The sequence below is a fragment of the Hevea brasiliensis genome, unplaced genomic scaffold (assembly GCF_030052815.1).
Source record: "Hevea brasiliensis isolate MT/VB/25A 57/8 unplaced genomic scaffold, ASM3005281v1 Scaf219, whole genome shotgun sequence".
NCBI classification, from domain to species: Eukaryota; Viridiplantae; Streptophyta; class Magnoliopsida; order Malpighiales; family Euphorbiaceae; genus Hevea; species Hevea brasiliensis.
This window is the reverse complement of record NW_026614717.1, coordinates 18,993-89,718: the sequence shown is the minus strand read 5'-3', so window position 1 is coordinate 89,718 and position 70,726 is coordinate 18,993. Positions and strand designations below refer to the sequence as shown.

General features: G+C 34.8%; 8 protein-coding genes, 1 long non-coding RNA gene and 1 pseudogene across 12 annotated transcripts; 8 read left to right on the top strand and 2 right to left on the bottom strand.

Moving 5' to 3' along the window:
- Positions 1-13,590: 13,590 nt before the first annotated feature.
- Positions 13,591-14,682, top strand: LOC110663582 (ethylene-responsive transcription factor ERF087-like). Its single transcript, XM_058141748.1, has one exon. The coding sequence runs from the start codon at positions 13,712-13,714 to the stop codon at positions 14,525-14,527; it is 816 nt and encodes a 271-aa protein (XP_057997731.1). The 5' UTR covers positions 13,591-13,711; the 3' UTR covers positions 14,528-14,682.
- A 2,013-nt stretch (positions 14,683-16,695) lies between these two features.
- LOC131176673 (uncharacterized) lies at positions 16,696-17,432 on the bottom strand. Its single transcript, XR_009146630.1, has 2 exons — positions 17,301-17,432; positions 16,696-17,185 (listed from the first exon to the last, which is right to left on the bottom strand). It is a non-coding gene; the product is annotated as an uncharacterized LOC131176673 (long non-coding RNA).
- On the top strand, positions 17,006-17,729 carry LOC110663581 (uncharacterized). Its single transcript, XM_021822939.2, has 3 exons — positions 17,006-17,187; positions 17,278-17,396; positions 17,477-17,729. Exons 1-3 carry the CDS (start codon positions 17,170-17,172, stop codon positions 17,727-17,729), a joined length of 390 nt encoding a protein of 129 aa, XP_021678631.2. The 5' UTR covers positions 17,006-17,169.
- A 2,648-nt stretch (positions 17,730-20,377) lies between these two features.
- On the top strand, positions 20,378-24,144 carry LOC110663603 (potassium transporter 5). 2 transcript variants are annotated; one of them, XM_021822976.2, is made up of 9 exons: positions 20,379-20,599; positions 20,691-20,913; positions 20,997-21,245; positions 21,325-21,363; positions 21,435-21,695; positions 21,768-21,820; positions 22,219-22,333; positions 22,454-22,708; positions 22,929-24,144. In XM_021822976.2, exons 1-9 carry the CDS (start codon positions 20,429-20,431, stop codon positions 23,987-23,989), a joined length of 2,427 nt encoding a protein of 808 aa, XP_021678668.2. In that variant the 5' UTR covers positions 20,379-20,428; the 3' UTR covers positions 23,990-24,144. The 2 variants fall into 2 exon arrangements, with proteins under 2 accessions (XP_021678667.2, XP_021678668.2); XM_021822975.2 differs by having other exon boundaries at positions 20,378-20,599; positions 21,435-21,820.
- Positions 24,145-25,013: 869 nt separating this feature from the next.
- LOC110663580 (zinc finger protein GAI-ASSOCIATED FACTOR 1-like) lies at positions 25,014-27,377 on the top strand. Its single transcript, XM_058141745.1, has 3 exons — positions 25,014-25,110; positions 25,965-26,361; positions 26,480-27,377. The coding sequence occupies exons 1-3, from the start codon at positions 25,014-25,016 to the stop codon at positions 27,375-27,377; spliced, it is 1,392 nt and encodes a 463-aa protein (XP_057997728.1).
- Positions 27,378-27,827: 450 nt separating this feature from the next.
- LOC110663601 (probable protein S-acyltransferase 6) lies at positions 27,828-33,562 on the bottom strand. 3 transcript variants are annotated; one of them, XM_021822971.2, is made up of 6 exons: positions 32,871-33,560; positions 32,677-32,763; positions 32,046-32,228; positions 30,210-30,506; positions 28,796-29,029; positions 27,828-28,708 (listed from the first exon to the last, which is right to left on the bottom strand). In XM_021822971.2, exons 1-6 carry the CDS (start codon positions 33,021-33,023, stop codon positions 28,268-28,270), a joined length of 1,395 nt encoding a protein of 464 aa, XP_021678663.2. In that variant the 5' UTR covers positions 33,024-33,560; the 3' UTR covers positions 27,828-28,267. The 3 variants fall into 3 exon arrangements, with proteins under 3 accessions (XP_021678663.2, XP_021678666.2, XP_021678665.2); XM_021822974.2 differs by lacking the exon at positions 30,210-30,506 and having other exon boundaries at positions 32,871-33,562; XM_021822973.2 differs by lacking the exon at positions 32,677-32,763 and having other exon boundaries at positions 32,871-33,558.
- A 19,341-nt stretch (positions 33,563-52,903) lies between these two features.
- Positions 52,904-54,854, top strand: LOC110638791 (probable 3-beta-hydroxysteroid-Delta(8),Delta(7)-isomerase). The gene is made up of 4 exons (XM_021789473.2): positions 52,904-53,144; positions 53,948-54,094; positions 54,191-54,299; positions 54,430-54,854. Exons 1-4 carry the CDS (start codon positions 53,003-53,005, stop codon positions 54,692-54,694), a joined length of 663 nt encoding a protein of 220 aa, XP_021645165.2. The 5' UTR covers positions 52,904-53,002; the 3' UTR covers positions 54,695-54,854.
- A 976-nt stretch (positions 54,855-55,830) lies between these two features.
- Positions 55,831-56,969, top strand: LOC110638788 (protein SRC2 homolog). Its single transcript, XM_021789469.2, has one exon. It carries the CDS (start codon positions 56,050-56,052, stop codon positions 56,845-56,847), a length of 798 nt encoding a protein of 265 aa, XP_021645161.2. The 5' UTR covers positions 55,831-56,049; the 3' UTR covers positions 56,848-56,969.
- Positions 56,970-60,934: 3,965 nt separating this feature from the next.
- LOC110638796 (uncharacterized) lies at positions 60,935-62,258 on the top strand. Its single transcript, XM_021789480.2, has one exon. The coding sequence runs from the start codon at positions 61,462-61,464 to the stop codon at positions 62,023-62,025; it is 564 nt and encodes a 187-aa protein (XP_021645172.2). The 5' UTR covers positions 60,935-61,461; the 3' UTR covers positions 62,026-62,258.
- A 758-nt stretch (positions 62,259-63,016) lies between these two features.
- On the top strand, positions 63,017-69,059 carry LOC110638802 (DNA replication licensing factor MCM2-like; annotated as a pseudogene).
- Positions 69,060-70,726: the final 1,667 nt, after the last annotated feature.

The following is a 70,726-nucleotide window of genomic DNA, read 5'->3' as shown; positions in this document are numbered from 1 at the left end:
CCTCCACCTCCTCCAGTAGCTCCGAGTGCGAAAGGGGGTCCTTCCCAGCCTGCCCCAAGGACTCTCTCCCGTGGTGCCCAAGTGCTGATCCACTCATTGGAGAAGAACCGCACGGTGCGAGAGAACCCTGGTTTTGCTAAGGTCTTGGCATCCTCCATCTGTCTTCGGGAAGATCGAGACAGGCTGTCCTTAGACAACATTGATGACATCCTGACCCGGTCTATGAGCTTGAACGTGGAGTGCTTGGTGAACCAGCACATTGTCTGGGAGAAGGCTCATCGCCTGGGTATAGAGGTCGAGAAGATGGGTCACGAAGTGTCTTCTCTCCGATCCCAACTTTCGTCCGCTCAGGACTACATATCTCAGATTGAGGGACGGATGAAGTTCTATGAGGACAAGCTGGCCGAGCAAGCTCATGTTCTGGCCGAGCGAGATCGTGTTCTCGGGGAAGTTTAGGTGCTCCGAGCTGATGAAGCTGCTCAACTCGCTCATCTTGCTGAGGAGCTCAAGGCAAAAGAAGAAGAAATGGTGACCGGAGTGGCCGGCGCCTATGTGAATGCTCATAGAGATCTCCTGGCTGAGCTCAAGAAGCGTTATCCTGAGGAGGACTTCTCCTGGATGGCCAACCTGGCTCCAGGGGCGAAGGTGAGGATAGCGTAGGTGAGGTTGAAGGTGAGAGAGAAAATGAGCATGTAGTTCAGGCTGGGGGCGATCCCCCAGCCGAATAACTTGTATAAATTTTGAAATGAAATGCAATGAAAGTTCCCCTTTTTGTTCAATGATTGATTGTGATCGGAAAATTTCTAAATTGCGTAAGCACTCGATTGTTTGAACATATTAGAATGACAACTGAAAGTGATTATTAATCTAAGTATAGGAGATCGGAGAACACAATATGCATGAGATCAGTTACGAAACGGGACTTAATTAAAATTAGAAATTTAGCTTTGAATACTTAAGATCGGGATCATCTTTAAACCGAGTCGAAACCTTTATCATTCTTAAATTTTAAATGAGAGACCGGCAACAAGACTGGTGTTACGAAGGCCTTATGTTGGTTTAATTTTATTTGACAAGAAAGATCGGAAATACAATTAAATGATCGGGGGACTCGAGAATCGGTTTGAGGGATCAGTGATGCTTTAAATGACCTGGAGACTTGGTATTAATTAAATTCTTTTTGTGAGGAGATCGGAAGTGTGGTCGGTTGGTAAAGGGGACTGTATTGGGGATCGGCTTCAAGGTTTATTAATTTCGGGGGATCGGCCAAAATATGGTTTCGACAACTTGAATGATTTTAGATTTATTATATATGGTTGGAAAACATGATTATAAATTTGATTTGATAATAACTATCATAGATTTCAATTAAGAGTGGAAACTAAAACTGGGTCAATGGGGTTTTGTTGAAATAGTCTTTTTCTTAATACTCTAATTAATTGAGTAATTCTATTGTAACACCCCTAATTTTTAAATTTATTCTTTTATGAGTAAATACTAGTATTTTATTTTATTAAAAATTTTGAAAAATTATTTGAAATTTTTCGAATTTTAGAAATCGGGTTTGATTTTTCAAAATCAATAAACTTTGTTAATTTTTATGAATTAATTTAAAGATCACGTAGCAAAACTAAAAATATATTTAGACTCTATAAATTTTTTTGAGTTTTCTGAATTTTTTTTAGAATTTTTGGGCCTCATTTTTTGTTCCAAGGCAGAGCAAAAATTTAATTTCAAGTATTCTGAATTGAACCGGTCAATTCGAACCCAACCGAATCTGATCGGTTGAATTGAACCTGTCCCCTTCTTTCTTTTCTTCTCCTTCCTTCTCTCTCCCCGATGCCCCACTTCTCCCTCTGGTTTCTCTCTCCTCCCTCTCCCTCCGCGCCGGCCACCACCCTCCTCCCCTCGTGTTGCCGGCGACCTTGCCCGTCCCTCCCCCGCCTCCGGCCGGCCTTCAGGTCACTGGAAAACTGTGCCAAAAACCTCTGCTGCACGCACACGCTGCTTCAACTTCCCAGGCTGATTCCGGCCGATCCGACCACCGATTGGATCGAGTCTTGTCCCAAAACCTATCTACACCTCGAGAGTTTTCCATAGACACCAAAAAGATAAAAAATCCATCGAGCGGTTTGTCCAATTTTTGTCCGAAAAGTTTTAGCCCATTTCAAATTTTTTTGCTAGATTGCTCGCAAACTATGAACCCCACAAAAAAATCTGAGAGTATCGGAGTGCTCCCCTCGATAAAAGCTTCGAGACAATATCCATTTCAAATTTTTTCGATACCGTTTTCCGATGGGTCCTACGGAACTTCGCAGTATTTTTTCAGGTATTAAATGAGCTTAATAAATTTCGTAAAAATTATGTACTAAATCCCGTGTTGTGGGCTTCGAGTAAGTATGCTCATTTTGATGAAATTCGATAGTTGCTCGGATCTGTAATTTTGAGCCGGGTAGGTAGGCTATTGGGAAAGCTTCAGAATTGAGTCGAGATTATAGGCTAGCCTACCATTTTCAGACGTCCCGGATACGTCCCAAGAGTCGGAATTGGCATAGGTAAACCCGAATCCTCATTTTTCTTAATTATCTAGGTCTGATTTTGATTAAAAATTTATAAAATATTCGTGGTAGGTTAGAAAATTATAATTCCTTTTGCATTAGCTTAATAATATTGCTAAGAACCGCGGGACAAAATTTTAGAATTTTTAGAGTTCATTTGGGTAGTTTTTGCAAAAGGGTTAATTGTAGGGACTAAATGGTAATTTTTTAAATTGTGGTGGTTGACTGTTGGGATGGACCCAGGAGGGGCCATGTGATATGATTGAGTTGTGGTTGTATGACTTATAGATATAGAAGTGTATTTTGAACCCTTTTGCAGTTTGGATAAATTCTAGGTATAGGGGAGACTCTACAAGATTTTCGGCACGACTTAGGGTGTCTTTAGTTCTTTTTAAGCTTGTATTGAATCAATTATATTAAATAATTATAATAAAATTTTCAGGTGAGCCGAGACAGCCTTCCTCCTCCGCTCAGCCACCGCAGTGACCTTGGTTCACGTCTGTGAGTAAAATATTGATTTTAATTATAATTTCAACATTATTATATATTCAAGCATGCCCATGCATCACTTATAAATATATATCTATATAGTTAAACACTAGACATGTTTTATATTGTATTCTTAATTTGATAAAATGACATGAATGTTGTTTTATGGTAATTTAGAGTAGTGTATGTGTATTGGCGTGCGTGTGGTGTGTGGTGTTAGATATATATAGGACGGGTAAACACGGTTAGAGCTTGACTCGCTGAGACCCGATCCTTTTATGGATAAATCGGGGTGGGCATGACTCGAGATGATCTCACTGGCCTCCGTATTTGGTTTATTAAGCGAAAGTATGGCTTGAGATATACTCATTGACAGAGGTTGGATTAAGAGAGCTATATAGGGGATCAACTCCTATATATGTACTGTTTGAATATTATTGGGTGTGAGAGTGCTTCAAATTACCTTTTTGCTATTATGATGTAATTTGTATAAAAATTATGATGGTGTTGCATTCCACTCTTTAGGATGTATTAGCTTTAGATAGCTATAAAAATTGTAGTTAAAATTGGTATTTTATTCTTTGAATCGAACGCTCACTCCTGTTCACCTTATTTTTTTAGAATACAAGAGATTTTTTGTTGAGTTCTAACCTACCTCTCTCCCTCGCAGGTCATCTATTAATGTCTATGATGTTTTGTATAGTTTTACTAATTTCTAGAATTCTGCATGTGTTAGAAGTATTTTATTTAAATTAGATCTGTAAAATTATTAGATGCATGTATGATTGAATTGGATGAGGGAGTTGAGCTCCCATTTGATTTTATGACATTATGAGTATGTGGAGGGTGAGCTGAGCTCCCTAAATTATTATATATTGTGCTTACAGGTCGAGAGAGTCAAAAACTCCCCATTGTATAGTCTAGGTTATGAGCGGACTCTGTCTAGTCATTTTCTTGAAATTGGGCTTAATATGGGCCTTAGGATTGGGTTAAGGAATAGTTAGGCTTACTACAAGTCTCGGGGGCTTTAGGCTGGCCCAGGTCCTAGTGCCAATCCGGCCCATAGGTTGGGTCATGACATCTCTATTGAGAAATAAGGGTTAATTCTTTAATTAAAAGGTCTGATGATGTTCGGAAGGGATTATTAAATGCTTTTGATTATTACCCTTACAAGAGTAGTTAAAATTGATTATTAGGCAAAATTGATTAAGATTAATTATTGGATCAAGTGAAATTAATATCCCTAGCCACTTTTATTTGATTTTAAACCCAAAGTTTTTATTGCTTTATTTAGTTAATTTCTAATTTTGGCTTAATTATAATTTCTTGAATTTAATCCAATTTGATAGTCTATATATTAGTAAAATTAACACAGATTTTGGTAATTAAAGACAATTTTCGTGGGAATGATGTTCGGACGCGTATCAAGTTTTTAGCGTCCTTGCTGGGGATTGGTGCTTTAATATCAAAATAGTTAATTTTGCTAGTAATCTAGATATTTCTTTCCTTTTTATTTTATTCTTCGGCATTGTTATCTTATTTCCTTGTGAAATACTTCATGATGTTTTATCAACAAGTACTTGCAAGTTTTGTTAATGCAATATGACTCTAGAACAAAACCATACATCAAAGTTGCATCTTTTTCATATTTGTCTAATAAAATAACACAATTCAACTTCACAAATATCTTTCAAGCACAAGATGTGCATAAGATTGCAACAACATCAAAATTAAGCATATCACATCAAAAGCAAGAATTTAATTTTCAAGGACCTAATCATGCATATAGTGAATTTCATCAAGGCAATAGAAGATTAGGGTCACTTCCCTTCGATGTGTGCCTTTACCCTTTGCTCTATCAAACTTAACCTTTTACTCTTTTCTTGTGAACCTCATGCATTCTTCTTTTCTTTTTCTTCTTCTATACCTATAACCAAAAGAAGACAATGCCAATCAAAATTTGGGAAAACACTTCTACTAAATTTGAACTGAAATTAAATGAAACTACATATGAACAAAACTTAAAGAAATAACAAACTCAAAGGATATCAAATTTTGTTATTTGGGTTGCCTCCCAATAGCGCTTGTTTTAGGTCTTTAGCTTGATCACTCGGACAATTGCTCATTAAAAAGCGGCTTTTGCTCATAGTTGTTGTCATGTAACACTACTCCTGGGTCTTGGTTTGAGACACCCTCAAGATTGGTCATATTTGGAAAAATTATGCGCCTAGCATGAACAACACTCGACTTTAACTGATATGCATGGGAAGAGTACTCCAATTTTTCCTTTAACTCAGTAAGGACATTGCATGGCAAAGGTGGTTTCATTGGGAGGTAAAGATCCTCGAGTGGTGTATGTGGTAGTGCCATCAATGAGCTCACATCAATGGTTTCACATTCTTCTTCATCCACCAGCTCTGTTTGCGTCTTTTCTTCCTGTGGAAGATCTTTTTCATGTGGAAATTTTTCTAATGAACCCTCAACTTCAAAAAAATTGTGTTCTTCCATTATAGGCTCTATTTCCTTTAGAGGCTCAAATTCCCTTGAAGATTCTTCATATGTTAACTTACTCTCCCCACATTTAGTGTTTGATTCATCATTATAAAGTAGGACCTCATTATGCACTATTGGGCTATCAAAAGTCTCATTCTTTACTTTAGATTGACTATCAAAAATTTCCACTTGAGCACACAAATGGTACAAAGCCAAAATGAATACTCAATAATCAAAACACAAACTTAGTTCTTATTGTGGGAAGGACAAAACTAAGCACAACATATATATATATATATATATATATATAAAAGATAACATACTAATAAGTGAAAAAATCTAAAAGAAAGGTATAAAGCCAAAATGAATACTCAGTAACCAAAACACAAACTTAATTCCTATTGTTCAAAGGACAAAACTAAGCACAAAGACACAATAATGGAAACAAAAAAAACTTGGAAAAAACACAAAGAGAGTAAAGAAAGTAGCCACAAGGCACAAAGTAGCACAAATCCCGCACAGAATAAAGCAGATGTTGAAACTTAAGGCTGCATCAATAATGAACAACAGAGAAGCCCAAAGAAGATGAGTATTGCTACTTACAAGCCTATAGTGGCGCGACAAAGTCCGTTAAGTGGTTCAAACCTTGCTCGGCTAACATATCAGCTACTAAATTGGCTTCCCTTATAGTAGGAATAAAGGAGACCATGGAAAGGGATGAAAGCAAAGTTTGAATAGAGTTATAATGGCAGAAAATTTCTAAGGGGTAGAATTCGATTTGGTCACCCATCGAATTGCATTCATCGAATCTGACTCAATGATGAGAGATTTGAAGGAGCAACCTAGTTCAGTTGGTAGGTCCACAAATAACCTTAGAGCCTTACAGACGGCTAACAGTTTAGCTTTGTTTGATTTCATAGTAGTCTGAATTGAGTTGATAATGGTGGAGAATTTCCAAGGGGTAGAATTTGGTTTGGTCACCCATCAAATTGCATTCATCAAATCCGACTCAATGATGAGAGATTTGGAGGAGCAAACTAGTTCAACTGGTAGGTCCATAAAAAAAACTAGAGCCTTGTAGATGGCCAACAATTCAGCTTTGTTTGATTCCATAATACCTATTGGGTATGGGAATAAGAAGCAAAAATGACTTGAGGAGTATCTAAGAACACCACCTACTGCACTTCTACTAGGTTTGCCTAATGAAGAAGCATCAACATTCCATTTTAGCCATGTCTGGGGAGGAGTAGCCCGTAGAGAAGTGGACACTACTTGGGTGGATTCAACCATGATTGAATTGTGGCTGAGGTAATCAATAAGTCTGATCCTGAGAAGGGAAAATTTTCATGTATAGCCTTCATCCAGGTGGAGAGGTAATGTAAAATAAAAGAGTAGAGAAAGTTAGTGGAGGTATCATAATCATTAAAAACTTTTTCATTCCGCGCTAACCATAAGGACCATGAAATAGCAAAAGATAAATTGCACCAAAATTTCCTTTGAAAAGCGCCATAAGCAAGAAAGTCCCATTCATCAAACAATTCAAATACAAAAGCAAGGAGGCAAAAGGATATATTCCACCAATTCAAGAACCAGCTCCACACCAACCATGGGTAACGACATGATAAGAAAATATGTGAGATTATTTCACTACTAGCTAAACAGCTACAATCCAAAATAGAGAAGTTACCATGACTAGAGATAATAGAGTTGAATGTCTCTCCATATGTAAGAAATTGAGCCCCTGGATGCTAGAAAAAGACCATTATCTTACTGTAAATTATACGTTAGAATTATAACTTAAAATTTTAGTAGGATTTGGAAAGACCATTTCCTAATTTGAGTGGGAGAAATATTCTTCAATAATATGGAGAAATATTTCCTATATGAAGTAGAACTCTCATTTTAGTGTTATTTCTAAATTGAGTGGGACTCCTAATTAGATTAGTATTGAGTGAATTAACACTATAAATAGAAAAATGATGAAAAGGTTATTCGGCTTTGCCCGTGAAGAGCGGCTTCACCCATAGAGAGTGGCTTTACTTATAGATAGTGGTTTTGCCCATAAAGAATGGCTTTCAGCTCATGGCTTTGCCCATTGATGAGAGACTCTTGCCCATTACAGTTTCATGGAGTAAAAGAAGTTTTGGTCTAAGATGGAGAAATGACATAATCCAAGAGGAAAGAATTATTGTCCATTGTAGTTGAAACACTCTTTGTGGTGTAGTAGTTATAGTAGTAAATATATTGGATTATGTCTAGAGAAGATTGAGAGAACTAAGTAATATATTTACTATTAGCAATTTTTGTGGGAGTTCTTTTGAGTATAATTGGGTTTATGGTTAGTATAGTTTTAAGCTTGTAACGATGATTTATTATTGTTGATAGTGGAAGATAACATGCCTGTGGATAGGGGTGGCCACGGTTCAGGAACCGCCGGTTACGGTTCCTGAACCGCCGGTTTAGGTTTAGAGAAATATTGAACCTGAACCGAACCGCTAAGAGACGGTTTGAAGGGCGGTTCGTGAACCGCCGGTTTCGGTTCGAGCCCCGGTTTAAAACGGTTTAATAGGCGGTTTAGAGTTGGGCGGTTTGGAGCGGTTCAAGAGGCGGTTTAGGGCGGTTTGGGGGATGGTTTATGACGGTTTGATCAAAAAATGGGAGAAAAAAATTTGGTAAAATAAATATTTCAAAAAAAAAAAGAAGAAAATGATATTATTTGTATTTGTAATAAAAATTAATAAGAAATGTATAGAGTTAATTTAAAAAAATGATAGAAATTAAAAGAGATTAAATTAATTTTAGTTAAAAAAAAAAAGGAAAAAGGGCTTGAACTTAATTTTGTAGAAATTAAGTTGCCTATGTATCCTCTTGGGGTTTAGAGGAATCAAAGCCCATGTAGTTCTCTTACCTTCTATTTAGAGTTAGATAACCCCCTTACCCTAATCACTTCCACAACCGCTCGATTCCGTTGTTGTTCCATCGGTTCCTATGTCATATAAATCTTCATTTCCTTCACGTGTGATCTCTTGTTGCCTTAAGGCTGCCTTAATCCAATCATCTAAACATGTTTGAGCTTCTAATGATTCAGGAACCATATTAGATCGTGTCTCATCTAATATACTACCACCTGCACTAAAAGCTTGTTCAACTGCAACTGTGGAGACTGGTGCTGCTAAAATTTGTTTAGCAATTAGTGCAAGGGTGGGAAAAGTATTTGCATGTCGACGCCACCAATCAAGTACTGGAAATTCTTTACCTGCACTATTATCACCAAACTCGAAAATAATGGTTAAATAAATATCAAATTCAGAATTATTACCAAGGGATCCTCTAGGCCTTTTTTGCCTTTGTAATAAGGCACGATCACCCATGCTTATTCTAGAGGTTGGCTCATTCTGAACTTGACTAGAAGGCTGAGATTGAGAAACTAATTGTTGACTAGAAGAACAAAATTCACTATATAAATCAAAAATTAATTTTCTAATTTCAACAATTATTGCATGAATATCAAAATCAATCTCATCATCAAGATTTAAACATGAATAATAAAGAGACAAATAATCATTTAAACCATCTAATTTACATCTAGGATAAAAAACACAAGCAACAAGATAAAGTGGAGGAATATTTTTGAAATAATTCAACCATTTTTTTCATGTTATAAATGCAATCTTTTAAATTAACATCATTTTCATGGTCTTGCAATGCACCAATAATATTAAGACATTCAATCATAAATAAATGAGATGTAGGATAATAAACACCACTCAATGTATATGTAGCATCATTAAAAACTTTTAAAATATCCAAAAGTTTTGTACAAATGTCCCAATTTTGTGGATATAGTTGAACTTGTGGCACATTATTGCTAATAAATGTGCACAATAAATCTCTATATCCAAATGACTCGTTTAGTAATTCATATGTTGAATTCCAACGAATGGGAACATCTCTTGGAAATCTTTTTGGTCTTTTATTATTTATTTTATAAAATTTAGCCCATTCTTTCATAATTTGGGGGTGTCTCCATAAAAATGAAATTGCTTTTTGATGGGAGAAATAAATTCATCTAGGTTTCTTAAACAATCTTGCACAAACAAATTTAATACATGACATGCACACCTAATATGAAAAAATTTTCCCAAAATTGGGTTGGCAAATTTTTAAGGTCATTAATTGATGCGAATTTGCAGCAAAGATTATCAAAACCAATTGAAAAATTTTATAAACTAATCTATATTCTTCTAAAATATTTTTAATCATTCTATAAATATTATCGCAGTATGTCTCTCATCAAAAACACGAAATGCAATTATTCTTTTTTGCATGATCCAATCATCACTAATCCAATGACATGTTATGCCCATATATGAATGCATTTGCCAATGATCACTCCAAATATCACTACAAATAGAAACTTGTGCACTCATATTTAAAAAAATTTCTTGTAATTCTTTTTTCCTTTTTAAATAAAGAAAAACACTTCGCTTTAAAGTATTTCTAGGAATACGTTTTGCATTAGGATTTAAAGCATTTTGACAATAATTAATAAAACCAAGTTTTTCACCAAAATTAAATGATAAATGCTCAACACAAATCATTTTTGCTAATTCTTCTTTATTTTTTTTATCAGAATATTGAAATAAAGATTGAGATTTAGAATTTGTGTACCCGGATATTTGAGTTTGAGACTTATCATACCCAATTTTGGTCGGATGCTTTTGCTCCAAATGCCTATTGAATGTGCCATATCCACCTCCCATTTTGAACTTGTAGACTTGACCACAGTAATTGCAAATTACATCAAATGTATTTTCAGATCTTCGTTTTTTTGTAAAGTGGACTTTGAAAATATCGGACGTGAGTGCTTTTTTTACTTCAACTTTCTCAGCTTGTTGATTTTGGCTTTCTTGAGTGTGGTGGAATAACTCTTGAACTTCAACATCATTATCATCATCCCCAATTTGCTCCATTATGTTGTCTAAATCAACTGCAGTAAGCTCATTTGGATTTGGGTATGTTGATTCACCAACCTTACTTTTCCCCTTGCTACTTGATGAACTTCCAAATCCACTACTTGCCATTTTCTCAAAAAAAAAAAAAAAAGGAATGATACTATGATAAAATTTGAAAAAAAAAATAGTATAGAGATAACAAAAAATAGAAGGTACTAGAAATTTGAAAAAAAAAGTGTAGAAGATAAAAAAAAAATTAGAAATTTGCAAACAAAAAAATAGTGTAAAATTTTAAATTAAAAATTAGAGATAGTGAAAATTTTTATGAGTATATAAAAAAATAGAGTAATAAAGAAAATATTAAATTTTAATGATAGTATAAAAAAATAATAATAGAGTTATGAAATAAAATAATAGGATATAAGAAATTTTTATGAGTGTAAAAAAAAAATAAAGTGTAAAAATTTAGAGAATATTGAAAATTAAAGAGAGATTTGAGAATAATTGTGTAGAAAATTTGAGAGATTTGAGAGATTGGAGAGAATTTAAGAGTAGTGTGAATGAATTAAGTGGATGAATTGAGGTATTTATAGAGTTTTTATAAATTTTTTATTTCCAAAATTATCCTCAAAAAGTAATTGTTTTTTTACTGTTATTAGGGACTAAAGGGTAATTTTACAATTAAAATAAAAAAAAACAGTAACGGTAAATAATTTTACCATTTGAGATTAAAATAATAAAAATAATTGATTTTTAAATTTAATAAATGATTTTGAAATTTAATAAATGATTAAAAAAAAAAAAAAAAAAAGGGAAAGAAATGACATTGAATAGACGTTTGCAGGGGTAGGAGGCTGCAGTGGGTGAAATTTGTGGCGGTGTGGGCGATTGGCTCTGATGCGCAGCGCATCGCCATCGCCAAAGATGTGTAATTTACTGTGTATGTTCTAATCGAACCGCCAGTTCGATTCGAGTTAAACTGACGGTTTTAATTCGGATCAAACCGACGGTTCAACGGTTTTATAATATCTTGAACCTGAACCAAACCATGGAGGAACGATTTAGGTTCGGTTTTATAACGGTTTCGGTTTTAACCGGTTTCGGTTCGGTTCCGGTTCCAAACCGGACCGTGGCCACCACTACCTGTGGATATAATTCTATGTAGAAAGGGTGAATCACATAAATATTAGTGTTTTATGTGTTTGTTTTATTTTTTTATAGTTTATACGTTTTTGTGGTGCACAACATCATATTTAGCCCCAATTATAGAAGCACAAAGAGATGGCATACTAAAAATTATTTCATTTATTTTAATTATCAAGTATTATTTGAAATTACTTTAAAAATTCAATATGCAAACGGCTCTTTTAATTTGATATTATTTGGTTCTTGGTAAAAAAAAAGGATATTACTTGATTATCATATAAAATTAATCCTATTTTAATTATGACTAATCCTCTCCCATGCAACTTGGAGAAGAAGATGTAAATATTCTAAAATTAAGTTAATTGGAAGCCTGGTGGATCTAGTAATGCATGCTAAAATCTCTTGTCCCTCTGTATCTTAATAGGTCTTTTCTCTAGTAATTGTTTTGATCGAAAAAGTATGCTCTTGCGCTCTTGTCACATGCAACCAACATGCCTTCCCTTCGCCCTATATACTCTCCAGGCCTGACAAAATTATAAAATTTAGAAAAGTCGTTTTCCAGGGAATTGAAAACAAGCAAAAGCTACAATTAGGTTTGGAAAGATGAGAAGGATTGTGGAATATATCATTATATTAGGCTTAAATCGGAGGCACATGGCTGAGATAATGATATTCCCTTTGTGTTCCACGTAAAAGCCTCCATATGCAATAGTATACTATATAGCTAGTGTAACATGACCTTTTATGTGCGTGCGTGTATTATACAATTCCATTTTAAAGATACCTTCCCCCTCTCTTGAGGGCATTATTCTATAACCCAAAAGAGAGAAGGTCGGTTAATAAAAATTGAGTAATTTAAAGTAGGTTGCTAATAGTATTGGGATTATGGTTACTGACAACTGAATGATCATGGGAATGATAATTGGATTTGAGTTAATGTATTGGGCAATCATATGGAAGCAGGCTGATCTTTGCAGCCCTTTTTTGTTTTGGAAATTAGAGAAGCATGCATGCTCTTAACTCATAATAATATCGGTGACTGATTTTGTTAGTAATATCCATGATTAATCCTCTCACTATATTCTCTCTCTCAGAAGTTGACATGTGGCCAACTTTTATCCAGATTTATTAATTATGAGTCATGATAAAAATGACATATGTTTAATCCAAAGGGATGTAATTTTGAAGAGAAACAAAAATGAAATTGAAAGAAAGCTGTTCAATGCAAAGGGCCAATCATTGCCATCGAGCCATGCCTGTTATTGCATATACCTCATTAGGAGTTAAAGAAACTAATATATATTTTTCTCATCTATAGTTATATATATGCATTATTATATATATATATATTCACATTGTAAGCTTCATTGACATAAATTGTTTCCCTTCTCTTCTAAGCAATCTCTCCATATCAGAATTATTCCAGTTGAGGCCAGTACTAACTAAAGCCATGTCAAAATTTATGCGTAACCTATATATACATATTTCATTTAATAATAATACTTTTATTTTTGTATTGCAACTGTGTTTAGTTTAGCATAAAGATACAACTACCCAGATAGGCACTATTAATTGAAAAAAAAAATTCTAAAAAAATAATTAATTTAAACAGAAAAATCAATTGATATATATATATATATATATATAATTTAGTGATTGATAATAAGATGTTCATAATATGGTTTTTCATTATTGTTATTTGACTATGTATAACACGTAGGTTATGTATTGATTAGTAAGAAATTCCATGAAGAATTAGTGGACCCAATGTCTGATGATTAGCAAGTGGGAGTGATCATTATTTTGAAGAAACGTAGGATGCTAATGCTATAAACCAATTTATCAAGGGCAAGTATGGTAATCACAATTATCAACGTGGTATTATCATCTCCCTAATCCCTTATTTAAACTCCTCTCATGCAAAGTCCTGCAATTATTGTCTGCAACTTCAATATATTTCTTCCATAAGAAGAGAACGGTGACAGTCTTCCTATTTCTTTTTAAAGCCATAAAGCTTATTTTCTTCTAACCCAAGCACCAAACCATCCTTTTTTTCTTTTATCAATTAACATGGATTTCACCAACTCATCCTCATCCTCATCCTCACCCTCTAAGACCAAAAGAAAGCAACAAGAGCAACACCAAGAAGTAAGGTTCTTGGGAGTGAGAAGAAGACCATGGGGCCGATATGCAGCGGAGATTAGAGACCCTTCTACCAAAGAGAGGCATTGGCTTGGCACTTTTGACACTGCTGAGGAAGCCGCCTTGGCCTACGACCGTGCAGCCCGCTCCATGAGGGGATTCAAAGCCCGCACCAACTTTGTGTACTCGGATATGCCCGGTGGCTCCTCTGTCACCTCCATTATCTCTCCTGACGAAACGCAGCACGACATGTCAGCTCTCTTCGCTCCTCCGCGCCACTATAAGCAAAATGAAACCAACCAGCAGCTTCTCCTTAGTCAGGACTGCACCTTCAACTTCAATGCGTCATTCCCTTACGCTAGTAACTGTGGGCTCGTAGCTTCGGAAGATGGATGGGCACAAGGAACTGAGGCTGGGGCTGGTGGGACTTTCCAGCCACTTACTGCCACTATGGATGTTGGTGGGTCCAATTATTGCTCTGGCGACAATATTGAGCTCCCTCCTTTGCCTCCCGATGTGAATAGCTCTTGTTGCTATGGGTCGGAAGTTGGTCATGGATTTTGGAATGAGACCAACGTTTTTGGGTCTTCAGAAGAAGCATCAGATGCAGCAAGTGGGTCGTACTTGGGCTTCGATTCGAACGAGTTTGTACAGCAGAGCCCATTGTTTGAAAGGGTGCCCCCAGCCTCTGATACAGTGACGGATAGGCTGGATTTTGGTTCGTCATCTGATTTTTTCTTCTAACTAAATTACGTTACCGATAGTTGGTGGTGGTGGTGCCATTTTGAACTTTCCTAACTAAAATGGAGATGCAACAGTTTGCTATGAATCCGTTTCATATATGTGCTTTGAATGAAAATCGAGAACTGTATGCCCTATCGGGATTGTAAATGTATAATGATTGGCTTCATAAATTACAAGGCACCCCTACGGTTTTTGGGATCTTCTACTACTGTCGCCATGTTTGTGATTGCAAATTTTCTTTCTCTAAATTGTGCTCGACTTTTGGTACACCATCGGTAGTGTTGTCGGCGTAGAGAAACTTAATTCCAGGTTAACCCAGAGCCTGAGGAATTTTTATTTGATGAAATTTGACGGTTTTACTATGACTATTAATTATTTTACGATTTGTATAAAATTTAACCATTATCAATAATTATGTAAGTCAATTTCACGATATAATTTTTTGGGCCAGAAAGTCAATATATACTCAAAACCGATTATTAGGATTATTGCATGGGCATTCTATATTAAATTAACTATTTATATTTAAATTCAATCATTGAAAATTGCTGATATTTACTGACCTGCATGGTGGGAAATTAAATCAATCTTAATTTCAACTGCTTCCAAAATATCAGCAACTTCCAATGGATTTCGACATTCGAATTGAGGATGTTGGGGTTGCAATATTGCATGAGTTGTGGAACAACGTGCCATTTCAAGCGGTGGATCTTGTCAGTGAAACGAGGAATAAGCGGTGATCTATTTATATTTTTTTTATTTATAATATATAGTAAATTTTTAATGATAAAGTGTAATCAATTGAGTAATGCTTATATTGCAAAAAGATAGAAGCGGTGATCTATTTATTTATATGAATATCATTAAATTTATATTGATTAAATATTTTTTTTTAAATTAGTTATTTGAATTTAACATAATATAGGCCTTATTTATTAATGTTTTTTTATTTAAAATTAACAAAATATATAATTTATAAAATAAATAATATTAATTATTGTTTGATAAATTACTATTTATAAATTTTTATTAATTATAATAAATTTTGTCCTCATTCATATTTGATTATGTTTTTGCTACTAGTTATATGTGATTATAGCTGATGAAGGAGAGGTTGGTGTTTATTAGGATTTTATATGCATGAAATCCTTTGATCTTGGTTTAAAAATTCTAATACAAAATGATAGGGAATCGGGAGAATGCAGTAAAGCTCCTGGACAAGATAGCAGACGCTGTTGGTGCAAGTGCAGACGTGGTGCAAAATGAGCTGGCACTTCTTAAGCAGGAAAAAGAAGAGAGGAAAGATCAAAAGAAGCATGCAGAGGCACTTCAACTCTCTCAATTGATACAGTTGTTGTACAGTAAAGAAATTGTTATGAGGCCACAGAATGACTGAATGAGGACATCCCTACAGTAGCACGCAATCATTTCATTCATATGCTCCTTATTCAATTAGATAATGGCAAACCCTTTTGCAATTTTCCGCAGCTAAAGCTTTGAGAGAGGCAATTCAAGACCACTTCAAGGGAGGACAGAACAACCGTCCCACCTGTGTGTATGATCTTCCCTCTTTAGAGCTTACACCAAATATCAACCTTCCAAGCTCAATAGAAGAGTGGAAAAAAAGCGACATGGACATAGAATTCCATGCTGCAATTATTGATGTGCATAATCTTCAATTTTCCACTGTTAGACGTGTAGAAGTTGTATTCGTTCCAAGCCAAATTCCTTCAATGAAATCTTTGAAAATTTTCAAACTGCATAGCCTAAAATAAAAGCATAATTTGGTCAGACAACTCTCACTAAATTGAGTATCCTTCTTTTTGCACTAAGGCCAGTTAATTAAGACAGACAGAATACCATCACTATCCGGTTAGAAGCCATTATCTTCTGCCATGTATACCAGGAAATTTCCATTTCTTATCCGCTGAGCATATAAAAAGAAGTATTTTAAAATAAAAAACTTACAGGGGATATGGAAAACCCTATGATTGGAGATGAATTGTAGAGTGAAAGCAGAAATCTTGAAGAAAAAGAATTTCATTTTTCTTAATTTCCAACAAAAATTCAGATGGTACAGCTTTCAGTAACAAGACGAGAAAGACTTTTATTCCGGAATTAAGAGCTTATGCAAAAGAAATATAAAGGCAGCAAACACGCAAATTCCAGATTCAGAACTCAGGATAAATGATCATCATATAGGAATCGTCCATAGAGCAAAAGCAGTAACGAAACGAAAACAAAATAAGATTACTAGTAGCCAGTAGCAATGGGTTAATCCTGATATCTCAGGGCATAGAAGAAGCAAGACGCAGACGAAAGATGAGTGGGTTCGATTGTTTAATTTAACTAACCACAAAGAATCCAATGCCGGGTTTTGTGGGTTTAGATTAACAGAAACCAAATTTCTTTTTTAGACAGCATAAGAAAATAAAGAATTTGCTGGAAAAGAATGATTCAGAGCTGTGTAACTAACTTTCCTAGAATTTGCAGGTTAATTGCCACTCCCCTACAAAAGGTGGTAGCAGGCAACGTGTCGTCTCCCGCTCAATGTTTGCCTTCTGCTCTGCTCTTCATATACATCACTATATATATATATATATATATCTTCAATCCAATTCCTTTTCCCATTGGAGATCATAATGGCTTTCAGGACACCTGTAAGTGGATTGCATACGTTCCTGATCTTTCTTTCTTTTTTTCTTTTTTTTTTTCAAATAAATAAATAAATAAATTTCTTGCGGCTGCAGAGTCATTGGAGAACAATGCTTACCCGATTTGGAGAGAAGCGATCGTTTGCATCAGCCACCACTCCCAAGTTTTCACGGGGCGTGGATAACGCCCACTCTGCTCGCCCTGCTTACAACAAGTATATATTCCTTTTGATACTTGATACAGCCACAAGCCGCTGGCTATATTCTATTGGTTATAATAAGGTTATATTGACAGATATGCTATGACGGGGGAATTTGCGCCAGTGTATGTGGTGGTAGGCATGGTGGTGGTAGCGATTTCCATAGGATTGCACACAGTGAAGCAGCAGCTGGTGCATTCCCCAGGAGTTAATATCACCAAGAAGAGGAGAGAATCGGTTCCAGAGGTGGATATTCCGGACACCGTGGCTGCTAATGGCGACAAATTTATCAACAAATCATTCCTCAGGAAGGTTGCTCAAATCAAAGATGATAAACGCACCCCTTGACCCTTCCACCAGGTTAACTATTTAGTAGCCGGGAAATTTTGGATTGGTATTTGGTATTCAATTTTCATGCCGCTGATGCTAATTGCAGGTCTCGAAATGCGGACACGCTGAAGAAGATTCGGGTTAATCCACGGGGTTGATCAAGGACTTGTCGTACAAATCTGAATTTTTAGTGTAAATAGATTTGGGTTTTTGTTTTGTTAATCAAAATCAAAATATAAGCAAGCTTTGCTTTTGCTTAGAAAATAAATAATAATAATAATAATAATAATAATAAAACACTGTATCAATAGTACAGAAACTTGCAATGATTACCAGACAATTAGTGATTCTTATTTTTGAAACCAATAAATAATATTCGAAATTTTTAATCTGAATGGACAAGAATGCTTTAATCTTCACATTCATAGCGTCTTCATTTTTTTTTTTTTAATCGCATGTTCATCATTGAAGCAAGAAGAAAAAGTGGGAAATTATTATGTTTGACAATTTTAGATTTAGTGGGAAATGATATTGATTCTTGACCCGGTGGCAGTGACACTAATTTTTTTTTTTATTTGAAATAAATAATTTATTGTGAATGATAAGAAGGGTCATTTTCTAAACAAATCATTTTTTTAATTTTATAAATTTTGTTTATGAATTGATAATTGTTTATTTAAATTGATCCTGAAAAGCAATATATATTATTTATTGGAGCACAAAAGAGGGCTGATTTCTTGTATCAATGTTTGACAAAACGGAAAAAAGGACTCAAATATTTTGGATAGAAAAATCTTTTAATTATTATTATTATTTTTTTAATATTATGTAGCTTAAAAAATTAACTTGTACAAGTCAAACTATATATATATAAGTATAAATGATAGGAAAATGGCATAAAAATTTATGAAAGTCGTAGCTTTAACTTACTCTAGTTAATTAAGTTATCGCTTATTATAATGGTAGGATTATTTTAGGGATAAGGGATGGGTATACCGAATTTTTATTTATTGAGTCGGATTTAAATAATATATAATTATATTTAAAATGGATAAAAATTTATAAAATAATATTTATATTAAATTTGAATATAATTTTGTATTGTAAAGTTTTGTTATTTAAACTTATTTATATAAATTATTAATTAAATATAAAAAATAATATATTTTTTTAATAATATTTATAAATTTTTTTTATAAATTATATTTTAAATAAATAAAATTTAAATATTTTATTATTAATGAAAATATATTATATATATATTATTAATTAAAACAAATACATTTAAATTAATTTGAATAAATAATAATTAGATTTGAGATAAATTTAAAAAAAAATTAATAGAAATTAAATGAATTTAAATATTAAAAATATTAAATGTATTTAAATTTTAATAAAGTGATTTTTGGGGGGTATATTTATCCATTGCCACCTAAATTATTTTAAGAGTTTACAATAATTATACCAACCTAAATTATCTTCAAGAAAATTATAACTAATATTAATTAGCCTTTCTGAGTTGCAATAGTCACTCACCAGAAACCACCGCCCCACAACATTAAACCAGATTATTATGACCAAAATTGCATAACTTTAGTGGTAGACATTCCTAAACACTAAAATATTCAAGAAACTCTAAAAATTTATAATAATTTATAGCCATCATTTTAAAAAAGAAAAAAAAAATCTTACGTAGAATAGAATACGGATGAAAATAATTTTAATAATCTCTTAAAATAAAAAAATTTTATAATGGTGCATGTCTTGTTAAACAACATTTTATACGCAATAACTGTCAATTTTAAAGTTGACAGTAATAAAGTCGAGATTTTAATTCAATTTTAAAAAACGCATGCGCGTAATAGTAAATTGGCTATGGTATAGAGCTCTTTCATTTCAGGTTAAAAAAGAAAAAAAAAAAAAGAAAGTCAACGGTGATGGCATAGCATGAGCAATTATTTTTTCTGAAGCTGGGAGCTGCTGTTGTGCAGTTGAAGGTTTCAAGATTCAACTGAGTTGTCCATTTCTGAATCTGCAAGGGATACTTATAATCTATTATTTTAAAGGCATTATTGATTCTGATTCAACCCAAGACTATAATATTACTAATTATTGTTAGTAAATAATAATAATATTTACTTCCCATTTTCACAAGCTACAGCGATATTTTAACATTTTTATTAATTATTAACACGCTTGCCCATTTGTCATCGCATGACGTCCACTTACCTTAATTTTTCTGCTCTTTTCCCCCTGGTGTTAAGAGACTTATTACGCTACGCTAGTTTTCTCTACCTTTAGAAACCTATCTGCTATATGCAAAACGTTTCGTTTGATTAGATTATTACAACTTTAGGAAAATTTACTTCACTCAAATTGGAGTTATTTTTAAAATTGTGAGATTAATATAGAATTGTGGGATTTTGAATTTAAATTTTATGAATTAATTATAAAAAAATAAAAAAAAATAAAAAAAGCACAAAGCTTTGAGCCGCATATGGTTTTAAAGTCTAGTTTAAGTGTTTAACTCTATAAATTTCACTATTATCCCAAATAATTAAAAATACTAAACATTTTTTAATAAATTATTATATTATATTATATTATATTATATATATCGCTCAAACGCCAGCTTGAAACCTTGAACGCCTATAAAACTGAACCAGCACAGCCAGGCCCCAGGCAGCAAACAATAAAACGACAAGGAATAGAAGAAGATGGCAGAAAAAGTAGTGGAGATGAGAGGAGGAGAGGAAGAAACAGAGATCATAGCAGTGGAAAATAAGCTGAAAGAGAGAAAGATATCATGGGCAAAGCTGCGTCGCGTGGACTCCCTCAATTTGGAGGCTGGCAGAGTGTCCACGTCTCAAATCCAACACAGTAACATGGTCTCCATATATTTCTACTTCTGCTTGTTTTCTTTGTGATGCCAAATTAATTTATAGAATCATATCACCATCTGCTCTTGCACATATACAGGTTGATTGGAAAAGGACATTGAGTTTGGCATTTCAGAGCATAGGAGTGGTGTATGGGGACATAGGAACCTCACCCCTTTATGTATATGCAAGCACTTTCCCTGACAAAATTAATGCAAAAGAGGACATTTTTGGGGTATTATCGCTAATCATTTATACCATAGTACTATTACCCATGCTCAAGTACGTGTTCATTGTGTTGAAGGCCAATGATAATGGCGATGGTGAGTTTGAGGCGCCAAAGTTAATTTCTTTCTTAAAATCGATCTCTAGCGTTAAATATTTTCATGTTGGAAAATGTACATAGGTGGAACCTTCGCCCTCTATTCGTTGCTAAGTCGGTATGCAAAAGTGAGCTTAATACCCAATGACCAACCTGAGGACAGGCAGCTTTCCAACTACAATCTTGAAATACCTTCCAACCAGTTGAAGCGAGCTGAAAAGATTAAAGAGAAGCTGGAGAATTCTAATAGCATTAAAATCATACTTTTTCTTGTCACCATTCTCGGAACTTCCATGGTCATCGGGGACGGAATTCTCACCCCTTGCATTTCAGGTTAATATGTTCTTTCTTCCGTTTCTTTTGTATAAATCAACCATATTTATCCCCAATTTACCATGGAGGTTTCTTTCAGTTCTTTCAGCGGTGAGCGGAATCAGCTCCCTTGGCCAAGGTATAAACTTCCCTCTTCTGCTCCACTGCATTTTCTTATTATTACGCAATAACATATTTTTATTTATCCAGACGCTGTTGTGGGTATTTCAATTGCAATTTTGGTGGTCCTCTTCTGTGCTCAACAATTTGGCACCGACAAAGTGGGCTTCTCATTCGCCCCAATTATTCTCCTGTGGTTTTCATTCATCGGCGGCATAGGTCTTTACAATTTGTTCAAATATGATGTGAGTGTATTACGTGCTTTCAATCCAAAATATATGTTCGATTACTTCAAAAGAAATGGGAAGCAAGGATGGATTTCACTTGGTGGAATTGTTTTATGCGTTACAGGTAAGTTGCCAGGTTGTTTTCTTTTTGTTTTTTCCTTTTTCCTTCCTAACCCATTAGGTTACGCTGCTACAGGCACTGAAGCCATGTTTGCTGATCTTGGTCACTTTAATGTCCTAGCAGTTCAAGTAAGTAGATACATTGTTGGATTTGAAGGGAGAAAAACTAAGAAAAAATAAGAGAGGTTTCTGCTGAAACTAAGACTGATTTTTTGCCCTTTTTTTTTTTCTTACATATTTTCTGCGGTACATGGCTATTTATAGAGCCAAATATTACATGGTTTCTACCTAATCAACTAAGAGAGGAATGGAGTACCTTACTTAGAAAATTAGCCTTACAACTTTAGATATTTTACATCTACTTTTATAGCTAGATTTCAGGATCTGAATTCAAACAAAATACACATACATGCTTCAACATACATATGCATTTATTATCTAAATCTTTCACCTCATTAACAATTGTAGTCATTTTTTTGCCAATTCAAGTTTACAGATGGTAATCTTTTTTGGACTTTGAATGGCAGATTAGTTTTTCTTGCATTGTGTTTCCTGCTATACTATCAGCATATGCAGGGCAAGCAGCATACCTCACCAAATTCCCAGATGATGTGTCTAAAACTTTCTACAAGTCTATACCAGGTGGGCGGAAAAGAATGGGGAAAAAGTTCTATCTTAGCTTAGCCTAAAGCCTAGGTATTATTCGCACATTTTTCTAAAAGAAGAACCGCATAATAAGCAACGATTTTCACCGCTATGCAGATCGATTATACTGGCCAATGTTCGTTGTTGCTGTAGCCGCTGCAATTATTGCCAGCCAAGCCATGATATCGGGAGCATTTGCAATCATCTCTCAATCTCTGAGTCTTGGTTGCTTTCCCAGAGTCAAGGTTGTTCACACTTCTGCTAAATATGAGGGTCAGGTTTACATACCTGAGGTCAACTACCTGCTCATGATTGCCTGTGTTTTCGTCTGTTTGGGATTCAAGACTACTGAAAAGATCGGCAATGCATATGGTGAGCTCAGTACTTGGTGTGCCTAGTTATTGATAATTAATAGATGCCAGAGAACATGAAATGTGCAACCCAAGAAGTTCAGTTGGGAAATCACTATAATAGACTTGAAAATGAAAGAATCTGCAAAAAAAATCTTTCCTTTTTTTGCTTAATTGATAGACATAACATTGGCTAGGCTGTCAGCTTTGCATAAGGATGACAAAAACTGTTCTGGATGCAGGAATTGCCGTGGTTGCTGTTATGGTAATCACAACTTGTATGGTTACGCTCATAATGCTGGTTGTATGGAGGACAAGGATAACGTGGATTGTTCTCTTCTTTGTTGGATTTATTTTCTTGGAGGGCATTTATCTATCATCTGTCCTGTACAAATTCAAAGATGGCGGTTACTTTCCACTTGCAATTTCATTTTTCCTGATGATAGTTATGGGGATATGGCATTATATACAAAAAGAAAGATATATATATGAGCTTAAAAACAAGGTGTCCAGCGAATTCGTTAGAGAATTAGCTGCAAACCCAAATATAAATAGAGTGCCAGGAATAGGACTTCTATACGCAGAGCTTGTACAGGGCATTCCTCCAATTTTCCCTCACTTCATTGCCAACATACCATCCACGCACTCAGTTCTAGTGATTGTTTCCATTAAGTCTATTCCGATAAGTAAAGTAGCATTGGAGGAGAGGTTCCTGTTTCGACAAGTTGAGCCAATAGAGTACCGGATGTTCCGCTGTGTTGTGAGGTATGGATATAATGATGCAATTGCGGAGCCCCATGAGTTTGAGCGCCAGTTGGTCGAAGGCTTAAAAGAATTCATCCGCAACGAATACTTCATTCGCGAAGGAGGTACTGAAACAGTGGGCGAGCCAGAGAACCCCCAACATTCCACTTTACTAGCGAAAGATGGAAAAGCAAGAGGATCAGTAGTTTACATTGAGGAGTCATTACAGCAGCAGCCTAATCCATCTCGGGTTTCATCAGGTTCCATCAAGTCAAATAGTGGGATTAAGTCGACAAATTCTTCGAATGGAATTATATCTGCCACACTCCAAGGGTGTGCTGAAGAAGAAATGCAGTTTGTGCAGAAGGCAATGGAGAAAGGTGTGGTTTATCTGCTGGGAGAAGCAGAAGTGGTGGCAGAACCAAAATCATCCTTGTTCAAGAAATTCATTGTGAACTATGCTTATGGTTTCCTGAGGAAAAACAGCAGACAAGGGGAGAAACTTTTGGCAATCCCAAGAACCAAGCTCCTCAGAGTTGGAATGACATATGAGATATGATACAGACGCTGTAGCTTATGCATGATATACTTTTGTCGCAACTAAAAAACAAATTGTGGGAAAAGAAAAAAGTTGAGTTGCCATGCTGAATATTGTATGTTTGCTTCTCAGTATATTGGCACATTAATTATAATGAAGACGTAAGAATTATTGAATATCTCTGTACAAGAATGATATTCATTACCTCAACTGCAATAGGTAGGAGGGGGTATGGACTTTCTTCCAAAAGAGGGGAAGGGGACACACTTTTGTGTTTGTATATATAGTGTGAACGATATGGCATAAGCTTTGAGATTTTCAATAGGTAGAAATGTTTCCTCTTCCCAGACATGGGGAAAAAAATGCAGTTGAGATGTACAATAGGAAAAGGAAGATAGCTTCACTGGCCATGACTTTTGTGTGCCTGCGAATTATGAAGGTTAACTCATTCAAAGGCATCTACTATATGACGCTTAGAAATGACAAGCACATATATGCCAATTGGAGATGGGTATCCAGGTGGATTAGAGTTTAGAGAGTTGTCTTTTTACACGGATCTCTTCTTTGCAATCCTTTCCTGTGTCCTTTTTTAATTTGTCTCTCACTCTTTTGGCCATATTAGTTTCCAATCTCAACTAATTCTTCAAATTAGGACATCAAGTGTAAAAGCCTCATCAAGATTTACACACCACAGTGATTTGGCAGAAATATGCAAATTTTCAACTTGCATTAAAGGGCATCTTTTACTAGCAATACCTGTAATTTTAACGGTTAAAGACTTACTAGTGCTAGTTGATCAATGCTGCCCCTAGCAAACAGGACAAAGAGACACAACTTGTAATGTCCTATTTTAATTGCAATTTGATTTTAACCAATAATATTTAATACAATGAAGTTGTTGTCAAGAATTCCAATTCAACTTTTAATATCAATTTGACGGACCATATAGTCTTTGATTGAGGCCGGTTTGGAATTTCTTCTTCTTCTTGTCTCCCCTTAGCTCCCTTCCTCCCCACATGGTTGAGGATCAGAGCATCCCAAAAAAATGTCAAACTTTGCACAGGAATTTGAAGATGATGATCAGTTCCAATGCACCATCATATCCCAGTCTTCTAATGGCAGTCCTAATCCTACTGAAAACGGTCCTGATGTCTCAACTCCCACCACCTCTACAAGCACAAAAAAGAAGAGAAATCTTCCAGGGAATCCAGGCAAGCAAACATTCTTCATTTTGTTGTCCATATACATAGCAGTAATTCATTGAGATATAGTTGCATAAAAATTTCAGCAGCTTTTTCGGAAATTGACACCATAAGAACTTGAAAAGAAGCATAAACATAACTCTGTCAAATGGGCTATCTGTAAAGATCTTGTATCTTCATCTTTTAACTAACAATGAAGTCATGTAAACCTTTTTCTCATAATTTTTCCCCTTATGTCAGTCTGTGCAAACTGAGATAATTTTCTGGCCTTCATTTCAATACACAATGACAATGCATTCAAAAACCTTATAATAAATCTAATTCTGTTTGTAGGTTGTCTGTTTTTAAAATTAATATCTTTTTTTCTGGAACTGGTTATTATGTTTATTTCCAAAGAAATGCTTATTATAGATACTTAAAAAAAAAAAAAAAAAAAAACTGGTAGGTATGGCAACTTGACTGATTTCTTTCAGAAATATTCATCAATTCAATGAGGAAAGAAAAAAAAATCCAATGGCAAAATTCACGGGGAGATTATTCAAACATGTAGTTAATGAGGTCACAGATGGTTTCCATGGAAGAAGATACAAGATTAATCGTAACAAACTTATTAAAGAAATGCCCCAATTTCAACAAAGTCATCACTAAGTGGAACTATATTTAACATTTAATAATTCACTCAGAGGACCTGTAAGCTACAGCTGAATTATCTAGTCATAGTCACGCTATAAAACCTAGTAATTGCCAAATTCCAAATTAACATCCTCTATTTCTTTTCAATGCATCCTGAGCAGACCCAGATGCTGAGGTTGTAGCGCTCTCGCCAAGGACTTTAATGGCTACAAATAGGTACATTTGTGAGGTTTGTCATAAAGGATTCCAGAGAGATCAGAATCTTCAGCTCCACAGGAGAGGACACAACTTGCCCTGGAAACTCAAGCAAAGGCCAAACACACAGGTTAAGAAGAGAGTGTATGTCTGCCCTGAGCCAACTTGTGTGCATCATGACCCAAGCCGAGCTCTAGGTGACTTAACAGGCATAAAGAAGCACTTCTGCAGAAAGCATGGAGAAAAGAAATGGAAATGTGACAAGTGCTCAAAGCGTTATGCAGTTCAATCAGACTGGAAGGCGCACACAAAGATTTGCGGCACCAGAGAGTATCGATGTGATTCTGGTACAATTTTCTCAAGGTGAAAGATACTTTCCTTAAATATTTTCTATTATCCTTCATTTCAGTCTGTAATGATAGCTTGTGATATGAGAGATGCAAAATATGCTGACACAGTGTTTCGATAAATTTTTGCACAGAAAAGATAGCTTTGTCACGCATAGAGCCTTCTGTGATGCATTGGCGGAGGAGAATTACAAAGCAAACCGGAATCTTGGTGCCACAGAAGGAATGCTGCAGAGCCAAGCGCAAGAGCTGTTCACTTCAGCAATGCCCAGCTCTGATTCCTGCTCAAAGAAAAGCTCCATGATGAATCTGACAATTTCTGATGAGAACATCGACAGTTCACTGAGGCCATTATCTTTGAACTCAGCCGGGATAATGGTGTCAAGTTATTTAAATCCAACAACTTCACTGGCATGTTTTAGCTCTGCAGATCGATCAAATGTTTCTCCTATGGCAATTGGCTGTGCTTGTACTTCTGCAAGAGCCCTGTTACAGAAAGCTGCAGAAATGGGTACCAAGATCAGCGATAATTCGATCGCTCCAATTCTCCTTAGAGGATTTGCCGGATATTCTGCTAGCAGCATGAACTCATCTGGGTCAGCCCAGGAAGGTTCTTCGTTAGTTGGTAGCAATATGGGAACAACTGCTGCGAACACGAATAGCTTATGTGTGGGAGACACAGAAACATTTGATAAGAGCTCGGATCCAAGTTATTCAAGAAATGTTTATACCATTTCTGAAAATGGATTATTTGAGTCTGCTTTCAATATGCGCTCAGCAAATGGAAATGCTTCTAACAGCCTCGTAAAAGAAGCCCACATGGGGGGAGGCGAAAAAATGACTCTTAATTTCCTAGGGGTGGAACCAACTGGGCATACAACTATGGGGAAGAAACGAAGCTATGAAGGCAACATTATGGGGTTAGGATACTCAAATGTTCATCAAAACTTGAACAATTTGCATTCCGATTGGTACACTAGGATAGAATTAGCACAAACATGTGCCGTGCTCCCACATTCTCACCTCTCTTAGAAATTGAAGTTGGGTGTTTTTCAGTCTTTCATAATAAACAAAAGCCAATAAAAATATGCAGTATACAAAAATTTTGCAGTAAAGCCATCTCTTGTTTGCGGACAACAAACAGATACCTCTCTAGAAAATATCCACACCACTACATATTTTGGAGTTGTCTCTAAGCCGCAGCATCTATCCTCTGCCATAGAATTAACATGTCACAAGCATTGTGGGGATATGCACTAGTTAATTTCTCAAACTTGGCTACTTTCTTCACTCCACGAGAAATTTCAGTATCACCTAATTAGCAGCCACGTTACTACTTAAAAAGAAAGAAAAAACGTAATTGAGTAAATCTCCCCTTCTCGGTCTTCAAGAAAAGAAGAATAAATTATTTTAATATCAACCAATCATATCAAGGAAAATAAAAAAGAATGAAAAAGAAAAGACAACAGCCCCCACCAAAACTTAAAAATTACAAAAAGCAGTTTTGAAATTTCGCAACCGGTCCAAAACAGTAGGCAAGTATCTCTTTTATCAGTAAGGAATTAGTTTACTATAAGCGGCTAATGGTACCATCTGCACATTGCTAAAATTATCGAATCAACTGACAAATATTAACAACCAACTAAATTTCCAGAAAATCGAACACATAATAGCACAACATTCCCAAAGTAACACTGAAGCCTGAAGACAGTTTGATTTACATTATCTAATCCCTCACACTTAATCAACCACGAGCATTCCTTTCCTTTTGCTCTTGAAGCACATAACATCCTTTTCATCCTTATAGTTAAATGGCATGCCAATGGCCAGTTCCAACCAGCCCAATTAGAGAATGTAAATTGGCTTTGACCTTTGAGATGTGAATGCTTTCCTCCCCCATAATTTACACAGTACCAGCAACTCTAATGATCTCGAGAAATTTTCTGTCTATCTCTTAAACCATGACCTGATTCAAGCTCAGCAGCCAAGATACGTATATCAGGTGTTATCTCCCAGTTCGCTTTATGATCCCGGTTTATGTGTCTTGGTTGGGTTCCACACCTCTCCAATCCACCAACATTGTCAATATGGCTTTGTATTTCTTCAAAATCCTCATCAGCAACAGCTTGCCGTTTTCCCACTTCTACATCAAAGCTAGTTTTGGGTATCTCTGGGCTCAAAGACTGTCCCAATGACATTGAAGTGGCATAAATTGAATATGAGTTCACCTTGATCTTTTCCCTGAAACTGTTCTTTGATTTGGGAATCTTTGTGAAGAAAACCTCTATAATATTACGTACATAACCAAGGTTATAAGGATTCGTCTTTCCATCGTACCGATACCGGAAATTCTCATATGTTGTCTGCATAAATAATAAAAGGCTTACAATAATGAAGAGGTACAACATTTTGAACAACAGCCAGCATAAAGGTAAAGAGAAAATCAGAACCTGATTGGTGCATATCAAATACAGATGAAATGCAGTGAGGCCTCCAACAAACCAAACACATACAAATGTATATAATATCAGAATTCCTGAAATGGGGGACTTCAGAAACGACCTCCAGAGATTACAATCATATGCACCCATTATCTTCCTGACATTCACCCAGCAAAATGCAAAAACGTAGAGGCAGAGCATGGTTGTGGAGGAGACAAACATGAAGAAGAATCTGTAATTTCTCTGTCAATAGAAAACTTCAACCCATTAAGCCAATGAAAGAAAAAATATTGTTTTACAGCATAAACCTTCAAAACAAGATCCAAAAAATTTTCTGAAAGGTCAAAAATATGCAGTTTGCCTACAAAATATCAGGCCATCAATCACAAAATGGGCTTTTTAAAATAAAGAACAATAATTATCCATTAAATTCCAAAGAATCATCCAATCACAATAATCCTCCTTATTCTTTCAATCCAGATACTTTGGTCCTTTTAACTTTGAAAATTCCATCTAAAAGTCCCACAATCCTGTTGGAAATACACAATTGAGAAAATTCCACAAAATGCTTGCTCATCTATAGAGGTGAACTACAAATAGAGTTGGGCAGCAGATAAGTGAGACAGTGTCCCTAAAATTAACCGAAGTTTCAAGCTTTGCTTCCTCTTTGTTACCCCAAAAACAATAACAAAGTTTCAGGACCTAAAAAAATGAAAAACGTATGTGCTATTAATAAGTTTTATCTGACACAGGAAATCGCACTTGTCCTAAGGGGGCTGAATGGTATACGACTTGTAAAAAGCATTAAAACAAAATGAAATTGATAGGGGTAGAAGAATGGAAGAGGCCCAAGCCCAAGGTTCTGGAATTGAGGCAGAATTCTCTAGAAGATTAGCTGAAGTTTTGTGGGCTTAATTGTGGGGAAGAGAGAATTGCGGAGGTGCCAGCTGGTGTAACAGAATCACATGTGATATGTGCAAATAGAAGCAGGTGAGAATCTATAAGGAAAGAAGAGAAGAAAGAAGAGGGCATACAGAAATCATTTTGTTGAATTGCAGCTATAAGCTGGGCTAGCCTTGCTCACACAGGAATTGGGTTCCCCGGGGTTGCTTGTCAACCATTGTTATCCTGCTATCTTATGTTCTTTAGTTCCCTTGTTATTTTTTTATTTGATTTCTGTATTGAAGATTTGGAAGAGAGATAGGATAGAACAGTTTTATGGTGATTGAATATTGAATGTACAGTGGCAGTTTAACTATTCTGAAGCAATACAAATTTCTCTCTGTTCTTGTTTTCATTAACAATCTGTTCCTAACTCTATCAGAAGATGCAGGATGAGTAGAAAAGTTTTTGAAGAGAAAATTCCAAATTCATGATTTACTCAAGACATGTACAAAAGAAGCACTTTCAAGCCGGAGCATACCTTCCCAATACACTGCCCCACCCATGGGCAATGATGATCAAAACGCTCAACACAGTTGTTGCATATAGAGCAATGAGAGCATCTTGGTGGGCGATATAGCATGCATGTTTGGCAGTATTTGACTTTGACTACTATCCCCTTAACCAAAACATCTTTCATGGGTGGTAAACTAGAACCACCACCTTGAATTGCTGTCCAATCTGTCGAAATATTTGAGCCATCTTCATCAGGAGGATGATGATTACGTGGAATAATGCCAGGATCTCGTGCAGATGTAAGCAACAGAAGAATCATTATCTGAATCAGTTGAAAAGCCAACAAAAAAATTAAAAAAAATTTAAAAAAAAAATTAGTGAATCGATAAAGAGAGTGGCAGGATTTAAGAATATACAAGCAAGGACGGCCAGAATAAAGTTCTATACGATAGTTTGGCTTGGGAGATTCTCAAAATAAGAAACATAAAGCTCATCAGATGTCGTATAATCTGATGCGTGGTTAGTTATCAATCATTTTGCAATATACAAATTGAAAAACTACTATCAAATGAAAAACAATACTTCATCTCTGTGTTAACTAAAATTACTGTATGTTTTCCCTGTGCAGCATCAAACTAGGACTTTATAAGAACCAAGCGCAGTGGGGGCTGGTACCTCTTACAATGTACCTTTGATCAACTCTCTCATGCTGTATGTAGGAATACAGGTACTGGCGTATATCTGGAAGCAGGTATCTGTTTTTAGTGTTGCATTAAGAGAATTAGATTTCAAGAAGGTTCCAACATCGTGGAATTGTTAATTTTGTGACTTTTCGGCTTGTGTGCTGAAAGTCATTTTTGAGATTTTCTTTTTTCATTTGTCTTTCTTCATTTTTATTTATTTTTAGGGGAGCTGCGAAGGGGATCAATTTTATGCTGCTATAAAATCATGTCTTTAACTGGCTTTGACAAATTTTTAATCAATAGATTACTGTCATATTTGGTGGGAGTTGGTAGCTTTCTGTGAGTTACCGTTCCTGTAATGCATATATAGGAAACCATCCAGAGTCATATTTGGTGGGAGTTGGTAGCTTTCTGTGAGTTACCGTTCCTGTAATGCATATATAGGAAACCATCCAGAGCAGATTACTATTAAGTAATAACTAGAGTTCTGTTGGAATGCCTTATAGTTAGTTAACTGGACTCATTCATGGGGTTTCCTGCTAAGCTTCATTGAGCTCATTGAAGCAAATGACACGACACTTTTTTTTTTTTTTTTTTGGTCGGGTGTTGGGGGGGTGTGGTGGGGTGTGTGGGGGCAAATATATCATTTTGGTGCTGTGTTTATTCTCTACACGCAATGAGCTTGGTTTTCGGAGTTATGCCTTGGAGATTTGAAAGACCACTATCAAACGAAAAACCAGACTTAATCTTTGTGTTAACTAAAATTACTGTGTTTTCCCTGTGCAGCATTAACCTAGGACTTTATAAAAACCTAGCACTACAATTTCAAATCCCAACTAAGAATCAAGATGTCCTTGGCAAAATTAGCAATAAAAATTCAAATATCATCATTTTCAGCAAATAAACCAGAATGGATCTTAATGTCTTTTCTTTTCATATTAAAACTCGGATTACTTTTATCAATTTCTTTCAGGCTACATTCAATGAAACTGGGAGTCTAGAATCTCTATGAATATTTTTGCAAGGTTCTATAAGTTGTTTTCACTCACTTTTGTGATTAGCTATTTTTATATATATATATATATACAAATACTTTAGGTAAGCCTGGTAAGGCCAAGATGTAAGTAATATATCCTTACGAAAACTGTAAGTTGGCAGGCAGTAAAAGAACAACTCACATATGCTGTGGAGATGGCACATATAACTTCAATAAGATTGCCAAGATGGTGCTGAAATTCATTTATGAGCTCATGCGAAACAAAAGTGCAGAACAAGATTGCTGGAGTCACAATCATGAACACCGTAAGGAATAGAGACCTCACATCTGGACCAAATATAAGTCTACCTCCAAAGCAGAATATCTGCAGAAAAATGAGATGATTAAGTCAGCTGCATTGGTCTGCAAGTGTAATCACATGCACACTACATGCTTAATAGTCCTAAACAGAAAATAGGAAGTGCACGCTAGAACTGCATGAAAATTGACAGGACATATTACTCCATAAATGGAATAATGGAATAAAACAGAAGGTAATGTGTGACTGAAATAGTGTTGCAGAAACAGAACTCATTTCATTGGTTTCTTGATGGATATGAAAAGATGTATAACAGGTATGGTTAAACGATCACTGTACTAGATCAACACCAACTAATGCAGTTTTAATCAGATAATTATCAATTATTTGTGGGTAAATTATGAAGTGAATGCTACAGATTGTGAGATATATGGTCAAGAAATGCCATATGCTCTGATTGATTGGGGAATCTCAGTAGTAAGATAGAGTATTGGGATGCTAATGGGGTTCTTACACAGGACAAAGTAGTTTTATCTCTTGTATAGGGAATCCTTTGTAAGATAACTTGAGCAAGAGCCTGATCGAAACAAAAACATAAAAGCTGCAAGGCCGAATATGAACAGAAGAGGACAAACATACATGGGAATGGGAGGGAAAGAATTAATAATAATAATAATAATAATAAATCAGAGGAAGGGCAGAGCATACATTGCTGCCTTTCCAAGCTTGGTAAACTCGAAGGTCAGGGCCATTGCTATCGATGATTCGGCGATCGGAACCGGAAATATGACGATGAGCGGGCGGCGGCGGTGGCATTGGAGCAGTGTACATTTTCCCCCTCATTCCGTCAACAGTCCCCATGATTTGGTTGCTTTTTTGTTGGATTTTCACCAGATCTCCTTTCTCATGCGTATCCTCCAGTCCTCAACATACTCATTTTGGAAAAGTATAAAAATAAATAAATAAATAAATAGTCGGAGCTGATGAGAAATTTGCAGAGAAACAGAGGCAATGAGCACGCACCAACGGTATACAAAAGCAATTCCCTTTACCTTTCTCTTTGTTTGTGGTACTGGAAGAGAGAGGCTTAGGAAATCGGAAACTCTGAACCCAACCAGGGTTCAGAAAAGGGAAGGTTAGAGATAAAGATGCAGAGGAAAAGGGTAGTTTGAGAGCAGGTAAAGTCGGATCGCCTATTTTGGCGAAGAAAGCGTTAGTAATCCAGCTCTTGTTGTGTTTGTTGATTATAAAACTTTGACTGTCTATTTCAAAGTGGTTTTAATATAAATTCATCTTTTGCCATTGCCGTTAAAGAAGCTCCGTCTTCACTCTTTCCCGTCCATCAACGCCATGCTGCTCTTACCTGTCTGCTCTTTTTTTTTTTTTTAATTAAATTATACTTTCGGCTCTTTTTATTTAATTAATTATATATACCTTGTTAATTATTTAAAATTTTCTGAATAAGATAAATTAATTAATTCAATTTAGAATTAGTTTTTTTTTTTTTTTTCCATTGAACAGATTTGAAGACCGCTACAAAACTATCTTTCTGCTTCTAACAGCCTGCCCGAAGAAGTAATTTAACGTGTAATATTATCCAAAAGATTTTCTAAATATACACTGTATTAGTTATCTAATGATATAATAAAATAACAGTTAATATATATATATAAAAAAAAAAAGAGATTGTACAACGTGGGCCGAGCAACAGAGCATGCCACTGCTCCAGCTTAAAGTGAGTCAAAAGTAATTCCATGACAGCGATGCATCTGCAGCTCCCAACGTGTCTTTAGGGAATCTTTTGTTTTCGTGGCCCCTTCCCCCTTCCTTCCTAATTCTTTATCACTAGCCATCATTTTCTTTTCTTTTTTTTTTCCTATAAATTAATTACATATTTTCTTATTTTGTTGACAATTTCTAGTTTCAACCCATCCCTTATATGTATTTATAAATTAACATAAAAATTAAATATATATATATATATAGTTTGATTAATTTTAGATTATAATTTAAATAAGTTATTGTGCAAGTGATTAATTTATATATTATTTTTTATGGTTTATTGTTTGAAATTCATGCCTAATTGATAAAACAAGTAAATTTACTATTTTAAGAAAAACAGTCTTACGCACGAATATGATGCCAATAACATGTTCGAGCTAAAGCAGAAGAATATTTTGGCCAATTTTTTTTTTTGGTTGGGCCTGGTCACTTACTTATGTTTGTCAAATCAAAAATATGTTCAATATGTTGAATGTTTTTGGCGAGGGGCTGAGGGCCCTGAGGTATTTTAAAAAAAAAAAAATGCGTAGGTAAATATTTAAAATATTGTACCGTGTCCACCAATTAGCTTGAGGGGCATATAAGTCAATTTATTATTGAAATTATTGCAAATTAGAATTTGCATTCATTTAGTTCGGTTTTGAATTAAAAATAAAATTAAAAAGCATATTTTTATGGACCAAACCAAATTAACAACAATATTATTGAATTCGATCAGTTCCCATTTCACGTTACATCATAAAAAGCAAAGTTGCCTTAAAATCCCAAATTCTCAACAACAATTCTTTAAATTCTAAAATTTTTAATTGTCAATTCATCAATAAACAACAAAAATCACAGGAAAATAACTCAAATTAAATATACATTATGCAAATCTATAATCACATTCAAATCTACAATAATATGTAATTACCCAATAAAACATAGATCAGAGGATCCCACCGTAACTCTTCAATCTAAAATAACCATGTTTTCATGAAAAGAAAAAAAAAATGATAAAAATGAACAGAGAGAGGAAGAAGGGGAGGAGGGAGGTGCAAATGGCCTAAGTAACTCGCTGCTTTTGATATGAGGTGCAAGTCTAGTGAATTCAACGACATCACAAGGCACACACAGCAAACCAAGGACGAAAGCGGGGAATAAGCTAGGCATAATCACCCCAAAAAAATCAGTAATTGTATTTTGTTTTGAATAAGTATGTTAAGTATGAAAATTATAAAAATGTGTAAGAAGATGTATTTTAATATTTAAATTATTTATAACTATTTTTAAAAGTATTTTTTTATGTGAAATATCAATTAAAAATGTATTAATTATAATAATAACTTTTTTATATTATTATTTAAATTGTATAAAATTAGTCCTAAAAATAGATGGATTTTCCTTATTAAAATATATAAAAATTATAACTTTTTAAAAAATAATTCATAAATTTTATTTGATAAAAACACACTCAACAACAAACTTTTAATTGAATGATTAGGTAAAAAAAAATGCTAATTTATAGCAAAATACTCAACAGCAAAAGATGCCAATGGCCATGAAATAAATTATATCAATAATGTTATCACATGTTACTATTTTTAATTAACGTTGAAAATATAACAGCAAGCAATCGCAGTAAAAGAACTAAGAAATTTTGGAATAAGAATTCTGATGTTTATTGTCCCAGAAATTAAAGATATATATAAAAAATTACAACTAACAAATAGGTTCCTAATCAAGCTAAACTACCAAAATTGTATCAGAATCATACAATAAAAAGTAAGAACAGATATACACATAAAAATTTCTAAATAAATGTCCTAAATAAATACAAATAAGTGACAGCTAACAGCTGCCTTTCCAATACCCCCCTCAAGTTGGAGCATGGAAATCTCGAATGCTCAACTTGCGAAGAAGAAAGTCAAACTGATCATTTCCCAATGTCTTTGTGAAAATATTCGTAGGTTGCATTAAACTACGTACATAATCTGTTCGAATGTTACCATTCAATATCTCATCATGGATAAAATGACAGTCCACTTCAATATGCTTGGTACATTCATGATAGACAGGATTAGTAGCTATATGCAGAGCTGCCTGACTATCACAATACAAATTCATAGGTTCAGTATGCGCCACACCAAGAGAATTCAATAATCCTTTCAACCATTTAAGTTCACAAGTTGTAGTACTCATAGAATGATATTCAGCTTTAGCGGATCAGCGAGACACTGTCTGTTGCTTTTTAGTTTTCCACGAGACAGGGGATTCACCCAAAAGAACAAAATAACCGGTTAAAGACCGTCTTGTCAAAGGACAGCTAGCTCAATCAGAAGCACAGTAAGCAGACAATTTGAGATCACAATTGGCATGCGAGAGTATACTCGACACGGATTTCCTTTCAAATAATGCACAACTCTAACAGCTGCCTCCTAATGAGCTTTCTTCGGTTGTTGCATGAACTGAGCAAAAATATGCACACAATAAGACAACTCGGGCCTAGTTATTATTAGATAAATAAGCCGTCCCACCAGACGTCTATACTGAGCAGGGTCATCCACATCATCACTCTCGGTAAGGGCCAGCTTGTGATTTTATTCAAGAGGAGTTTTAGCCAGCTTGCAACCCAGTAATCCAACTTCTGAAATTACATCCAACGCATACTTACATTGACACAAGAAAATACCATTCGAGTTTCTGTGTAACACCCCTAATTTCTAAATTTATTATTTTTGGGTAAATATTGATATTTTATTTTATTTGAATTTTAGGAATTATTTGAAATTTTTCAGATTTTAGAAATCGGGTTCGATTTTCTGAAAATAAAAACTTTAATGATTTTTAAAATTTAATTTAAAGACTACGTGGCAAAACTAAAAATATATTTGGAGTCTATGAATTTTTCTGAGTTTTCTAGAATTTTTTCGAAATTTTTGGGTCTCGTTTTCGGTCCCAAGGCAGAGAAAAAATTTAAAATTTTGTATCCTGAATCGAATCGGCCGAATCGAATTGGACCAGATCGGACCGGTCGAATCGGACAGGCTCCTTCTTCCTTTTCTTCTCCCAGCGCGCGTCCCGACCTTCCTCTCTCTCTCTCCCGTTTTCTCTCTCCTCCCTCCCCCCTCGTCGCGCCGCCACCTCCTCAGCCACCCCAGCTCGCCGACTCGCTGCCCCACCACCTCCCCACGGCCACTCGACGCCCCAGGCGGCCGGAAAACGGGCGCGAATGCCTCCCTTGCGCGCGCGTGACACTTCATCTTTCGTACCGAAATCTGGCCGATCTGGCCACCGATTGGGTCGGCTCTTGTGTCAAACAACATCTACTCGTCGAGAGCTTTCCATAGACACCAAGAACACCGAAATCCATAGAGCGGTTTGTCCAATTTTTGTCCGGGAAGTTTTAACTCATTTTGACTTTTGGGCTAGATTTCTCGCAAACCGTGAACCCCACGAGAAAACCGAGAGTACTAGAGTGCTCCACTCGTCGAGAGCTTCGCGGCGATATAAATTTCAAATTTTTCCAACACCGTTTTTTAGTGGATCCCACGGAACTTCGTAGTGTTTTTCCGAGCATTAAATGAGCTTAGAAAATTCTGTAAAGTTTATGTACTAACCCCCGTGTTGTGGGCTTCGTGTAGGTATCTTCAATTCGCGGAAATTCGCCAGTTGTCCGGGTTTGTAAATTTCCAGCCAGACAGACCGGCTACCGAAAGAGTCTCCGAATTGGATCGAGGTTTTGGATACCCCACCATTTTCAGACATCCCGAGCGCGTCCCCGAAGTCGGAATCAGCATAGGTAAACCCGAACCTTGCTTTTTTATAATTTTCTAATACTTAAATAGGATTAAAAATCCATAAAATATTTGTGGTAGTTCAGAAAATTATTATTCTTTTTGCATTAGCCTAGTAATATTGCTAAGGACCGCGGGGCAAAGTTTTAGAATTTTTAGAGTTTATTTGGGTGGTTTTTGCAAAAAGGGTAAATTAAAAAGACTAAACTGTAATTTTACATGTTGTGATTGATGACTATTTGGATGGGCCCAGGAGGGACTGTGTGATATGATTGAGTTGTGGGTGTATGGTTGGTGGATATAGAAGTGTGTTTTAAACCCATTTTGCATGTTGGGTAGGTCCTAGCTATAGGGGAGACTCTGCCGGATTTTTGGCACGACTTAGGACGTATTTAGTCTTTTCTTAGTTTGTATTGAGTCAAATTTATTAAATGATTATAATAAAATTGTCAGGTAAGCCGGGACAGCCTTATTTGTAACACCCCGTTTGCATAGCCTGGTAGATTTCACTGTTCCGATGACCGGTGTTGGTCCGGATAATTAAAGGGATTAGAACCACACTTAAGACAATTAGAGAAGCCATAAACACAAATAATTAGTAATGTTCAATTAGTTAAGTATAAACAAGAAAAACAAAACATAAGAAGTTAAACGAGCAGAGAGTCACAGCGATGGGTGACCTCCTCGGGAATGGCTGAAGTCATATTAAACTCAAATTTCGAACCGTAAAAACTGACGCTGCGGTCCTTAGGACCCTTATGGACACAGTGGAAAAGAGAAAATCATGAAAAAGAAATGTTAAGTCAGTCAAATAATTAGGTCAGAGAACCGAAAGAAATATAGAATTATTTGCAAACCGGGATGAACCGGCGAGGGACAATTTGGTCAATTAACCCCGAGAGCTGACTCCTGACCTAACTGTCAAATAAAATCGGAGAAAAGAAAATTTTGGAATTGAGAATTAAATTAAAAAAACTAATAGAAAAATTAAAAAAAAAAAGAAGAAAAATGAAAAAGTTAAAAAGGTAATGACATCATGTGGTGACACATGCATGATGCCATAAGTAATTTAATTAAAATTTTATTTAATTAGAATTATGGTCTTCCTAAGACATATAATAACAAAAAGAAAAGAAAAAAAAATGATTTCTTCTCCCCTTTCCCGTCACCTCTCATCTCCTCTCTCATTTCTCTCATTTTCTTAACCTCCTCCATTGAAGCTCACTAAAAAGCTTCTTAAACCCAAGATTTGAGCCATAAAATTTATAAGTTTCTTAATTAAAACTTGTAGTTGAGTCTTGTTAAGAAGATTGGAAAGAGAAAAATTGAAAGAAGTTTGAAGAATCAAGAAGTTGAAAAGCTCCATTTGAGGTAAGCTCTCTTCCTTAATTTTGATTGAATTATAAGTATAGAAGTAAGATGAAAGTGGTTAGAAATACATGAAAACATCCAAAATCATGTCTATCTAGAACCCTAGGAATTTTGGCCAGCAGCAAATTAATGTTGAAATGGGTAATTTTGATGCAAATAATGAAGTGGTTAAGTGTAAGTGAGGGTATGAGTACTAAAAATGGATTTAGAATTCAACAAGTGAGTAACATATGAAAGTTAGAGTTTAGACCTAGGGTTTGGGAGGCAAAATTGTGAGAAATTGGTAAATGATACATTTGACCTAATGTGAAGTGAAAAATGGTCAATAATGACCAAAAGAGATGTGTGGGAATTATTAGAATGGAAGTCAAATTAGTAGGTTGAATAGTCATGCTGCTGGCAGCATGACCAAGCCAACTTTGAAGGACCAAAACGAAAATTTTACAAGTCCAATTGATATGCCACCAATTGGGGATGAAAATAGACATAAAATAGCACAATTTTCATTAAGGAACCATGGCCAAAAACTTACCAAAACTTAGTGAACCAATTGACCAAAGTGAAATGAGAGCAGGCTGCCACTGCACAAACTGACCAAATGAATAGTAATTATTTATTTGGTCATAACTCGAGCTGGGAAGGTCAAAATGACCTGAAATTTTACCAGTAATTAGATAAGACATAGATCTAAAACTTTCATGAAGAACACCAACCCAAATTATGCCATTAACCTAATCAAATGATTGAGAAAAGTTGAGTTACTGAACCTGCAAAACTGCAGATTTCCATTTGAACAGTAAACCAATGGCTATAACTCTCTCTAGAAAACTCCGATTTAGGCGATTCTTGAACCGATGGAAACCTAAGACATAGTAGAACATTTCTTATGAAGGAAATTAGACCAAATTATGGACTTAACTTAATCAAATTATTGAATGAATTTGGATTAAAAATCTGCCAGAACCTAAATTGCAGCATGAACAGTGCACGTGAACAGTAATTGTATTTTGGCTATAACTTGAGCTACAAAACTCCAATTGGGGTGATCCAAAAATGAGAATACACTTAAGACAATAAGGAACATTTTCTATGAAGGAAGTTTTACTAAATTCCAACAGTAAAAGTGCCAATGGAACAGTGCAACTTGGAGCACCAAAACTGAAAATTTGACAATTTGGCCAAAAGGGATTTAAGCTTTGAGAAAATGACCAAAACCAACAAATTTAATGACCAAAATGTGGTATGTGGGTGAAGTTAGAATTGCCATACCTATTAAGCCTTAGAAAGTCAACTATTTGACTTAAATAGTGTAGTGAATAGTAACCCGAAACACAAAAATTTCGAGAACGTCGAATTTAACACGTTAGAACTAGGTAAATGTGAAGCTAAATTTATTTTGGATTTGTGTTAAGTTCTAGCACTGAAACATTGTAAAATTGTGTGTTTCAGTTGAAAAGAATATCGGGAAGGAACCCGAGGAACCGAGCCGAGGCTAAGGGATGACTCGCTTGAGGTTTGTGCACAACATCTCCATGCTTTAAAATTCATTGATAAAGTGAACGAAATATGTATTTTACTTGTGCTTTGGAATTGTTAAAAGTTTAATTGTGACATTATTTATGATGTTTTGATTTAAACTGTGAAAGTTATTGTGTATATTTGAAATGACAATGTTTAGCAAATTGTTAAGATAAGTTTTGAAACCACAGTGTCATGACCATATATTTGAACACCTCACTAGCACGACTAGTGGGGGTAATTAGTTTCGAATTTTGATTCCTTCTCTGGAGAAGTGTTGAGGTGTGCCAGTAGAAGAGGATGTGAATGGATATCTATATATTTGAGCTAGCTAGCCTTGTGATGTGATTTCTCTTTAGCCTCTGGCTATTGAGATTCTATTTGTTTCGAATGGCATGATCTAACTGTGGGTTTTATGAAATGTGTTTTGATACTTCGAAATGAACGTGGTTTGCATTAAAATCTCATAATTTATGTGATTTTATTTTTGCATAAAGATTATTTTAGTATGTTGTGCACCACTGAGTCCTAGTGCTCAGTGATAGCTTTTATTGCTGTCGCAGATACAAAGACTAGAGGAGCAGCAGACTGAGCTGCTAAAGATTGAGGATCGTTCAGCCTAAAGTCTTCGGGTATAATTTATATCCTAATTGTAAATATTTCTTTTGATGTATATATTGCACATAAATGTATGGACATGTAAAAATGGGTCTTGAGCAGTTGTATAAAAGTTGTATAAAGTTGTAATATATATTGTAGTTTGAAATTCTCTTAATGTAAAATTTGTAATGATCTATTTAAATTGTTTTGTACTATTTTATTTAATTTGAATGAAATGGATTGTTAGTATTTTGATGATCATTGGATACTGGATTTGAAATTGAAAGTTGATAAATGTGTTGAGAAATTATTTGAAATTGAGTTTGAAATTGAAGCAGTTGTTGAGAAAATTTTTAGAAGTATTTTTTTCAGGTATTTGAAGAACTGTTTTCTCAAAATACAGAGGGAACTCTGTCAAAATTTTTATAAAATTTGCGGAAAAATAAAATGGGCTAAAATTTCCAACTAGCCTTCCACTTAATTACATGTTTTAAATACTTATTAGAAATGCTCACCACTTATCAAAAATAAGAAAATTGTTTTAAAATCCCTTGTAGGGTACTTAATGAGTTATCGGTAGGTGAAGTTCGGTAGTTCATTAGGTATTCTACGGGATCATGTTATGCTTTACAGAGGGGTAAAGTGTGACATGTTTTAGTGGTATCAGAGCAAATTTTTGAAGTATGTTTTAAATTGTGAATTTGTGTCTTTTCTTTGTTAAGTATAACTGCTCAATGTCCATAAATGTTACATACAGTGCATTACATCATTAATATGAACTAACGGAGGGAAATCTCCATGTGTTACTTGTTTAGGAGATACCCTACTCCAGACTGTTATGAAAGAAGGGGATCGCTCAGTTGAGTAGTCTGTTGAAGCTGAGGCACAAGGAGAAGCCCCAGCTTTACCGAATGTTAGTGGGTCAAGAGCACCACCCATAAATGCATGATTCCTGCCTGATTTGCACAGCAGATGGCGGCAATGTTTCAACAAATGGCTGGGGGTATGCCTGTTCAAACTCTACCACAACCACCTGTGGCACAACCACTGCCTCCAGCCAGACAATATGATAAATTACTGAAGTATGGGGCTGCAGAATTTAAGGGTACAGTGGACCCTTTAGAGGCAGAGCAATGGCTTGAAAGAATGGACAGAGTACTTAAGAAGCTACATTGTCAAGATGAACTGAAGTTTGAGTACTCTGTGTCGTTACTGCAAGGGGATGCGTATGATTGGTGGAAGACCATCCCCCACAGCTTGGCTGAACCACCAATGCTGACCTGGGATGACTTCATCAGAGAGTTCAGATAGAAATACATCCCAGATGCATATGTTGATCAGAAACTACAAGAATTTTTGAGTCTGAAATAAGGGAACCGATCAGTGGCAGAGTATGAGAGGGAGTTCTCCCGCTTAAGTCATTATGCTGGGAGTCTCCTTACTACCAGCAAGGCAAGATGCAAGAGATTTGAGATGGGTTTGAAGCCCAGCATAAGGATGCAAGATCGAAATGTCATTGCCTATGCATCACGCCAGCTAAAACCGCATGAGAGGAATTATCCGACACATGATTTGGAGCTTGCAGCTATTGTGTTTGCTCTCAAGATCTAGAGACATTATTTGTATGGGGAGAAGTGCTACATCTATACAGATCATAAGAGTTTGAAGTATTTGGGCACCCAGAAAGAGCAGAATTTGAGACAGAGGAGATGGTTAGAGTTGATAAAAGACTATGATTGTCTGATAGACTATCAGCCAGGGAAAGCTAATGTTGTGGCTGACGCCCTAAGTCGCAAGACTATAGCAAGTCTACGAGTTACTCCTTTGTCTTTGGTACATAAGTTAAGATCATTACATGCCAGCTTAGAGCTTAATGATGATGGGCAGACAGCAGTTGCATGGCATGTACAGCCAGTGTTGATTGATCAGATTAGAATTGCTGCTCAGAATGATCAGAAGTATCAGAAGTTGATGGAAGAAGTCCGACAGGGCAAGAAACCAGAATTCTCAATCAGAGATGACGGTCTACTGTTACCCCAGGGCAGAATGTGTGTTCCCAATGATGTTGAATTGAGGCAGATCATTTTGAAAGAAGCACATGAGTCTCCTTTTGCCATGCACCCTGGTGGCACAAAAATGTATAGGGGGCTAAAGGAGCATTACTGATGGATGAGTATGAAATGAGATGTGGCAGAGTTTGTATCCAAATGCCTAACTTGTCAGCAAGTGAAGGTAGAGCATCAAGTACCCACTGGGTTGTTACATCCACTACCAGTGCATGAATGGAAATGGGAAAGAATAACGATAGATTTTGTGATGGGACTTTCGAGGACACAGAAGAGTCATGATGCAGTATGGGTCATTGTCGACAGACTAACTAAGTCTGCTCATTTTCTGCCAGTCCGGATGGATTATAGTTTGGAAAGATTGGCCAAGGTATACATCGATAAGATTGTGAGACTGCATGGAGTGCCAGTATCCATCGTGTCAAACAGAGATCCTAGGTTCACTTCTGGATTCTGGGGTAGTCTTCAGAGAGCCCTAGGAACTAGATTGAACTTCAGTACTGCATTCCACCCATAGACAGATGGCCAGTCTGAGAGGGTAATTCAGATCTTGGAGGACATGCTACGGACTTGTGTGATTGAGTTTGAGGATAGTTGGGATATAAACTTGCCTTTGATTGAGTTTACTTACAACAACAGCTACCAATCAAGCATTGGAATGCCTCCATATGAAGCTTTGTATGGCAGGAAATGTAGAACCCCATTGTGTTGGGATGACGTGGGTGAAAGAAAGATGATTGGACCCGAAATTGTTCAACAAACTGAAGAGAAAATCAGGGTGATTCGAGATCGACTTAAGACTGCATCAGACCGTCAGAAGTCCTACATTGATTTGAAAAGAAGGGATATTCAGTATGCAGTGGGTGAGAAAGTTTTCCTCAAAGTTTCTCCTTGGAAGAGAATTATGAGATTCGGCAGAAAGGGGAAACTGAGTCCTCGTTTCATTGGGCCATATGAGGTTCTAGAAATAGTGGGTCCTCTGGCATATCGGTTGGCACTACCTCCAGAGTTGGAAAAGATACATAATGTTTTCCATGTGTCTATGTTGAGGAGGTATCGATCAGACCCATCTCATGTACTACCAGTAGAAGAAATTGAAGTAAATCCAGACCTCACATATGAAGAAGAACCCATAGAGATTCTGGCTTATGAGGTGAAGCAGCTACGAAACAAGCAGATACCGTAGGTAAAAGTGCTGTGAAACCATCATTCGGGCCAGGAGGCTACTTGGGAACGAGAGGTGGACATGAGGAGACAGCACCCACAGCTGTTCAGAGATTGATACCAGGTTAAATTTCGAGACGAAATTTATTTTAAGGGGGGGAGAATTGTAACACCCCGTTTGCATAGCCTGGTAGATTTCACTGTTCCGGTGACCGGTGTCGGTCTGAATAATTAAGGGGATTAGAACCACACTTAAGACAATTAGAGAAGCCATAAACATAAATAATTAGTAATGTTCAATTATTTAAGTATAAACAAGAAAAACAGAATATAAGAAGTTAAACGAGTCGAGAGTCACAGCGATGGGTGACCTCCTCGGGAACGACTGCGAAGTCATTTTAAACTCAAATTTCGAACCGTAAAAAGTGACGCTGCGGTCCTTAGGACCCTTATGGACACAGTGGAAAAGAGAAAATCATGAAAAAGAACTGTTAAGTCAGTCAAATAATTAGGTCAGGGAACTGAAAGAAATATGGAATTATTTGCAAACCGGGATGAACCGGCGAGGGGCAATTTGGTCAATTGACCCCAAGAGCTGACTCCTGCCCTAACTGTCAAATAAAATCGGAGAAAAAAAAATTTTGAAATCGAGAATTAAATTAAAAAAACTAATAGAAAAATAAAAAAAAAAGAAGAAAAATGAAAAAGTTAAAAAGATAATGACATCATGTGGTGACACATGCATGATGCTATTTAATTAGAATTATGGTCTTCCTAAGACATATAATAACAAAAAGAAAAGAAAAAAAATGATTTCTTCTCCCCTTTCCCGTCACCTCTCATCTCCTCTCTCATTTCTCTCATTTTCTTAACCTCCTCCATTGAAGCTCACTAAAAAGCTTCTTAAACCCAAGATTTGAGCCATAAAATTTATAAGTTTCTTAATTAAAACTTGTAGTTGAGTCTTGTTAAGAAGATTGGAAAGAGAAAAATTGAAAGAAGTTTGAAGAATCAAGAAGTTGGAAAGCTCCATTTGAGGTAAGCTCTCTTCCTTAATTTTGATTGAATTATAAGTATAGAAGTAAGATGAAAGTGATTAGAAATACATGAAAACATCCAAAATCATGTCTATCTAGAACCCTAGGAATTTTGGCCAGCAGCAAATTAATGTTGAAATGGGTAATTTTGATGCAAATAATGAAGTGGTTAAGTGTAAGTGAGGGTATGAGTACTAAAAATGCATTTAGAATTCAACAAGTGAGTAAGATATGAAAGTTAGGGTTTGGACCTAGGGTTTGGGAGGCAAAATTGTGAGAAATTGGTAAATGATACATTTGACCTAATGTGAAGTGAAAAATGGTCAATAATGACCAAAAGAGATGTGTGGGAATTATTAGAATGGAAGTCAAATTCGTAGGTTGAATGGTCATGCTGCTGGCAGCATGACCAAGCCAACTTTGAAGGACCAAAATGGAAATTTTACAAGTCCAATTGATATGCCACTAATTGGGGATGAAAATAGACATAAAATAGCACAATTTTCATTAAGGAACCATGGCCAAAAACTGACCAAAACTTAGTGAACCAATTGACCAAAGTGAAATGAGAGCAGGCTGCCACTGCACAAACTGACCAAATGAATAGTAATTGTTCATTTGGTCATAACTCGAGCTAGGAAGGTCAAAATGACCTGAAATTTTACCAGTAATTAGATAAGACATAGATCTAAAACTTTCATGAAGAACACCAACCCAAATTATGCCATTAACCTAATCAAATGATTGAGCAAAGTTGAGTTACTGAACCTGCAAAACTATAGATTTTCATTTGAACAGTAAAGTTCCAATGGCTATAACTCTCTCTAGAAAACTCCGATTTAGGCGATTCTTGAACCGATGGAAACCTAAGACATAGTAGAACATTTCGTATGAAGGAAATTAGACCAAATTATGGACTTAACTTGATCAAATTATTGAATGAAGTTGGATAAAAAATCTGCCAGAACCTAAATTGCAGCATGAACAGTGCACGTGAACAGTAATTGTATTTTGGCTATAACTTGAGCTACAAAACTCCAATTGGGATGATCCAAAAATGAGAATACACTTAAGGCAATAAGGAACATTTTATATGAAGGAAGTTTTGCCAAATTCTAACAGTAAAAGGGCCAATGGAACAGTGCAACTTGGAGTACCAAAACTGAAAATTTGACAATTTGGCCAAAAGAGATTTAAGCTTTGAGAAAATGACCAAAACCAACAAATTTAATGACCAAAATGTGGTATGTGGGTGAAGTTGGAATTCCCATACCTATTAAGCCTTAGAAAGTCAACTATTTGACTTGAATAGTATAGCGAATAGTAACCCGAAACACAAAAATTTCGAGAACATCGAATTTAACACGTTAGAACTAGGTAAATGTGAAGCTAAATTTATTTTGGATTTGTGTTAAGTTCTAGTACTTAAACATTGTAAAATTGTGTGTTTCAGTTGAAAATAATATCGGGAAGGAACCCAAGGAACCGAGTCGAGGCTAAGGGATGACTCGCTTGAGGTTTGTGCACAACATCTCCATGCTTTAAAATTCATTAATAAAGTGAACGAAATATGTATTTTACTTGTGCTTTGGAATTGTTGAAAGTTTAATTGTGACATTATTTATGATGTTTTGATTTAAACTGTGAAAGTTATTGTGTATATTTGAAATGACAATGTTTAGCAAATTGTTAAGATAAGTTTTGAAACCACAGTGTCATGATCATATATTTGAACACCTCACTAGCACGACTAGTGGGGGTAATTAGTTTCGAATTTTGATTCCTTCTCTGGAGAAGTGTTGAGGTGTGCCAGTAGAAGAGGATGTGAATGGATATCCATATATTTGATGTGATTTCTCTTTAGCCTCTGGCTATTGAGATTCTATTTGTTTCGAATGGCATGATCTAACTGTGGGTTTTATGAAATGTGTTTTGATACTTCGAAATGAACGTGGTTTGCATTAAAATCTCATAATTCATGTTTTGTGTTTAATGCTCATGTTTAGTCAAATTTTTGAATAAATGTGATTTTATTTTTGCATAAAGATTATTTTAGTATGTTGTGCACCACTGAGTCCTAGTACTCAACGATAGCTTTTATTGCTGTCGCAGATACAGAGACTAGAGGAGCAGCAGACTGAGCTGCTAAAGATTAAGGATCGTTCAGCCTAAAGTCTTCGGGTATAATTTATACCCTAATTGTAAATATTTCTTTTGATGTATATATTGCACATAAATGTATGGAGATGTAAAAATGGGTCTTGAGCAGTTGTATAAAATTTGTATAAAGTTGTAATATATATTGTAGTTTGAAATTCTCTTAATGTAAAATTTGTAATGATCTATGTAAATTGTTTTGTACTATTTTATTTAATTTAAATGAAATGGATTGTTAGTATTTTGATGATCATTGGATACTGGATTTGAAATTGAAAGTTGATAAATGTGTTGAGAAATTGATTGAGTTTGAAATTGAAGCAGTTGTTGAGAAAATTTTTAGAAGTGTTTTTTTCAGGTATTTGAAGAACTGTTTTCTCAAAATACAGAGGGAACTCTGTCAAAATTTTTATAAAATTTGCGGAAAAATAAAATGGGCTAAAATTTCCAACTAGCCTTCCACTTAATTACATGTTTTAAATACTTATTAGAAATGCTCACCACTTATCAAAAATAAGAAAATTGTTTTAAAATCCCTTGTAGGGTACTTAATGAGTTATCGGTAGGTGAAGTTCGGTAGTTCATTAGGTATTCTATGGGATCATGTTATGCCTTACAGAGGGGTAAGGTGTGACATTCTTCCTCCGCCCAGTTGCCACAGTGACCGCTGTCAAGTCTGTGAGTAAAATATTAATTTTAATTGTAATTTCGATATTATTATATGTTCAAGCATGCCCATGCATCAATTATATGTATATATCTATGTAGTTAAACTCTAGGCACGTTTTATGTTGCATTCACAACTATTAAAGTGCCATGTATGTTGTTGTGGTAATTTGGAGCAGTGTGCGTGTGATGTGGTGTTGGCTATGGATAGGAGGGTAGACACGGCTTGAGATCTTCGCTGGGACTCGGTCCTTCGGGGGTAGTCACGGTTTGAGTTCTTCGCTGGGACCCCGATTTGGTTTATTAAGCGAAAGTCCGGCTCGAGTTCTTCGCTGGAAACAACTTTCAGCATCATGTCCCTCTCGGTTGCAATTAGAACAAATTGAGGATTTGTCTTTATCCCCCCTTGAATTTCAACTTCCTGCTCGAATTGCAAAACTCATAGGATTGCCTCTTTCTTCCTTGGTTCGTGTCATAGTGCGCACCCGCTCTTGCTGAACAACCATAGCATAGGCACGATTCAAATTGGGCAAGGGTTCAGTGCTCAAAATATTAGAGCGCACTGTTCCGTATCCTTCTTCATCCAAGCCCATCAAAAACCGATGAACTCTCTCTTCTTCACGCTTTCTTTCCAATTCAATGGTAAGATTGCATCTGCAACTTGCACAGATACACACTGGTATCTGATCATAGTTGTTTATTTCATCCCATAACGTTTTGAGTCTTCCGAAATAGGACACGATCGATTGACCTTCCTGTCTACAATTCGCCAGATCCGATCTCAGTTGCTGCATTCGTGGACCATTCCCAATCGAGAACCTCTGTTTAATATCCTCCCACAGATCCTTTACGTTGTCCATGTGAGAGATGGTCGAGCGAAGCGTCGGTTCAATGGTGTTAAACACCCAAGAAACCATCATAGAGTTAACCGTCCACCAATCTTCGAGTTTCATTGAGTCATCTGCTGGTCGCTTAACAGATTCATCAATAAAACCTTATTTCTTTTTGGCCCGCAATGCAGTCCGCATAGCTCACGCCCATTCTTTGTAATTCTCGACCTTCAACTGAACTTGGGTAATCAACTTACCTAGGTTGTCATTCGAATTCAGTGTGTAAGAACAAGAAGTTTTCTTCCCTGATCCAGAACTCTCATTTTTCTTTTCATCAGCCATGGCTTTGATACCAAGTAAAAGAACTAAGAAATTTTGGAATAAGAATTCTGATATTTATTGCTCCAGAAATCAAAGATATGGATAAAAAATTATAGCTAACAAATAGGTTCATAATCAAGCTAAACTATCAAAATTGTATCAGAATCATACAACAAAAGGTAAGAACAGATATACACACAAAAATTCCTAAACAAATGCTCTAAATAAATGCAAAATAAGTGACAGCTAACAACTGCCTTTCCAATACGATCGGTAAGATATATATAAAAAATAATTAATTTAAAAATATAATGAAATAATATAAAAATTATTATTTATTAAAATTTTTAAAAATAACATTTTGATGGATTGAAAAAATAAAAATTTTCGAAAGCTTTGAAAATTTTCTAAAAACTTTAAAAACCTTACATGTCAAACATGTCAAAAGCACATATTACTTTTAAAATTCATACTTCACCTCTGAAAATATCCTCCAAACAGACTGTAAGGTTCGGAAAATTTGAGGTTTCTTGAAGAAACCTGGGTTGAGCTATGAAAATGGACAGATAAGACTTGGGCTTTATACGTGGGTTCAATTGCAATGCAGTTAGTTCAGTTTATTGTCGACAGAATCAAACAAAGAATCAAAGTTTTCTAAAATCTTGAACCAAGTCCGAATAACTAAATAAAAAATTGGATCAGATGGATTCAGTTCTATATTTCAATTAACGCCATTGAAAGCTCAGCCCTACCATAAACTGCTAATGAATCAAATTGAATTATTTTAATTTTAGTTGGATTTGATTTAATTTAATTAATTAGTTTAATAACTAGTTAATGAAAGTTGATTTATTCAATTTTATTAATTTTTTAATTGAATAAATTTCACCTAGCATGTTAGAATTTGATTTTGTTATAGTAGACACGTAAATTTAAGTCATACACAATCGCACAATAAGAGAAAAAAATTTTACTATGATAAAAAGAATAAAATACAATCACTCAGAACTCTTAGATCATAATCTCAATATGTTTTCGAATATCTCACAACTTAACTATAACATAACAGAATATTATAATATTTATATAGGCTTATCAGCCTGTGCCATTTACTACTACCACTACAGACCTCACTCTTTATTCTAATCGAGTCACAACACGAGATTTTTAGATTGAATTATAATTCAAATATATAAATACATATTTAAAATTCAAGTCACATAAAAAAATATATATATAAATTCCACCAAATTAGCTCGTTTAGCTTCTTCTGTTGGTATCTTTCCTATTTGGATAAGTAATCTTGCATATAATATATCGATAATTCAAAGCTTATTTGAAATTACAGTAATTTTAATAATCAAATGTTTAGAGGCCTCTTCAAAAATTCCTACTAAAAGGAAACATTCAATTTAAAAATCTAATAATTTTTTCTTAATATTAAATTAAATCAATTAATTAATCCATTTTGTCAAGAATCAACTCAAATTAGAGTTAGTCAAAGATAAAAATAAAAAGTGAGAATTTTTAATTCTAAAAATACCCTTTTAAATATCTTTTCTCCCACCTTTCCCTTCTCCAAATTGGGGGAGATCATTCAGTATAGGATATGTACATTTTATTACAATTATGTATGCAGAGTTTATCTTTCATATTATAAAGAAAACTCATATTTTATGAGAGAGAAAATAATAAATCTAGTTATAAATCGTTTTGAAAATACAACTACTTGATCAGTATGGCAGCGTGTCATTGGCAAGACTAATGGCTTTGGAGTGGGAGAGAGAAAATCAAGAATTCTTTTTTAAGAGTTTGTGACGCTTGATGCTGTTATTGTGTTAGCGCGCGGATGAATTTGTTCAAGATCAGACGCTGCAGCATTTTCATAATTATGTTATGCAACACGAGCAGACATGTTTCGTGTTCTTGGATTTGCAGATAAAGCTCATGGTAAATTTTATAACAATTGTTGGTTTTCTGATTGTTTTTCTTATTAATTTAAATGGCATAGTAGAGAGTTTAAATTTCCAAATAAAACTTACAAGAATTGTTGACTTTGTGATTGCTTTTCATTATCTTCTTATTAACCATTAACTTAGGTGGTATATATAGACAGAGAGTTCAAATTTTTTTTACAGTGAGTTTCACAATAATTATTGATTTTGTGATTACCCTTCGTTATCTTCTTGTTCACTTCTTCGTTAGTTTTTTTTTTTTTTTTTTAAAGTATTTTTAAAAAGATATATATTTTTTCAGGCATATTGAAATTATTTTCTTATATATATATATATATATATATAATTTTAAAGGAGTACTCCTCCATGCATATTGCTAGCATTTAAAATAATAAAGTGCATGTAAAGCTTTTATTGAAAAGAAATAACAACTTTTATCCTTATGGAATGGATATGAATTACTTTTATTAAATTATTATATTTATATATGCATATATGGTGATTATGGTTTTCATATTTATTTTATACAAGGTAAATAATTGAAATTGAAATTTAGAAATGAATCATAAAATATTTAAATGATGTTGTAAATTAAAATTGTTTCCTTGTTTTAGCAAAATTCTTCTTTTTAATTATTATGGGCAATTTTTTTTTCATTTAATTTAGCGACAGAAATTGATTATTTAAATGTGTGAATTAATTTATTAATAAAATTAAATATTAAAAATTAAATCATTAAGTTTTTTTTTGTGTAATATTTTTGTTATCAAATACCACTATTTAAATTATTCTTCAATAATTTATTTAAATTTATAACGGTTTAATTTTCTTTTTCATGATAAAATGAAATATAAAAATTTTATTAAATAGACATAATATACATTTAAAGTAAACAATATATATTAATACAATTTTATATAAAAAAAAATAAAGATAAGTCACTTATATAAAATATAATAATAATTATTTTCATTTAAAAAATCTGCTTAACAAAATATTTGAGTTAAATATTCAATAAAAACATATTTTAAGTTGGTGTTAATCTACTCCATATTTAATTTAATAGTCTTTATACGAGTTTAATTTAAAAATCATTTAATTTTAATACTCATAAAGAGAAAATTTGTACTTACAATTATTTTACTTCTAAGATCTACCTAAATAATAAAACAAAAATAGCTAACAATGTAAAAAAACAACAAATCTTATAAAAAAAAAAAAAACCAAATCTCACAAAATAGTCTCTAATAAATTCTTTTAAAAATGGAGATAAAATTAAGATGAATTAAGGACAAGTATTGATATATTCAAAAGGAATGCAATTTTGGAAATAACAGTTTAATTTTCTATCATACTTTTTTTAAGAAAATTTTCCATCATACAGAAAATATATTTTCTATATCCTTAATTGACAACTTTTTTTTTTTTTTTTGCCTATAGATTAAAAAGAAAATTTGCGGTTTTGGGAAAAAAAAATTGAATGTAGAGGGGAGAGTGAATGAGCTGGACGTTGCGCATAACGCGGATCTAAATCTCACCCGATTTAAAATTGAAAATCGAAACCCAACAAGCAATACCCAAAAGAGATACGAAAAAAATGGAGGGGCAGCCGCATCCATACGTGCCGAGAGATCTGAAACTGCCGGATTACGTACCTGTACTCCTCTCTCAGTCCACCATCCTTAGCGTCTATGGAATCTCTTCCCTTGTCGTCGTCTCCCTCGTCTGGGTACTTTCTGGTAATTTAACTGCGTTTTCTGCTCAGCTAAATGCTTGCAGATCCACTTCAATTGACTCTTTCGATTTTTGTTATTTATCTTTACCACAAGTTTCTGATTGAGTTCAATAAGTAGAAGCAACACATTATTGGTACACTTTGAATTAGAATCTTGCATTTCTGTTGTATCTTCTCATCCCAGATCCCTCCACAATTTGTGCTTGCATTCTCATTCTGCTGCTTATGCTCCCACATACTAGAAAGAGACAACTGTTAGTATGTTTGAATGGAAAGGTTTTATAAAGTAATTGAAGGTCAAAACCTTCCCAACTCAGTAATTTAGTGGGTTATAAAGGTGAGGTTTTTGGAGGTCTTCATTAAATTCATTCCAAACAATCTAATTAATTTACAAACCCAAAAACCTCCTCCCAAACATAGTGTAACATCTTATTTCTGTCGCCTCCTATGTGTGACTGTGTGAGCGTAATTGGTTGCAAGCTTAAACATGTGATGTGATGTGTGTTTTCCCCCTTATGTGCAGTTGGATATGCAGGTATTATTCAGAGATAATGCATAAATTCATTTTCAGAACTCGATGAATTAAAATTTATCCTCTGACAATCATCTTCTTTATCATGCCCATTGGCATCTGGTCCTTGCTAGTTGCTTTGGAAGCTTTATTGCTGGATTCATCTCTTTGCAGGGTGCTAAATTTTCCTTGAATCCCGTTTCTTTTCTATCTTGAGCGTGTTGGCTAGCTTGTACTAGTTTGTTTAAAATTAATCTAATTATCTTACTGGGGCTAGCTTGTTCTTCTTGTGCCAGGGGGGTCACCCAAAACAGCAAAAATTGATAGATTGCTTATGTGCTGGTGGGCTTTCACTGGTCTCACGCACATAATTCTTGAAGGTTATTTTGCTTTCTCTCCCGAGTTTTACAAGGAGAAGACCCCTTTTTATCTGGCTGAAGTTTGTGAGTACTTCTGCACTTTTCTTTTTTCTGTTGTCTTAAATGTATTTGGCAGTTGAGGTGATGTTACCATATAATACTCGCAATAACTGCTGACAGGGAAAGAATACAGCAAAGGTGATTCAAGATATGCAGCAAGGGATGCTGGAGTAGTTGCCGTAGAAGGATTGACTGCAGTATTGGAGGGTCCAGCTAGCCTTCTGGCAGTGTATGATTTATTTACAAGAACAAGAAGATTTATTTTCCTTGTGTTATTTATGAAATAAGACTAGACTATTATTATTTTACCTTCCTCCACCATTTTATTCATAGCAGAATTGGTTGTTGACACTTGGCAGATATGCAATTGCTATGGGGAAGTCATATAGCTACGTACTTCAGTTTGCTATTTCTCTGGGGCAGCTCTATGGAACTGCTGTGTATTTCATAACTTCCTACTTGGAGGGCGATAACTATGCTGCAAGTCCTTATTACTACTATGCATACTATGTTGGTGCAAATGCCTCATGGGTTGTTATACCCTCACTTATTTGTATCCGTTGTTGGAAGAAGATTTGTGCAGCATTTCATGTACAAGGCCAGAAAAAGACTAAAACTCGGTGACAGAAGCAGAGAATAACTCACTTGAAGACTCAAATGAGAACATTTGGTTTAGTGTTCGTTCATATCATGTTCTTTTATGAATTTCATGCTGTCAAGTATGTAGTCTTGAAACATCAATTTATTTATGGCAATGAGCGATTAATACGCAATTTTATCCAAATATTCAAGCAACAAAAAGTTAGCCGGATATAATGGCTTGCCGTTCTATGCCACATTTATAGATGCAAGGGTGTCTGTGATCATAAGCGTCAATGCTGGTGGACAATTGCATCTCAAATTCTCAATAGGTGCATTTGCATGCTTTTGGGTTGCGTACAACATTAATGGAATCTTTAAATTTTTGAAAGTGCAGAAGCGTAAGTTCTTTGCAGGACAGTATATTTTCTTTACTCTTGGCACGAAGGGATTGATTGGCTTTAAAATGTAAAAAGATGGATTCGTCCATAAAAGAGGGGCAGAATACTTTTGTTAGTCTAACAGAGGGATGGAATGATAAAAGTATTTTCTCTTTCCTTCTCCAACTGAGAGGTGGAAAAAGTATTGGCAAAGGCAATTGCACATCTTATTATGTGGGATCAACTTATTAAATATTTATATTATTTTTTAATTTATCAAACATCTAAATTTATTAATATCATAACAATTAAATATAAACTCATCTTATTTATTAAAAAAAAAAAAAAACCTCATCACCTATAAATTATAATCAGAAATGATGCCCACTTACTATAACACTCTCAATCTCTTAAAAGCATTTATAATCATATTTTTATAGATCACTGCTAGGCATTTAATAATTAAAAAAAAAAAAAAAACACATGCATTGGATCAATTAATTCTAAATAATATAAGAGTGTGTGTATATATATATATATATATATATACACTTAAAAAAAAATCCCCATCAAAGTAATGAGTGAAATACATTATCATGAGAAAAAAAAATTAATTAATATTTATGTATTTATAATATAGACAGCATTATTACTGTTTATTTATTTATAATACAGTTGTATCATGAAAATTTATATCACTTTGTATTTATATAATAAAGTAATCAAACATGATAATTGAACTAAAAAAAAAAAAAATTCACATCCTGTTAAAACATACAATTGTTAATTTAAAGTCAAGCAACATATGTAAAAAGTTATATGCAGGAAAATTAGGTCACTAGTTGGTTTGTTAGGGTAATTAGCATGATCAAGAGGATCATATTTTCTAAATAAATTCTGACGAAAGCTCCATATGTGAGTCTCTGTCTCACGCAATAACGCGTCTCTTTGGAGACTTGGTTTAAGCCTTGGCCTTTTTTCATCTCATTTTTGCTCTCTGAGAGCAACTGATATTATATCATGGAGTGGGTCTCTCTGGAACTCACACGAATTTCCTGCAGAGATCTCAAAGCCTTCAATTTCTTCCAGAAGCTATCGGTCTATGCAGAGGTCTACGCTTCTAATGATGAATTAACGAAGAAGAAGAAGAAGAAGAACCAGCGGCAACAATGTCTCGACAGCCAAAAGACCTCAGAAGACGGAGAAGGCGGCGGAAATCCCGAATGGAATCACACCATGCAATTTGATCTCAAATCCATCTCATTCCCTGATCAGGGCGATCATCTATTTCTCATCTTCAAATTACGCTGCGCAGGTTTAATCTTTCGCAACAGATGTATTGGGAAAGTTCGCGTTCCATTCAAGGACTTGATCGACGAGTTCAACGGCGCTGTTAGGTTTGTCAGTTACCAGGTTCGAACTAGTGATGGGAAGCCTAATGGGGTCTTGAATTTTTCCTATAAGGTGAAGGGTAAGGCTGGGAAGAACGGAGATGATTCCCCTGCTCCGAGAGTAGACTTTCCATCTAGAACTAGAATTCATTTTTGTCCAGAGAAAGTCCATTACCCACCATTGCAAGTGCAACTTACGTCGCGAGACAAGTGCTTGTATCCGTCCCTGGATGAAATCCGCTCTCCTTTGCCAGGAGTTAGCGCGCCTTCTCCAGAATCTTATAATTGCATTTTACCTCCACCGCCTTTTCCATTGCCAGCTTTCGCGGTGGGTCATGGTCCTTGTCCATGGCCATTGGTACAGATTCCAGGGTCACATTGGTACTCAACAGAGACAGCATGTTATGGTTACGGTCCGCGTGGGTAGCGTTGAGGGAGGGTAACTAGAGAGGGGTTGCCGTTATCTTAGTTAACGTCACTAGTTTATTGGCAATTTCTATGTATTCCGTATGATGTCAGCTTTTTAGCAATGGTAATCAGATTAATCTACGATACAAACGAATTCTTCTAAAATAAAGGTTACGGGTCTTGGAGTCTTAAATGAAACGGAATATTAAATTAAATTTATATTATTATTTTAGTTTTTATCATCCTTAATCCCTTTGAAAATCAGAGGCGAATCTACCGTAATAAAAAAGAAGTCCAATTAATCAGAGGGTCAATTAACAGTGTTATGCACAGTAATATATAATTTTTATTTTTTATTAATTGAGTTGTAAATTAATTAATTTGCTATAATTATATATTACAAGTACTTAAGAAAATACATGATAATTTATCATTATTATTTAGAGCGGAGAAGGTTAATGAATAAGTGAAATTTGGATTGTATTGAGTAGTTAAATAAAAATTATCATTATTTTGACTTGAAAAGTCAAGTTAATTGAGAAAGTCATATTTGAATTTAGGAAGTTAAATTAAAATTAAATGGGAACCGCGTATTATACTGTTCATTAGGAATACAAGAGCTTTCTATTTTGAGTTACGATTGAAAATTAAGCAGTGTATAAATACAATGTAAATTTCTTTAAACGATCCAATTTAAGCTACCTAGCTAGCTATAACTAAATCTACTTGAAATTATTAAAATAAATTAATTAAAATAAAATTTTGAATGGTATTTAATAATATTGATTTCTTGCTTAGTTGTCATATATAATAACACAAGGAGACGGAATATGATAATTTTTTATATTAATTTATCTATGAAAATAATTAATAAGGTTTTTTTTTTTAAATTAATTGAGATATAAATTAATTAGTTGGCTATAATTAATTGAACTTAAAAATTATTCAAATTAAATGAATTAATAGAGAAATTGGATGATAATAATATTTTTTATTATTTAAAATTTAAGGTCAAATTAATTAAGAGTAAAATTTGAATCATAATTAAAAAATTAAATTAAATAATAATTATACATTATAATCATTAAAAAAATATATAAATAATTTATCATTATTTGAATTAGTCGGAAGACGAAAGTTAATTAAGGATTGAATTTTGTATTTTAATTGAGTAATTAAATTAAAAATAAAATTAAATAGGAATTATATATATATAAATTTGGTTATGATGTATTATTGTTGAAAAACCAATTCTATAAAAGTTATATAAAATTTCATTGCAAGAGCGGTTGAATTTTACCATATATTTTTAAGGTGTGATAAATAATAGCGACGCAAAAGGAGAATGTAAAGATAAAACATGCTGCTGTTTCATATTTACATACATTGAAAAAAGGGAATGTGTCCTAACAACCAAAATATATGTTTTATAAAAATGTCCACTTGTCATTACATTGATAGATTTAAAATTCTATGTATGTGATAGTACTAAAGGAAAAGTTATATGTTTTATATAGAAAAACATATTAGCCTTATATACTTATATATTTATTTAAATTAATCCCTTATAAATTTAAATATTGAATTTAATGAAAAATATATTTTTACTAATAAGAAATTAATAAGTCACTATATTAAGCAAATTATTATGTGTTCAGAGTAATTTTCTGAATAATAATTCTAACAATAATACCAAACATCCTCAAACATGCTTGAATAGATGGATCACTAGCTTATTCACTATGGACAAGGCAGGGGCTGAAAGAAATATCATATATATATATATATATACTCATCATATTTTTCACCTTTTTTTAATAATTGTTTGTGAATTATATAATTAAAACGTATAAACACCTCACTGGTTCAGTTACACATTTTATAGAAATGTGGAAATTAATTTTAAAATGTTGAAACTATATATCAATTAAAAACTAACATTTTAATCTAATTTTTATTATTAAAACTTTAAATTAATTAAATTGAAATTAATTTTAATGCTGTAATTATAAATTATTAAAATTAAAATAAATATATAATATAATTATAATAATGGGATAGATAAAGATATCCATTGTAATTTTTTATACTAATATTCATAATAATTTAGTATATATTATGATAATGAAAAACTAAATTTAGTTAAAAAATAAAACAAAAATATTCTAAAACTAAAACAAATAAAGTAAAATTATTAATTTTATTAAAATATAATTATATGAACTATATCTTAATTTAATATTTTAATTTAATTAGACAAGTTATTTTAAATCAAATAAATTTTGTTAATTTAATCCCCACACACACACACACACACACATATATATATATATATATATATATATATATATATATATATATAATACATAAAAATATTTTTAATTATTTATGTTAATTATAGTATCATAAGAGATGATAGAATTATTTTTGTTTCTTATAAATATATTTTAAAAGAAATATAAGTTATATTATATTAATCAAATTAATTAAAAATAAAAATAAAAATATATTTAGTACTATTTGTATTTAAATTCTACTTAATCAAATTTTATTATAATTTAAAATATTTATTTATAATTATAAAATCAAATATAAATATAAATAACAAAAAGAAATGTGAACCAATATTAGAACACTATATTATTGTGTTTTTGTTAGGATTATATATATATATATTTATAGCGTTCATTAGTTTATACTTATTTTGTTTTTTTATACAATATAATAATTCTCAAGAAAATAAAAAAAATTCAAAATATTTTAAAATTAATTAGATCATTAATATGAAAATTTTTAAAATTATATATTAAAAAATAAATTACAAATACAAGTAAAAAAATAGCATGTAATACATATTAAAAAAATAATTTATATAAATTAATTTAAATATTTAATATATAAAATTTAAATTTAGACATCAAACACTCATTTTCACTATTTTTGTTTTTTTTGGATATTCACTCCCATTGCAACAGCAATGACAAAGGGGATCGAAAAGAGAAGATTGCCGCTCGGCCATCTCAGAGATCTACCAACGAGATTTGGTCTCAATAAAACGAAACAATGTCAATTCCAAACCCAATAAAATTGTATCTCATTTTAACACGCAAGTTGAGCATTAAATCCACGCCCAGAGTCAACAGTCACCGTGCCCCACTCTGTACTGGGATAGGGTTTTCCCCTTCTTTAACAACCCCCCATGAACGATAACAGGAGGATACAAGTCAACTCTGCCAATGACGTTTCTCCCCTTCTAGATTATTTTTTTAGTTAGCGATCCATTTTTATTCATTAGTTTGCGGAATCTTTGACGAAATGAATTGATTGCGTTTGGTTTTAGACCAGAGAGACCAACTTCGCTTGTTGGACCAGGGTCATCCATGTATTGTTCAGAAATGAGACAAAAGGTTATATATGGCAGGTTTATTTATGAAGAATCTAATCGACTAATACAACCATTTCCCTGTTCCCACACTGGCAATATGGAGAATTTAATTGGACAAGTTATCTCATAATTCTCTGAAATAGACAAATAAAAAAAAGTTGACGTCAACTTGCATTATGAGATTAGTATAGCCATGCTGCTTTCTGTGAGTGACAACCAAAAGGAGCTTGCAAAGATGCCAACTTTATCTTTCCTTTTTTTAATCTAACACAGATTCACATAAATGGAGCTTTGTTTAGTTTTAGATTAGACACAGTGTTCTTCCTCTAACCCTCCCCCTTTTTGTCTTCTCCCTATTGGAGAATGGAGAGCTGCACGTTCCTTGGCAAGTTTGATGCTCCCTTTCATCTTTAAGCTTTTAAGAAACTTCTTTGAAGAGTTGCTAAATATTACACCGCCAAATGCATGTGATGTATCCAATAAAATAAGCCTAGGGTAATCTTTGTCACTGCAAAACTATTCGCTGAATTGAACCACTGCAAAAAAAAAAAAAAAAAAAAAAACAAAAAAACAAAAACTTGATTCAATGAATTGATCCACTATCGTACATAGGGAAAAAGCAATGCTGGTTTTACTCATCATCCCCTCTTTTTGGGTATTCATAACGGGCTTGGGTACATAACCTAGCAGGGTGTATCAAAATTCTGGGTAAGGAAGATGTATCGATACTAGATTTTCCTGTGAAATTATTATGTCAATACGTCAAGCATAAACCCTTAAAGGTAAGGGCCTCTAATTGTAAACAGGCTGAAATGGGCAAGAAGCCTAATTGCTTTATCAAGACCTTTTTCATTACTGCAATTCAACTGCTTTTTTTAGTTAAAAAGCAGCCCCTTTTACTGCACCTATTGCATGGCATCGAACAAACCATACTCCAATAATTCTGTTAAAAACAAAATTTTTATGTTGCTTCCCAGCCAATACGTGGTTGGGTAAGAGTAGATTACCAACCTATGAAGCTTTCCTTTCTGCTTCTTTATCACCCACTTTCATCCCACTCCCGAAAGTACAGAACAAAAGCAACAAAAAGCAGAGCTTTCTCTTCTCTATATAAACGATCTCAAGGGCTTCTGCATATCCTCATGCTAAGCCCTGCCCTTACATTCTTCAGTTCTTGGATCCAAATCACGGTTCTCTTCTTCTGTTAAGTCTGTTAGTTGTGTTTTTCAATCTTTCAAAATTTCAAACATGAAGAACAAAGCTTTCTTCATCTTGAAGTTGAAGAGGATGGTTTCATTGCTGAGCTGCATTGCAAAGGCCAGGACCATGGCTATCAAGAGCAAAACCAGCGCAATCAAGGCTCGTTTGATCATGTTTTCTTTGGTGAAGTGCAAAAAGGTTTTGTTGAGTTCAATATCTAACAAAATTCATAACATTCTTGGCCAGAGCGAAAGGGAGAGCCAAGATGACAATGAGGACCAAAGCAAGGCTATTGTTCTTTACAATAATGCCTTGGCCGAAGAATCGCATTCGAGTTGCATCCAGTTAGCAGACGAGATCGATGATGTTAATGATGATGATAAGTACCCTGACCTCACGCACTCGCTATTTGATGAAGAAGATTTCAATGACCCAGGAGGTTCCATCATCGATTTGGTGAAGAATTCCAAAGAGGAAGGAGAAGATTTCAGCTTGGAAGATGAAATTGATCATGTTGCGGACTTGTTCATTATGAGATTTCACAAGCAGATACGTTTGCAGAAGCTGGAATCATTCAAGAGGTTTCAAGAGATGCTTGAAAGAAGCCTTTAATTGCTGCAATTTTTTTTTTTTTTTTTTGTGAGCTACCGATCAGTCATTTTCTGCTCGCAGTGGACGGTGAATTCTCTGCAAATAAAATGCAAAGATTGGGCCGGATTTCTCTGCTACTTTTGAATGGAGGATCCAATTTCCATAACGGGCCCTTTGAATCCTCACTGTTAAGCAAGATGCATGTACATCAGGTGAAAAAAACCAGTGTAATAAAATTAAGTCCGATTGCAGTACCGGTTTTTTTTTTTTTTACCATATAATATAAGTTAATTGTTTGTCTACTAACTATTTGTTGTCAATTTTTTTGTATTTTAAAAATTATTAAAAGGGTTCTTTTTCAAAAAAAAAAAAAAAGAGTTATTAGAATTTGAATGCAATATATAATAATAATAATAATAATAATAATAATAATTATTATTATTATTATTATTATTATTATTATGTTTTTTTAACTTACATGAAAATTGAGGGATTATAATTGATAACAGTAATCATCCACAATTTCACTAACGAGTAAGAGTAGGTATGCAAACTAAAAATAAGAAAATGAAAAATATTAAATATCCATTAAAGGTTGGCTTAAAATAAAAAAAAAAAACAAATACTGGCAGTTTAAAATTAAAAATGTAACAATGTTTAAAATAATCTCATAAATTTAATTACAGAATATCATGCGCTCATATAATTGTTCTTTTTAATAATAATTTGTTTTTAAACCATAAATATTTGTTTGGAAATTATGAGTAGGTTGGTCCAAACGGGTTAGGGTTCAGGATATATGCGTAACTGGGCCTGCGCCCTTGGGCTGAAACCAGGTCAAGCACAATCCCGCAATCAGGATAGAATATTATTTTGAGTTGGGGTGGCCACGTGGAGAGGTACAAAGAGCCGCGTCAGTAGAATTGTTACCAAAACTTCCCGCCAAGTCTAAGGACCGCTCTGATCCCATCTCCAGGATGAGCAGCGGGTGACAATGCAGTGTGTGCCCTAAGCAAGACCACAACCTAAAGGACAAACACAGCCGCGCCATAAACTCAAATGAAATGGCTTCTGCTAATTCAGGAAATCCACCGTCCGCTCCTGATTCTCCCACCTCTGCTGGCATGAACACAGATCAGGCTCAGCTCCCTCCCAACACCAGCCAGACCTCCGTGAACTTGACCTACGATGATGAGACCCCCGTCGACTCTGAAATTATCTGAGACGAATCCGAGGAACCTGAGGAGGAGGAAGAAGGAAAGGACCTATACAACGATAATTTCATGGAGTGAGTCATTAATTGATTTATACACAATGTGCTTGTGCATATTCATGACTGATATTAATTGATAATAAATGAAACGCAGTGACTATCGGAGGATGGATGAACACGACTAGTATGATTCGGTGGGATTAGATGACTCCCTGGAGGATGAAAGGGATATGGACCAGATTATGCAGGATCGGAGGGCTGCTGATTTGGAGCTTGATGCCCGTGACGCCTGTCACGCTGAAATTGTTTGCTAACCCAAAACCCTTCAACGTGCGGCTCTTGCTCACACAAGTCAGCCTCTCAATGTCCCTTGATCCCACGGCAACAAAGTCCCTTAATGAAACTCACAATGGCCGAATCACAAACTCAAGCAACCAAAAGAAAAACAACAGCCATGCATAACTATGCACACGTAAAGAAAGGTAGAAGAAGAGAAATTGATGCAAGGAAACTTGTATTGCTTGAATCGGCTGTACACTTACAAGTATAACTTTCTCTCAAACTCACTTACAAGTGTATAAACTCTCTATGCAGAAAATGGGACCAAGTCCCCTATTTATACAAATGAAGTGGCTGCCCTAATGATGCCCATCATGTGGCTGAATTTAAAACAATTCAAATTACATCAATAAAATAATCATAGGGAAGGGAGAAATGGCGTGATGGACAAGGGGAGGCTGCCGCTTGTGCCACCTCATTTCCAGCCGTTGGATATGAATTGGGCAAGCAGTATTTCTGGCGCCATGTGTTGGTTCCATTCGGCTGGCCCATATACCCCACATGGGCTGCACTTCTTAGTTGACGTTGCATGGCTTGGCTTCTTTCCCATGCAAGTAAATGTGCTGGCTCCACTTGCCGCTTCACATGCTCTCCACTTAGTTGCCTTGGTCCTCATGGTGCACTCCCATTGGCTCATTCTCATGCACATGCAGCCAACCTTTACGTCCCACTCTTCATGCTCCACTACTGGTTGCTTCGGTCATCAGGTCTCACGTCCCCATGGAGTTGGTTTACGTCCACAACTCTCTCTCAGTTGGGCAGAAACTCTTGAAAAATTTGTTGGATATTTAGGTAGCAATATTTGGGAGGTGACACGCCCACCTCGCCAACCGCAAGCTTCCTCAATTCCTCCATGACCATGGCACTTTCTTTCTTCAATCTTGCTGCTATTCTCTACCTCCTGCCATTTCCTAATTATGCTCGTTTCCTCAATTCCTACTCCCAATTAATTTACTCCTTCACGTTATGCTTCAAAAGTATGAAGTCATTTTGTTTCACAAATTCTTAAATATCAATATAAATTGTCCTTTAAAGGTCTATTTCCTGACATTTACGCTAGTCCATCATAATCTACTTTTAAATCCTGATTAATCTTGTACCTTTTGATCTTTACAATGAGAGAATTGTATTATTGGATTTTAAGCCCACTCTCTAACTTCAGAATATGCATGTTACATTAGTTCTTTACACCAGCCTATTTGGCAGTTGGATCCTTTTGAGATAGAAAAGAGTATGCCAGTGCAAAATTATGTTACAGTTAATGCATTCCAATTTGGCTTTCGACAATTAGATTTCAGGCTTGTGTTGGCTCAAAATCAGTGTTATTGTTTGTTTGGTAAATTGGTTTGAAAAAGTAAATTCAGAATGTTATATTGGTTGATTCTTGGTATTTTGGTTGCAGATACTGATGATAACTACAGGCCTTCAAAGAGGTATAGAGCTGATTTCAGGCTGCCAGCTTCTCAAAGAAGCTATGATGATATGCAAAGCTCATCTGGAAGATCACAATGGGGACATTCAAGGGTGCATGTGCCCATGGCTGATCAAACAGATGATTATCCTTATGAGGTGACAAACTCTAATCACTTTTAATCTTCTCTCTCTCTTTTCATAGGTTATGTAAAGCATTTGCTTGTTCATGATAAATAAAGTGTTTAGAAATCAATCTCATTAGTCATTACCGAGGGCATTTATGTGCAGGATGAAGATGGTGATGAAGGTGAGTTTGAGATGTATCGAGTCCAAGGAACACTTAGAGAGTGGGTTACCAGAGATGAGGTGTGCCGGTTGGGTCGTGACAGATCATTTTTTATGGGGGAGCTGAGCTTCCGTTTGATTAATTTGTGAATGACTGAGGATAGTAAGGGTGAGCTTAGCTAACAAATTTGATATATTTTGTATTTATAGGTTGGGTGAGCTAAAAACTCACCATTGTATAGTTCAATTTATAGTCAGACGCTGTCCGTTTATTTTCTTAAAATTGGACTACAGTGATGGGCTTCATAGTTGGGTTAGGAATAAGTAGGCTTACTACGGACTTTGAGAGCTTTATGCTGACTAGTCCGACCCATAATTTGGATTGTGACATAGCAGGTAATATATGATTGCAACAGGTGTGGAGCAATTTTGGGACTGTTCTTTTAGAATTAGTATTCTGAAGTCAAGGTTGGTTCTTGCGCTGAATGCCAGTCAAAAAGACCATTCTCTATTAATATTGAGCAGGTGAGGTATCTTTTTCCATCTTTTCCACTTCTCTTTACCTGTTGCAGTAGTCTCAGTTTTCCTATTTTCATTCCCCCAGAGCCCAGACCCTGAACAATTGGAAACTGTGATTTTAAGATTGTGCCTGCTGGTCTTCTTCCGAGATACAAAGAAGTGATACTGTTAAATGATTTGATTGATTGTGCTCGCCCTGGGGAAGAGATCATAGAATCCTTTTCTTAGGCTTGCTTGTTTCTTTGTTTTCTTGATAATTACTTCCTCATTTTCTGTGTTATTTTTGTTGTGATATATTTCGGGAGGTCACTGGCATACATGCAAAGAACTTTGACTTATCTTTAAACACAAAGAGTGGGTTTCCTGTCTTTGCTACTGTCATCGAAGCAAATTATGTAACGAAGAAGCAGGACCTATTTTCTGCTTACAAACTTACCTAGGAGGATAAGGAAGAAATTGAAAAGCTTGCTAAAGATCCAAGAATAGAAGAAAATGTTTGTTACTTGTGACATGTCTTTGTCATTCATGTTTCTGTTGTATCATCATAAAATGCCTATATCTGAATATTCTTGTCAACTAAATTCTCAGATTATCAAATCAATTGTGCCTTCAATCTGTGGCCATTAAAATATAAAAACTGCAACAGCTCTTGCCATGTTCGGAGGCCAGGAGAAAAATGTTGATGGGAAGCACTGACTCCTCGGGGACATCAATGTACTTCTCCTAGGTGATCCAGGCACTGCAAAATCTCAAGTTTTGAAGTAAGAGCTACCCTGAGCAGGTATAAAGTGATTTAATTGGCATTGTAATGGTGATGCAGCATTTAATCTAGGATATTTTTTTTAAGCTATGCTGAAAGACTGGGCAGAGGGCTGTATGCTACCGGTAAGAGAGCTTCAGCTGTCGGTCTAACAGCAGCAGTGCACATGGACCCGGTGACAAGTGAGTGGACCCTGGAAAGTGGGGCCCTTGTTTTAGCTGAGAAAGGGATCTGTCTTGTTGATGAGTTTGACAAGATGAATGATCAGGACAGGTAAGGAAAGGTTTGTTTATATGGTGGAAAGTAATCCTTATTATTATCCTTATTATGAGGAATAAAATTTCTACTTATGAACGGAGTGAGTATCCATGAGGCCATGGAGCAGCAAAGTATCAGCATATCAAAGGCAGGGATTCTTAGTTCGTTACTTCTCTCCAGGCTCGCTGTTCTGTCATTGCTGCTGCAAATCCTATTGGAGGAAGGTATGCAAGTTAATAAAGACATCTTATTCATTCATTTGGCTGCTTATCAATCAAACCTTCCAAACGTTTACATTTTTGATAACATATCAAATGTTAGGACTCATGATTTTAATACAATACTTGTGCCCATTCGCAAATATGATTCCTCAAAAGCATTTTCACAAAATGTTGAGTTGACTGATCCCATCATTTCTCGTTTTGACATACTGTGTTGTTAAGGTGATTCTTCTTCAAACTCGGTCATTCTTTGTTCACATGATACTAACAGAGAAGCAAATTAATTGCAGGACGTGGTTGATCCTGTTGCAGATGAGATGCTTGCCAAGGTTGTAGTTGATAGTCATTTCAAGTCGCAACCAAAGCTTACTAATATAGATGATCGGTTCGGTCCCCGAGCGAGTCTCAGGATGATAATCAGGCCTCTGCTAGATCCTACTGGTCTTTTATTTGGTGTCTGCTAATGTTGTTTGACATTGTTTCTTTAGGTGTTTAATCATGAAAAGTTTTTTGCTTCTTTCAGATTCTCTCCCAAAAGTTGCTGAAGAAATACACAGCTTATGCTAAGTTGAATGTATTCCCAAGTTTGCATGATTCTGATATCGAAAAACTAACACAAGTCTATGCTGAAGTGCGGAAAGAATCTTCAGTGAGGTCTATTGTTTCTCATTCTCTGAATAACATTAAGGTAGTGTGATCTCATCATATATGCCTCTCTTTTGTTGTGCCTGTGCAGCATGGACAAGGAGTCCCTATTGCACTGAGACACATAGAATCAATGATAAGGATGTCTGAAGCACATGCCTGAATGCACCTCAGACAGCATATTACAGAAGAAGATGTGGACATGGCACGATGGCAATACGTGTTTTGCTAAATTCCTTCATTTCAACGCAAAATACGGGGTTCCAAGAGCCCTGCAAAAGGTATATACTAAGAAACTTAACTAATTTTCTCATAGACCTTCTCTACAATGCTGTCTGTTCCTCCATTATACTAATGCCTCTATATCTGAACAATCATTCAAAGCCCATATATTTGTCATAGAAGAGGAAGAAAATAGAAAGTGAAAAGAGCCCACTTCAGATTTTGAAATTATGGTGCTTGATGTCAAACTACCACATCTTTGGTTCTCTGATTTCCTATTTTTGACATTTCCTCATGCCTAAACTGTTGAGTCTACTTATTCACTCAAATCTTAAATTCTCAGGCACAGTTTTTAACTTTTGTTTCCTACTGCACCTGGCCAGTAGATACAATTGAAGTATCATCACATTTAAAACTGTTGTATAGTAAATTTTCATTTGATTGCTGAAGAGTTCCTGTACTTAATCGTTTTATAAGCAATGCTTAATTTAACCATGAGTAAATCAGCTTTATGATGTATTTTCTAGCCTCATGCCTGCCCTAACATAATGGTCGGTTTCATTTCTGACAATGGCTTGAGAATAATTTGATATGTTATTTCAGAGTTTCAGAAAGTACATCACGTACAAGATGGATTACAATAGAATGCTTCTCAATCTTCTGCAAAAGCTTGTGACCAGAGCACTGCACTTTGAAGAAATTATGTCTGGTTCTATTTCAGGGCTTACCCACATCGATGTGAAAGTCGAGGATTTGCAAAGCATGGTAATGCAAATGTATACTTTATTGACTTGTTCTCTTATGAAGGTAAATGTGCATGGCATTTACTATATGATTTTTGTGCGGGCGGTAAAACGAGGAATCAGTGATCTAAATCCCTTCTTTTCCAGTACTGATTTTCTGCAGCCAATTTTGAGTTGGATAATGATCGACGAGTTATCAAGCATCGTCTACCAGGAAATAAAGATATTAACTACACATTAAGTAGCTGCTGGAGGAGGAGGCCTCTCTAGCCTCCGGCTATTGATGTCTTATCACAATACCTTTATTTTTCTCTCGTTTACTTTTTTGGGCTGGGAAAAGACTACTTTCCACTGGAGGAATCTCTTTATCTTTCTTGCCATAACTAATTATTTTGGCTATTTCTTGCAGAAGAAGATTTTGACCTTCTCTACAAGATAGGGGCATTCCATTCTGTTGACCCCACAAGCTCAAAGGAGCATAGATTTTGATGATACCAAAACTCAACTAGAATCAAACTAACATTGTTTTTAAGTGTTGTGTATCTCAAAGAAAAAGGATAAAAGGATTTCATGATAGATTCGTGCTTATGAAGAAAGGATGACATTCTAAGGATAACACAAGACGAAGCAAAAGAGATAAAAGAAGAAAATGTTACCTTCCAAGGCTGTATTGGAAATCAGAATTGAAGGTACATATAGTATTAGAGTTAGTTTTATTTCTTAGGATTACTTGTGAAAAGAATTGAGGAGTAAAAGTCAATGATCCTTATTTTCAATCCCTCAAATGATTTTTCTTTGAAACATCATGATTATTGGCCTAAAAAATGTTTAACTATGATTTGGTGTAAAGTGTTATAGTTTTGAAAGTTATGCAGAAAAAGTTTTCCTGGTATGCTAACTGGTTTGCTACTTATTTTAGTATGCTAACTGGTTTGCTATTTTCTCAAGTACGCTAACTGTTTCAACTCTGCACAACATCGCAGAAAACGACAAAATAACGGCTATTTTCTTGAAATTCGTATTCAGAACGCTCAAATGAGTTCTGCGGTAAAAAACGTTCCAAATCTATAAATACACCTTCCTTTGGCCATTTTGCACTTAATGAAAGTCCCTCTACTGTTCAAAATCTTTAAAGCTTTCATTCAAAGTGCTCAAAGTGATTTATTGCTCATCATTGGCTTATTTACTCGACTCTTCTTTATAGATTCTGTTGTAATTGAGTGAGAGTGAGTTTTTAAACACATTATTATCATTTGTGAGAGGTTATTCAAGCACCTATTGAAGCTTGGTTGTGATAAGTGTTTGGGATAACACTTGGTAGAAGTGTGAAGCTACTTGTAAAAGCTTTGTTGAGAAGATTTGTAAAGGGCTTTGTCTCTTGCCTTGAAAAGAGAAGAATAGTGGAGTGAAGACTCAAAGTGGGATCTTTGAGAGAGTGGATGTAGGCTAGTTAAAGCCGAACCACTATAAAAATTCCAGTGTTCATTTTCTCAACCCTTGCTCTTTACATTTTTGCAATTTAGCTTTATGATTGATATACTTTTGCTGATATGAAAATTGATATCATTTGCTGTTGATCTTGCTGCTGTCTGAGAAAAACAGTTTACTGCTAAATCTGCTTTTGCTGCTGATTTGTTGATATCTGATATAGTCTGCTGGTTATCTGTTGTGCTGTCAGATAGGATATTGGTATACTGCTCTGGTTGCTGTATTGAAAACGTATTCAGATTACTGATATATTTACTGAATGCTTATATAGTCTGTTATATCAGTATACTGATTGCATATAGCTTAACCTTGAGTCAACTTGTCAATAGATCTATATTGTTCATTTCTCACATTAGTTAATTTAGTTGAACCTAGCTGCAATTTTCAAAGGTTTTGAGCAAGAACCGAAAATTATTTTTAAAGTCCAATTCACCTCCCTCTTGGACATAATTTGGGACATCAATTTGATATCAGAGCTTGTCTCTCTTGCTTGAGGATTAAACCCCTTAGAGTGATCCACACACATGGCTAGTTCATCTAGAAATTCTGCTGGTATACACCGCCCTTAGTGAAGGTTATTCCATCACTAGACCACCACTTTTTAATGGCACAAATT

Bases quoted from the DNA above. Each gene is read 5' to 3' on its own strand.
- LOC110663582 (XM_058141748.1), top strand. From the start codon at position 13,712: ATGGATTTCACCAACTCATCCTCATCCTCATCCTCACCCTCTAAGACC.
- LOC110663581 (XM_021822939.2), top strand. The intron at 17,397-17,476 runs GTATATATTCCT...TTATATTGACAG, and splicing joins GCTCGCCCTGCTTACAACAA to ATATGCTATGACGGGGGAAT.
- LOC110663603 (XM_021822975.2), top strand. From the start codon at position 20,429: ATGGCAGAAAAAGTAGTGGAGATGAGAGGAGGAGAGGAAGAAACAGAG. The intron at 20,600-20,690 runs GTCTCCATATAT...GCACATATACAG, and splicing joins AAATCCAACACAGTAACATG to GTTGATTGGAAAAGGACATT. The intron at 22,709-22,928 runs GTGAGCTCAGTA...TTCTGGATGCAG, and splicing joins AAAGATCGGCAATGCATATG to GAATTGCCGTGGTTGCTGTT.
- LOC110663580 (XM_058141745.1), top strand. From the start codon at position 25,014: ATGTCAAACTTTGCACAGGAATTTGAAGATGATGATCAGTTCCAATGC. The intron at 25,111-25,964 runs GTCCTGATGTCT...CATCCTGAGCAG, and splicing joins TCCTAATCCTACTGAAAACG to ACCCAGATGCTGAGGTTGTA. The intron at 26,362-26,479 runs GTGAAAGATACT...ATTTTTGCACAG, and splicing joins TCTGGTACAATTTTCTCAAG to AAAAGATAGCTTTGTCACGC.
- LOC110663601 (XM_021822971.2), bottom strand. From the start codon at position 33,023: ATGGGGACTGTTGACGGAATGAGGGGGAAAATGTACACTGCTCCAATG. The intron at 32,764-32,870 runs GTATGCTCTGCC...TCGGCCTTGCAG, and splicing joins AAGCTTGGAAAGGCAGCAAT to CTTTTATGTTTTTGTTTCGA. The intron at 32,229-32,676 runs GTAAGAACCCCA...ATTTTTCTGCAG, and splicing joins ATAAAACTACTTTGTCCTGT to ATATTCTGCTTTGGAGGTAG.
- LOC110638791 (XM_021789473.2), top strand. From the start codon at position 53,003: ATGGAGGGGCAGCCGCATCCATACGTGCCGAGAGATCTGAAACTGCCG. The intron at 53,145-53,947 runs GTAATTTAACTG...TTCTTGTGCCAG, and splicing joins CCTCGTCTGGGTACTTTCTG to GGGGGTCACCCAAAACAGCA. The intron at 54,095-54,190 runs GTGAGTACTTCT...AACTGCTGACAG, and splicing joins TTTTTATCTGGCTGAAGTTT to GGAAAGAATACAGCAAAGGT.
- LOC110638788 (XM_021789469.2), top strand. From the start codon at position 56,050: ATGGAGTGGGTCTCTCTGGAACTCACACGAATTTCCTGCAGAGATCTC.
- LOC110638796 (XM_021789480.2), top strand. From the start codon at position 61,462: ATGAAGAACAAAGCTTTCTTCATCTTGAAGTTGAAGAGGATGGTTTCA.